Source organism: Paroedura picta, chromosome 8 (assembly GCF_049243985.1).
Source record: "Paroedura picta isolate Pp20150507F chromosome 8, Ppicta_v3.0, whole genome shotgun sequence".
NCBI classification, from domain to species: domain Eukaryota; kingdom Metazoa; phylum Chordata; class Lepidosauria; order Squamata; family Gekkonidae; genus Paroedura; species Paroedura picta.
Window position 1 is genome coordinate 36933680 of NC_135376.1, and position 72089 is coordinate 37005768.

The window sequence follows — 72089 nt, forward strand, 5'->3', positions numbered from 1 at the left end:
ATGGTCTTTTAAAATGTTTTGCTTCAGCTTTGCCTTTCAAAACCCAAGGAAAGGTCAGGTTCATTTCAGTTTTTAGTAAACAAAACAGCAAAAATCAATGTATTTTCAATTTCTCTGAAGCTCTCTGAATCTGGGATACTTTCATCACTGTGCATATGAAGCATTCTTTATACCTCAGGGGAGGTATTTAGAAACAATTCACCATCACATACTTTGATTGGCTCCATTCAAAGAATCCCAGGATCAGATGAGGTATCACTATAGCAACAGGAAAGCCTGAAGCCAAGTAGAATATTGGCCTATTTTTTCCCCAAGGAGATCAATAAAAATCCATGCACAAATTGGAAAAGAGTTGTTTTTATTTAAAAATTCAATATTTCATAACAATAACTTTACACATCGAGTGAAATTTATATTCACCCTGACCTGCATCCCGCTCACAAAAGGGTTTCTAAGAAGCTATGCTCTCTTAACTGTAACAGCTTTAATTTGCCATTCCTATCCTTCTAATGTTTTCCAAGAGTCCAGGTTGGCTTTCTTCCAACTGTCTAACCTACTTGCTTAAGGGAATGAAAAGAAATGTCCACTCTTGGGCATGTCAGGTTGACCGCCGAATATAGTCACAGCTACACAATGGCCCTCACTGGGTGTCCCTGTCCTAGGCCCATGGATATCTTCCACTGAGGCCTCCCAGATAGAAATAGCAGGCGGCACTGGCTTGTTGGTGCTTACTATCCTTTGGACAGGCCTGAACCACCGAGAGTCTAGCTTATGGCTCCATTTACTGGCATCAGGGTGTGTCCATTTCACTGGGCTGCACATTGCAGGAGCCTATAGGCAAGAATGTAAAGTTCATCTGTGAATATGTTGTTCCTTTAATGTAAAAAGGCCACAAGGGCCGTTAAGTAAATACAGGCAAGGTACAAAACATTGCTGAATGCATAAAATGATGGTCAAGAAGTATCCTTGCAGTGCAGAACTATACTAGGTCAGAGGCTTTCTCTTGCACGTTGTATTCCTTGCTCTTGGTCACCTTCCAGCTGATTATGAACAACAGCAGAATACCAAGAAGTTTGTAAATCACCTGGAGACCCAAGTACCTGCCAAGAGAAGGGAGGGAGGGATGGAAGGATAAAACTTCAGTTGAATAAATCTTTAACTATATGGATTGGCCCCACTTGATTTAGAATAATATTCAGGGAAGAAAAAACATCTCAGAAATGTAATGGAAATAGCAGTATGATCTAGAAAACAAATCTCTGGACTGAATTATGGGAACACAGAATTCTGGAAGCCTGCACAGAACTTCATGAAACACAAGCATTCATTGCATTAACATGGGGAAAAGATCTTCTAACTAACAACCCTACCAAGTAGGTTAAGTGGCGAGGCAGTGACAATACTATCTCCTGTAAGACAGGTGTGACTCAATATCTCACATATTACTCATCCTGGTAGGATAGTAGGGGTGGGAGAGAACCTGTTTTTTGGTATTCGGACAAACTTCAAGGTGTAGTCCATAGAGACAAGTGCTGAAGCCTTTTCGTGAATGCTTTCTAGTGACAGTCACACGGGATTGGGCTTTTTCTTCCGAGCCAGGAGAGGAAAGTGCAGACTGTATTGCCATATGAGTTTGTACCCTCTGGAGTACTCTCTTGAATGATGAGGGATACTTTAGGATGGTGATGAAAAGAATGAGACAATTTGGAAAGCTTGCTTTCCTTTTTATTCTTTGTGGCATTTTAAAGGGCTTAGCTAGATGAGTGCTTAAGTTGGTATCTATGATAATTCACACCACAGTATGCCCCATTACTATGCAAAGGGTTTGAAATTAAGAAAGCTGGCAGGAAGAAAACTGACTCATTTAAAATGTGGTGCTGGAGGAGAGTTTTACAGACACCATGGACTTCCAGAAGACAAATCACTGGGATCTAGGTCAAATCAAGTCTGAACTCTCCCGAGAAGTTATAATAACTATATCTATTGTAATTTGGTCACATTTTAAGGAGACAAAAGTTACCGGAGAAGACAATAATACTAGGAAACAAGGAAGACCCAGCATGAGATTGATTGACTCAATAAAGGAAGCCATGGTGATCAATTTGCATTACCTAAGAAAGGCAGTTAACAACAGGATATTTTGGAGGCTATTAATTCAAAGGATTGCCATAAATTGGAAGCTATTTGATGGCACTTAAACACACTGCATATTATTATTCTATTGGCAGCTTATTGGTTTCTGAAGGAAACAGGACCTCAGAAAGCTGTCACTGTGGCATGGAGCTTTAAAGTAACCAGGACTTCCCTGCTACCTCAGACATCAGGTCACATAAATAATGGTCAGACTTGGTTTTTAGCAAAAACCAAGTCTGACCATTATTTATATGACCTGATGTCTGGCCTATGTTTTTTTTTTTTTTTGCCCTTAGGGACTGACAGTACTCTAGAAGCACATCTGAGGTTCTCGTCACAGGAAATAGTTTTCTCGGCCTCTTGTTGATTTATCTCTCTTCCTGATGAAGCAATGGATAAAGTATTGTGGATTCCTCTTTCTCAAAGAATCCTGTGATGCTGTCTCTTGGAACTGGAATGACTACATCTAGAATGAGATGGGCGTGAATACAGAAGCAGCTACAGTCACAGGATCTTGGAAGATCTTGGGGCCCCTCCCCAGGTTGACCTTAACATCTGGTCTACCCTTTATCCTCAAGGCATTCACATATCAGTACCGGGTGGAGGATGGAGGGTGGGGAAAGAATTTTATTGCCACCTGTGTATGTATGTTATGTTTTACTAGGGGGGTTTTATTGGGTGTTTATTACTGATATTGTAACCTGTCACAAGCCGTTTGGGAGTGGCGGGAAGACAGACAGACAGATATAAAGAACTATATGGAAAGAAAGATTGATGCCTGCAGTATCTACTGCCACAGCTTTTGTCTCCAGAGTAGCTTAGTGTTTTTACATAGGCAAGATTTTAAACACAGAGCTTTTCTGGAGGCTATTTGCCCCTACAAAGGCAAGAAGTCATTCAGAGATTTCCAGTGGTTAAACTTGGCATTCCAGAGGGACTCCAGAGGAATGGCCACCCTATGCCCTATTCTCTCTTCCTCTGGAACAGTTCAGCCAAAGTGGCACTTCCGGATTCCCCCCCCCCCCAAACTCTATATTGTTCAGGCAAGGCAGTTCAGCTGAGAGTGAGTCAGCAAGGCATATATAGGAGGCTTTCTGTTGGCATCCATTTTTGCCTCACACAAGGCTTGTAGCCATACAGATGGTCTGCTGCAGAAGTCTTGGCCTTGACGTGGGAGTTTAAACCGGCTTCCTAGAACAACTGCAAGGCTTCCTTGGGTGTGGCTCAGGTGCAATTCCTGGGGCTCTCATCTGGTCCTAGACTGAAGTCACTTGAAAGGTCTTCCAGAAGGCTTTCATCAACAAATGGCAAAGCAGAAGCCAGAGGATACCAAAGCACATTTGCGCACATAGCTTCAGGGGCTGGTATAATTGGGCCTTTCCCAAACATTCAGTGTAACAGGAATTCAGTAGTTCTAAGAATCAGGTTTTCCTCTTTGCCTTAAGGCTCAGCATGAAGCCAATGATGCACTTGCATGTGTGGGTTAAACAGAGCAGGGAAGAACTCTAGGCGGAGGTGGGGAAGAAATGCAGGTCCAGCCAGCAACTGGCCATGTCTGACAAGCAACAATCTACATGTATAACCGCATCGAGAGACAACAGCAACAGAACCACGTGACAAGCAGAGCACTCACTCCTTGGCTCTTGGTCCTATTCATCCTGCTTCTGTTTTCTCTTATTAGGGAGGGCATATTAACTCACTTCAAGGCTGCTTTAATAGCACTGTCACATGGAGGGCACCGGGCTGTCACTGCCTTGCCACTTAACCTACTTGGTAGGGTTGTTTTCTAGATAAAATGGGATAAACAGAAACCTGAACTCCTGGGAGGAGGAGAAGCAAAGTCCAAATATGACAGATTTTTTGAGAGCCCCAAGTCAGATGGCAGATATATACCTCACGTGAGAAAGCCCCAACCTAAGCAACCCACAAAATTAGAGACTCCACCGAGTACCTGGTGCGCAGGATGTTGTTGTCATAGTAAATGCAGGCTCCCGACTTTTCAGCCTGTTTTGTCCACCAGATGCACGAAGAGTCAATGAGTAAGCCAAAAGCGGCAGGAGCTGGCAACCAAGCTTCCGAAGGATAGAGAATGAAAGATGAAGGTGCCAAGATTAGTTACTGCTGGATATGCACAGACCGCATCTTTTGCCCCTGCACACAGGTGACCCAAAAGACTCTAAGGCCTAATGCAGAACTTCTGTTCTCATCCCAGAACTTAAACCTGAGACACGGCTAAGCTCTGGAGTCTGGATGTGAAATTTTGGAAGCATCAGTTGTAGAACCGCAGAATGCCACTGCAGCAGAAAAAGGGCTCTCCTAGAGCAGACCAAAGGTCTATTGAATCCAGCGCCCTATTTCCAGCAGTGGCCAACGAGATATTTGGGGAGAATCTCTAAAGCACAGCATGAGGGCAACAGCCCTCCCCTACTATGGCCCCTTAGCAGCTGGGATTCAGATGTATACAATCTAAAATATGAATGTTTTTTTAATTATCATGCAGGATGTGGTTGGGAAGCATAGCTGTGTACATTCCCACCCATGGGTCCTCCCTTTCCTACCTCCTCCAGGCCCATCATTGGCTATTTTGGGAGAGGCAGGCGGGTCAACATGGCATTTGGTCACATCCCCTGATAAATGTTTAACGTGTGTGTCTGTGCGTGCATGTGCGTATGTATGTATGCATAAACTTCCACCTTCCAGGGTTATCAAGAAACCACAGGGTTTCATGAAAGCCTGGTTTATGTAGTTACCATGTGAGACCAGACTATGACTTGAAGATGGCTGAGAAAATCTGGGTTCATCACCTTTTCTCTGGCCAGGTGGCTCTGTAGCTGGGAAGGGCATGAGGCCATTGCCAGCCAGCACTCATGCAAGGCATAAGACTAACAGTAGTTAATAAACCAACCTCAGGCCACTGTTTCAGATCCTGCTTTGACCAGCACCTAACTTGCCATAGCTGGTGGTGTGGTCTTGCATTCAGAGAATTACACTAACCACAATTAAGCCATGGTTTTGCACTATGTCTAAGCACATATGTCATCCACACATTCCAAGTTTCTGACAGCTAGAACAAGAGGGATATCAAGGTCAGGGAGGTGCTTACCTATCAGTCTCATCAATAAGAACTGGACTCCAATGGCAAAGGACTTTTCGTTATAGCTCACCACTCTGTATAAGATAAAAACACAGCACAATGGGCATGCAAAAATCCGTTACAGCTCCAGCTTGTTGTTACACAAAGAGGTGGGGATTGTTACACAAAGAGGTGAGGTTCTACAGCTGGCATTTGTTTCATATAATAAAGCCAGTAATGGGCCCATATGACGCCAGTCACTTCACTTCAGCTGTAGGATGTTCTTCTAAGAAGTCACACCAGCTGGTGTCCAACCCTCCCTACTTTTAGAAAACGAGTTAAAATGGATGCAGGATTTGTTTAATTTTTTCCCCGTGTTGGCAATACTAATGGTATTAATACTAATATTAATACTAATTTTTAAGAATAATAAGCCTTTCCTTTTACAGTATGCTATGGTTAAACAGCAGGAAGAACATCTGGGAAGAAATAGCTCACATAGCTCCTAAACAGGAAGAGGACTTTATTGTGGAGGAACTTTGCAGGGGTGAGTTCTTCTGTGAGTTGTACTGTGTCTCATGGCCCCACGCCCTTCCATTGCTTACCGTAAGACCATCATGTAGATAGGATTTTGACACAGGCATGCTATCAGTGCAGCAAAGGAGATGAGGAACATAACAGGAAGCAGCAAATTGGCACAGAGAATTGGACAGGATTCTAACTTTGCTGTGGATTGTCCAGTTCTTGTGTGAATACAGGAGCAGTTTGTATATGTCTGGTTGGAACAGAAGAAAAGAAAGTCAAACTCATTGCATAGAAATCAGTCACGTCTTTGCAGGATCTTCCATGGTTCTCATTGGACCTTGCTCTTCCCTAGACAAGGAGGAGACATCTTGTGGCTATCAAAGACCACAAGTAATCTAGCAGGAAGAAGGAAGGTAACAGGACGTGCGCATTCCCATTGCAGAAGCAACACTCTGCTGGCAGACACTGCTTCACAACTTGCAAACCTTATTGGAAATTTGAGCCTCGGCTGATCCTGAAAGTCCTGGGCAAGCGGCAATAATTTAAGTAAGGCATATGAAATTAATAGAAAATGAATTTATGAGTTTAACACATACATTATATATATATATATATACCTCAAGAGTAAGTGTAGTGGTTAGACCAGCCTTTCTCAATTTTGTTATCATTGAAAACCCTCTGAAACATTCTTCAGGCTTTGAGAAACCCTAAGCGATGAGATTGTGAAGATTATGGCTGGGAAGTATAGCTGTGCACATGCTTACCCCTTCCTGTGAAGGCCTGATAAACTCCTCCTAAGGATTGTGTGGGGCATCAGGAAAGAGGCTCTCTCTTGAATACACTGAATGCAAATCTAAGGCAACTCTCAGCATTTTGTCTGGGAGACTATGGGAAGCCAGAGAGAAATGCCTCTATGACAGACCTAGAGAAACTGCCTTTAGCCACAAGAACACATGGACACATGGAACTGCCTTGTACTATATCAGATCGTGGTTTAAACAAAGTCCAAGGCTGGCAGTGGCTCTCCTGGGTTTCCAACAGGGGTCTTTCACATCCCCTACGATCTCATCCTTTCAACAGGAGATGCCGGGGACTGAACCTGGGACCTTCTGCATACCAAGCAGATGCTCTACCAATAAGCCATGGCCACTCCTCTAAATCAACTGACTCACTGAGGTCTATCTGCTCCTTTATTAGGGACTGAACCCTAATAAAGGGTTCTTTCATTCGGAATTTTAAAGCAGTGGTCCCCAACCTGCGGGCCGCGGCCCAGTGCCGGGCCGCAAAGGCCATGGCGCCGGGCCACGGCTCCCTGTCCCCGCCCCCCCCGCAGTAAAAAACTTCCCCGGCCGCAAGCTTGCGGCCCGGGAAGCTTCTTACTGCGGGAGGGCGGGGAGAGGGAATCAGGGCCGGGCTGCGCCCGCTCGGCCCACAGGTGCGGCCCGATCCGTGGGTGCAGCCCGCGGCGCGGCCGGGCGCGGCTTGCGGGTGCGGCTCGTGGGCGCGGCCCAAAGCATGGGCGTGGCCCGCACGGGCGCGGTCCCTCCGGGCACAACCCGATGCCCTGCCAGCCCCCAGCCTAATAAAGGTTGGGGACCACTGTTTTAAAGAAAAGATATGTTCATTTTTTAAAGCAGAAGATGCCAAGAATTGCCTTGGGACATCTTGTATGTTTAATTAATGTATATATAACGCCTTCCCAGCGAGCTTGCTCAGGGTAGTGTATAGTGTTGCATATAACATATACAATAGTTAAACAATTAAAAATGAAAACAGTTAAAGCTGTTAAAACAGCATTCAGGTTTAAACCTGTCGGCATCAACAGCCTGCTTTGTAAAATCCCTTCCAGGTCAGGCTATGGTCTGGGTGTTTTACAGTAGATGAATAATAGAATCATAGAATCATAGAGTTGGAAGGGGCCATACAGGCCATCAAGTCCAACCCCCTGCTCAACGCAGGATCAGCCCTAAGCATCCAAGAAAAGTGTGTATCCAACCTTTGCTTGAAGACTGCCAGTGAGGGGGAGCTCACCACCTCCTTAGGCAGCCTATTCCACTGCTGAACTACTCTGAAAATTTTTTTCCTGATATCTAGCCTATATTGTTGTAGTTGTAGTTTAAACCCATTACTGCGTGTCCTTTCCTCTGCAGCCAATGGGAACAGCATCCTGCCCTCCTGGTAAACAGTAGATAGATGGGGCCCAGTAGATGTTAAGCATAGCACTGCCCCCCCCCCCCGAAAAAAAAGTCTGGTGGAAGAGTTCCATTTTGCAAGCCCTGCGGAACTGCATCAGCTCTGGCAGGGCCCAGATATGTTCCGGGAGCTCATTCCTCCAGGTAGGGACTGGGAAGGAAAATGGCTGATGCCCTGGTCGAGGCCAGACTTATCTCCTTAGGGCCAGGCGCCACCAAGTGGCTGGTATTAGCAGAGTGAAGGACTCTTCAGGAGGCATAGCTGGAAAGGCGGTCTCTCAGATATGCAGGACCCAGGCTGCAGATGGCCTTGTAGGTGAGTACCAGTACTTTAAACTTGATCCAGAATTCAACTGGAAGCTAATGCAGCTTTTGGAGCACAGGTCAAATATGTGCCCTCCAAAATGTTCCTGTAAGAAGGGGGTTGGACTAGATGACCCATGAGATCCCTTCCAATGCTCTATGTTCTATGTCACAATGGCCAAACAAGCCCACAACAGAGGTCATCTAAAACTGAGGTCTAACCATTTCTATTTATATATGGAATATGCCACTTTTCTCCCCTATGGGGACTCCATTGTTTATATTGTTTTCCTCTCTTCCATTTTATCCTTGTGAGGAAGGCTAGGCTGAGAGTGTGCGACTTGTCTATGGTCAGCCAGGGAGCTTCCAGGACACAGTGGGGATTTGAACCTGGGATCTCCCAGATCCTAGTCCTTCATGCTAACCACTGTACCCCACTGGCTCTCATGCAGCTATCCACTTGCCTGTGCTCCCATTCTCTCCTCAACCTGAATAACAGCATCATTCCTCAAGGGCATGCAGTTAGGCCAGTAGCTACTAAAACTTCCACATCTTCTTCCTGGCTGCTGAAACCCCAACTAGGGCTACATACCACGGCTTTGTCTGGACCAGAAGTTTTGACGAAGTCAGTACAACCTGCATGGCAGGGAGAGATGTATTCCGCACCATCATATCCACAGATGGGGTGGAAGATAGTCTCAGAGCAGAAGCACTGTTTGTTGCACTCATCCCACACTGAAGGACCTGATGCTCTGCCAGAAAGAATACAACAGACAAAATAACATGAAATTAAGCAGGGTGAGTGACAGGTATTTCCTTGGGTGATTAACCCCCTTTCCCCAGTTTGTCACGGCTGCGTTGTTGCCATTCAGAAGCCTACAGCCCTCCTGTTGATATCTCTGAGGTTTTCAGTGAATTTGGTCTCCATTATTAGCCACATTAAGTATGCAAACACCTTGGACTGGATGCGAAACCAGCCATCCGATGCTTGGAGTAATCTATCCAAGCACCTCACTGGAAACCACCAAACATCCAAAACTCATGAAAGAAAAAGACCTTAATTGAAGCCAGGAGCACTATACCTGCAAACTACAATGGTAAGACAGGTCTCTGTTTGCAGAGCACCTGAATAACAGTGGCCTCTCTAGGCCAGTGCAGCCTGATCTTGATTTACAAAGGTGAGAGTTCTTTTCCCTGTGAGACCTTTTCCAGTTGGAACTACCAGGAGATGAACCTGGAAGTAACTGCCTGGTACAAGCATCACTCATCTGAGCCTCACTGAAATATCACAGGAAGTGTCTGAGGGTTTGGCTGGTCTCCTCAGCATAAAAAAACACATTTATGAATGAATGAGATCTTGATGGTGTTCTCCCTGAATGGGAGATCACAGAAGCCAAGATCAAGCTGCTACCTTCTTTCATCAAACTCCAGCATGGAGTTAGCAGCAACCAGGCGCCTTATTTTAAATAGCCACCAGCATGTCTACAGTATCTACTCTGTGGGAGAAATGCCATCACAAACAGAATGTGGTACCTAAATGGATTTTACCGAGTGCAGCTTTCATCTCATGTTCAGACCTGCTGGCCTCCCAATTCTGGCTCACCACTGTGGATGGCAACTGAGAGTGTGGAAAGCATCCCTGGCAAAGACAAGAACCTTTTTCTTGGGACATTCCCACCCTCACAGTGAGATATCAGCATGCAGACCACACACCCCACACTACAGGGGACTCTTGGCAGGCAGAAGGAGAACAACATGGTTAGATCTGTTTTTAACTTGGGTAGTGCTGGAAAGCAAGTACTGCACACAGAAGAAATCTACCTTTCCCCCTAAGCCTCATGTGACGATATCAAAGACGAGACGGCAGAGAGACCCAGAGGTAGGGCTTGCCGGGGGATGAAAGGGGAGGAGTCTAAAGGAGCGGGGAAATTATTCAGAGTGGAATGTGGGTAGAGAGATTTGCAGGAGGAGATCTCCACCCCAGATCTGAGAGCAACTGCATCTCCTGGGGGTTGAACACATTACCTGGGTGGATAAATTCCAGCCACTGTCTTGGTGGAGCAGCCCATAAAGAAGAGAGGAATGCATAAAAGTGTGGAGATGAGCAGCACAACGATGCAGAACCGTGGGATGATTTTGAGGGAGAAGGAAAAATGCTTCATTAAGATGCCTCCAAACAGCATTCCCAGAGCAGCAGCTGGCAGGTTGATGAGTCCTGCAAGAGTTTAGAGAGGCCTTGAGCTGATGGAGAGCAAAACCCCTCGGAGCAACAGGAGGAAGCCAGGCATGCAAGGAACAATGCACCCCACTGCCTAAGAAAGGCAGTCTTCCTCATGTGTCTTTGCACACAAGCAAGGTCTGCAGCTGGGCTCCTGAACATTGGTGGACGGTCTTAAGTCAAAGAACGTCCAAGTGGGACCCTCTTCAGGGAAGGAATCTGCAAATGCGAGGATTCCACATGTGACAAACTGCAGCTAAGCTCCAGAGGTATTCACCCCTGGATGGGGGGAGGGGAGAGAGAGAAAATAGCTCTTCCCCTAGCCTAGCTTGGCCAATGGCAGGGAGCATATGGGGAGTGGGAAAGCAGCGTTTGTTGAGTGCTCTCCAGACACCAGTGGAGCCTCAGGCCACGGCCGCCATTGGGCAAGAGAAGAGCAATGGTCCTTTCCTCTCCCCCATTCTGTTACACCAAAGAACATTTAGCTGATCTCTCCTGTTTTAGAGGGTTTGATCCTCCTTCAGAGCAGTAATGAGCTTAACCCATTCACACAGCAAAGCTGGGGCATTAGATGAGCAAAATTTCATAGTGGCTCTAAAAAAACCCCCTTAGGGATGAAAAGCGAAGCGTTTTTGATTAATTCTCAGCCAGGATGGGCAGAATCTAAGGGTGCCAGTCCCCGGAGGGACCTGGAGATCCCCTGGAATTACAGCTCATCTTCAGGTGACAGAGGACACTTCTGGAGAAAATGGCTGCTTTGGAGGGTGGATTCCATAGCCTTATATTTGACTGACGTCCTTCCCTACTCCAAACCCCACTCACACCTGGCTTTACCTCCAAAGTCACCAGGTATTCTCAACATAGAGTTGGCAACCGTAGCAGGAGGGCCATTTGCTCACACTGCTTTTCATAAAATTACAGCCCTATACATGCAATCACAATCATTTCCTCAATGGATTAGGGGATTTAAAAAACCTCAAAGGGCAGTGAATGTTACAAACCATGTACTTTTAAAGGTTTGTTTTATTTACTTCATTTATTTATACCCAACTTTCTCCCCAACAGGGACCCCTAAAAGCAACTAACATGTTTCTCTCCACCATTTTACCCTCACAATACCCCTGTGAGGTAGGCTAGGCTACCCAGCAAGCTTCCCTGGCCCAACAGGGATTACAACTTGGGTCTCCAAGAACCAGGCCAGACACTAAACATCATCAACTATTTTTCATTGCTAACACCTTACGTGGTTAAGGGATGTTCTTTTACCTATGGGATACCGGACTGATGAAATCACCCTCATCCACTTCCCAGTCAGAGTGGCATGAGCCACTTGTCACCATCTCATACGATCCCAAGACAAACTGAACCCACGATCCTCAAACATGCCCGGTCCACAAGCTTCTTGCAGAGAAAAGCTTTGCACTGCACGCAAATCAGATGGCCAATCCAGAACCATTCATGTGCTCTCACCTATGAGAAAGTTTGCATAGGAAGAACTGGTCCCAAACTGTTTCTCCAGGTATTTGTTGAGGAAGGTAGAGAGGCCAGCAATGACGGAGGAGAAGCTGCACTGAGCTATAACCAGCCATATGAATAATGGATTGAGCAGCAGCGAGAGGAATCCTTGAGGGAACTCTGAGAAGAGAATGGGGCAGAGAGATTAGAGGCAGAGGGAGAATCTCATCAGCTGTGTATACAAGTCTTGGCTGGACTCTACAGATGATGCTGGTTGCATTAGAAAGCCCCATAAGGAAGGACTGGAATTCTCTATTCTTGGGTCAGACTTTGAATGAGGAGAAATCTGGCACTCAAAGCTCAATGATGCTTCTACACAGAAACAGATTTGGTAGCACAGTTACTTAATCAGAAAGTTGGAATGAGAATCTCTTACTTTTAATAAATTCCCACAGGGATCCTTCGGTCTTTGCTTTCTCTGATTTCTTCAAGATGTCCACTTCAGATCCTACCTGTGGGGTGATGAGCAGAGAAAATGCTTTGTGCATGGACAATAAACAGGGATGAATGGTTCACACTGCCCTGGGAACTATGCTGAAAACTGTAGCATCAGAGTGTGCAGGGCAAGCAAGTGAAGGGGGATGCAGATCCCAGGACAAAGGCAGATCCAGAAAACAGTCATCCAGGCTTGTTTCTTCTGCTTCACCCAGTTCTGTCCATATGGTGATATTATGATTCTTCCTTGGAAGGATAAAAGGGCTGGGGCAAAAAATAAACACTGCAAGATATGGGTGAATGAATATTTCTAGCTGTATGATAACAGTTTGCCTTTTTTGAATCAATTTATGTATAATTCTGCTACAAGCCAAGAATGAGACCTACGTCCCTACTTTACCCAAGAATCACATGAATGGAAGCTAAAGTTGAATTTGCTTCTTCCAGTTCTCCCTCAGTGACTAAAATATTTTAAGGTCTGCTGTGGACAAAGGGATTTCTGCCTTCTCATTTTCATCCTTTGGGTGCTCTGATTGCTTTGTGAGGTTTTTTTTCCTATTTGGCATGTAATTTGCTCCCTCTAGTGGTCAATTTGATATTCTGTCACTATGTCCAGCACAATTCCCTGCAAATTTAAACTATAGGCTTTTAAGATGGATATAAAGTGATGTAATATAAAACTGGCCACTAGAGGGAGTGAAACAAGTGCAAGACAACTCCCGGCCCTTCCCCCAGCAGCATGACCACAGAAGCAAAGAAAATAATAGGGAAAAGACAATCCCTGCACAGCACAACTGTCTACTTGGGCCCTTTTTTCTCTTTCTGCACCCCCCCTCCCAATTCTGTGGCAGAATCAGAACTCCAATGAATATGTGGGATAAGCACACAAGCTGATAGTACTCGTCACAATTTCTTCGTCATGGGGGAAAGCATTTATAAGCTCCATTCTCTGCTGTCAAGTAGTACCCACAGCATGCTTCTTTCAGAGAACAAGAACATAAAGTTCATTGTCAAAATAATCAGGAGAGCTCTCAGCAAAGACACAAGGCCCCCACATCTCCCTGTCTCCTGGGGAGTTTCTGGAGGCGCTGAAGGAGGCGGTGGTCTGTCTCTTACTGAAAAAATCATCACTGGACCCATGGTACCCAGCCAGCTACCACCCAGTGTCACTTCTTGTGTTCCTGGGCACGGTGGTTGAAAGGGCCACGACGGACCAGCTCCTGGCATAATTGGATGAATCTTCAGAGTTGACCCATAACAGCTGGACTTCTGAAGTGGAGATGGTGTTGGTCATCTTGACGGACGACCTCCAGCAACAGCTGGATCGGCCATATTCGTGTTACTTGATCTGTTGTCCACGTTTGACGTGGTCGATCATGAGTTATTGGCTTGCCACCTCACCAAAGCCGGGATTCGGGGGACAGCCCTCCAATGGCTGTGCTCCTTTCTCCAAAATTGGACACAGAGGGTTGCATCCCTACTGACTCCCTTGTGGGGTACTCTCCCCCTTACTAACATATTTATGTGCCCTCTGGCCCATCTGGTTCAGAGCTATGGGCTGGGTTGTCACCAGTTTGCAGATGACACCCAGTTCCATCTCCTCATGGATGGCCACCCGGACTCCCCCTCAGATACATTTGTCAGATGTTTGGAAGCGCTCGCTGGATGGTTAGAGCAGAGTCACCAGAAACTCAACCCCTCCAAGATCGAGGTCCTGTGGCTGGGCAGAAAGGTAGCTGGACAGGAAGCGTGTTTACCCACCCTGGCTGGGGTGCAGATTGACATTGCTCCCTCGGCCAGGAATTTGGGCATGACCTTGGATGCCTCCCTCTCAATGGAGGTCCAGGTCACAGGGGTAGCCTACACAGCATTTTCCCACCTTTACCGGTGAGGCTATCACCACCCTACCTATCCTCAGACTGTCTGGCTACAGTACTCCATGCAACGGTCACCTCCAGATTAGACTTCTGTAACTCACTCTATGTGGACCTACCCTTGTCTTTGACCCCAAAATTACAGCTGGTACAAAATGCAGCCTGGGCTGGGGCAGCTGAATTGGTTGCCAGTTGCAGACTGGATCAGATTCAAGGTCTTGGTATTAACCTTTAAGGTGCATCCGCGGCTTGGGCTGTGCCTATCTGAGGGACTGCTTGTCTCCTTATGCCCCTCAGTGGGTGTAATCTGCTTGTGGTCCCTGGCCCAGAGAAGCACATCTGGCCTCGACATGGGCCAAGGCCTTTTCGGTCCTGGACCCAACCTGGTGGCATGAGCCCCTGGAAGAGCTGAGGGCCCTGATGGAGCTGCCTAAGTTCTGCAGGGCCCTTAAGTTGGCGCTCTTCTGACAGGTCTTTGCTTGAGGCCGGGGTCAGAAAAAATGGGTCCTGCTTCAGCCGATGCTGCACCATCAGACGAACCCTCACCCTCCAGTGATTGGCTGAAGATCAAGGAGGATTGACGACTATGCCCCTTTGTTGTGTTTAAGCTTTTAAGGAGTTGATTAGTTTTACTGGGGTTTTAGTGGAGCTTTTATTGTAAGCCACCATGAGTTCTCAGAAAATGGTGGGATACAAATCTAAAGAATAAATAAATAAATCTGTGGCAAGACTGAGAGTTAAATTGTAGGCACTCCTTTAATCCAAGAGAGCTTCTCCGCAATGGAAATCCAAACCTTGTTACAGCATGAGCCATCGTGCTCAAGCATAACAGAGTCTTACTTTTCTAAGAATACAGGAAGGCTTTTCCTTCACAGAGATTCTGGTAGCTGTCAGCTCCCAATAACCTCAGAGCTACTATTTAGAAGAAAAAGAATTCCTGGCTCAGGCAGCTTGCAACCTAGGAGGCAGACAAACAGAGTGGGCAAAAACAGGTCTAATCCAGGACATCCCAAATGGCAAAAGGTGAGTGAAACCAGTAAGGTCTGTCAAAGGAACCTTCCCCCTTGCTAGGCTAAGACTGTTGTTTCAGGTCTGTCTGCTCTCTCACAGTCATAGTTCAAAAGGCTTTGCTCCAAACTAGTCCCTGAGACTTACCTTCCCTTTGATCATATCTCGAGGAAAGAAGAAATAAGGGATGGATGTGAGCGTCAAGCAACCTGCGGCAACAATGAGTCCCAGCCACCACGCTCCAATCCAACGCTGGTCTCTAGGATTCAAGTTTATTGTCTCTGGAAGACACAGGGAAGAAAGGATGAAGCCCCATGAAGCCACATCTTAGTCTCAAGATGGTTTTCATTTCACTTTGTTCCACCTATCTGAAGGATGGCTGGCATCACAGATCACAAGGCAGAAAGTAACCTGTGTTAAGAGCCTCTTGATTTCCTTGGAAACTAGCTACAAACCGTGATTGAACTCCCAGAATTCCACAGGGCCTGCAGAAAGGGAGCTCCTCCACCAGGCATTCAACTGCGGTTAATCCAACCTAAAAACATCCAGTGGTCCCCCTCAAGTCAGACCCTCCATAATCTGGATGTTTCTGGCCTCCCTAGGGGTTCTGTTAAAGTTGTTCCATTAAAACTGTTCAATGAATTAATTATAATAATCTGTTAAGCCTATATTTATTGTTAGAACCGTTACTGATATGTTGTGTTGTGACTGTTATGAGGATGAAATGCCGGGCAATGAGCTCAGTGGAAGCTGACAGTGGGGTCAGGGATGGATCCACTGATGATGACATTGTTTTCCCATCTTGCCTTTTTACGTACCTATTACCAACAGTGTCAATAAGCCTTTGTACTGGGGAAGGAGACGGCGTTCTAGAATGCCTTCAAAACACACAAATGCTTTGCAGATACAGGAGAGAACTATTCTACAGGGCTGAGCTGAGTGAGCCGATTCTACCATGAAGCAGACTGAGGCCGTGCCAGTTGGAGGAGACTGCGACGGTCTTAATTGTGCGCAAAAGAGGGCTGGTTGAATGGAAGTACCCAAAATAGAAAAATTTGACTTGTTGGCTATCAAAAAAGTAATCTGTTTTTGTTTATAATTGTTCCAATTTATTGAATATATAACTTAAACAGGGTCTGGATAAACACCATTATTTCTCAATAGCCCGTTTTCAATGTTCCCGTCTTCCTCAGTGGTATCATTTTTAAATGAGTCATGTCTCAATATCATCAAGTATTTCATATAAACAGTTCCTCAGGCTCAGCCTTTCATGGAGGTCTCTTAACTGCTCAATGGCTATGAAAGAAAACGTGAAAATGTGTATCTTTGAATACTTTTTTAAAAATTTTAAATGAATAATCAGTTGGTTTTTTTTAAAGATGTGCAGGAAAACTTGGTAAACCCTTTGAAGCCAGCCAGTTCTCAGCTGTGTGGCCAGAGGGGGGCAGTGGGAAGGGAGCCCCCCCCTTATTGCTGAGCGGCATTCAGTGGAACCCTACTGCTGCACGGCATGGAGGGATAATGTGGGTGGGCCTTAGTACCTCCCAGCACATTTCTATGTGGGAAACAAAACAAGCTGCTGAAAATGTTATTCTTGCCACTCTCAATTGCTAAAAGAAAAAAAAAACAGTTAATAAAATCCTAACTGAGATTCTAAGAACTTACTCTCTAATCACAGGGACAGTTCAAGAACCTCTAAAAAGCAATCTCTAAAAAGGGAGCCTCTTGTGGCGTAGAGTGGTAAGCGGCAAAAATGCTGTCTGAAGCTGTCTGTCCATGAGGTTGGGAGTTCGATCCCAGCAGCCGGCTCAAGGTTGACTCAGCCTTCCATCCTTTTGGGGTCAGTAAAATGAGGACCCAGCTTGCTGGGGGGTAAAACGGTAATGACCGGGGAAGGCACTGGCAAACCACCCTGTATTGAGTCTGCCATGAAAACGCTGGAGGGCGTCACCCCAAGGGTCAGACATGACTCGGTGCTTGCACAGGGGATGCCTTCACCTTTAAAAAGCAAAAAGTGATTTCTTAGTGCTCTTTGTGAAAATACAGACCTGTGCAGTTATTGGCCCTCATTTACATCACTTTGAGTTGCCCTTACTTGTTCTCAGTGAGGAATCTTATTGGCTACACGGTTTTGAGTTAAAAACCCCAAGGAATTTGGGAGGAACAGCAGCCTCACATCCTGCCTGCCTGCCCACTCCACTACTTCTTCCACCTTGCCCCTCGCGCCCCCCCCCCAACCTCCACTGCCCCTTGTCCCTGCTTCCTCACTCTCTCATTCCTTTCTAAAAACAATGCAGCAAGCCACACATGCCCTATAGGTGCTTTCCTCTCACAAAAGGCAGGATTTGGGTGCTTGAGCAGCCCCAGTAAGCAGCAAGGTTGCCTGAGTCAACAAAATGACTGTTGAGTTCTCATGAGAGGAAGGAATCTTGAGAGACTTTGGGAAGTTCTATGACCGTGCATGACTTGTTGTTGCGCTTTTTCAAGCGGGATGGTGGTCAGAGGGCAAGGAGGATTTGCTTCCAGGCAGAGGCAAACACAGTGGCATCAGAGGGGAAAGAGGTGTGGCAGGGAGTGCCCCCTGGTGGCTAGATGTATTGGGCAGGCACAGTGAGCAGAGGCGCAAAAATGTACACTAGAAGCAGCAGTCAGAGTGGAATGGTCACATGATAACTAAGAAACGGGCCTCAGGGAGGAAGTGATATGGCCTATGAATTGTTTACATTCAGAGCACACACTCTTTTAGGTCCCTGATGCTTTTAAAATCAATTACGTAGCGCTCTGTGCAGGCAGAATAGCTGGAAAATTAGTTGCTCTCTTCCTGGAAAGAATCTCCCACCCCATTGTTCCCAGGCTGGGCAGAGGTTTTCTGGCACAAAGCACAAGCTTTGCCACGGATGCTGGCATCACAACAGTTTTAATGAGGCTGACTTTTTGGACCGCACTCCTCAGGGACCCTAGACAGGAGACAGAAAGCCATTCCACTTCTAGAGCAGACATCCTCCAGGTAGGAGGCCTTGATCAGAAGTTTGCACTTCACTGGAGTTCGCGTGGAAAGTGTCTACCCTCATTGTCATGAGGGGAAAGAATAAACAGCTGTCTCTCCAACTCTTGCTGCTTGCACAGCCTTCCTGCCCTCCAGGATCAAGAAATGTGCATACAAAAAGAGGCCCTGCCCTGCCAAAACAATGGTACAGCTTTCCTGGATGTGACTATCCCACTTCAGATCAAGTGACATCATCAGAGGGCCACCAAAGAGAAGGGACCCAGGGTTTCGTTTTCACCTGATTTCAGCACATTTACTTTCAGTATGTCTCAGTCAAAGCCACATTGCTCCAAAGACATGCAAAATTCTTCCGCATTGAAATAATCTAAAAAGAAAGCCTCTGGCTGTTAGAACAAGCACCACAGTGAATGGAGCAAACGGACAGAAACAGTATTCAGCTTTCAGGTCACCCTTTTAAGACCATGGATTTCTACAAAGTTAGAAAGTTACATGGGCCTGCACTGTGAAACAGCCAACTTCTAGCTTTAGTCCCTGGATCCAGTTAGATATAGAACGGTAGACCATAAAGCCTGTCACACTACACCCAGGAAATCTCTTTTTTTATGGACAGCTTATATTATTTAATTAATTTTTTACTTGTTGCTTTTCCATTTGAAAATACTCTGGAGTAAGTTCCACCTTCACAGAATGCTGGCTTTACAAGTTCATTAGTAAATGTGATTATGCATTTTATTTTGGTTTTTTGCAAAGCTGACTTCCAATCATTATTGTGGACTGATTATCCACAATTGAACTTTGTCATCCCCATTCAAAAACACAGGCAATGATCTGAATAACTATTGCACACTGTATGCCCAATCTTATTGTTCAGTTACATCACCACGTTATGATGCTCAGAGTGATAACATCTGCTAAGTGGGGTATAAATGCCACACCGCCATTTCCCCCAAGGAAACTGATAGCTGTAGATAACTTGTAGGACAAGCAGATTGCCAGCTCCCACCAGGAACCTGGCAGTCCCAGCTTAGAGCCTAAACTGTAAAACCTCTATTGCAATTGGGTGAAGAGGTGACATAAAAATAACAGGTACTCACTCAGGTCAACTCTCCCAATGTCCACGTAGATCTGCAATACTGCTGAGCCCAGGAGATATCCAAATGCAGGACCAAACACTGATATGGCAAATAAGATTGCTGAAAATAAGAGAGTTGGAATGAATCAATGAATAGTCCCATGCGCGAGTCAGTTAAGCTGCTTCCAACTCAATACAGTCACAGTATTTGTTTAAGAACACAGGAGAGATTAACAGTATTTTGAAAAAGCAAAACTAAAAAAGACACTTATTTTCTCACCACTACAATATGGCACCACTTATTTATCCAAAGAGAGTCTGCCATTTGAAAGGATGCCCTCCAACTTGCTGGACTTCAGCCATTCTCCATCCACAATTTGTCTCAAACTGAGGAAAGTGCTCAGCAATGATACATGGAAAAGGACTGAAACTGGCTGAAATGTACACTGAAAACAGAATGCTTGGAGGCAGGGGCTGAAAACTAGAAATGGAGGACTCCTAAAACACTTGGGATAACAGATGAATATGGGATAACAGATGAATATGGACAGAATATGGACAGAAGCCCAGCGATGAGTTAGTCAAAATGGAGATCTACACTGTGAAGTCAAATCACTCCCAAACAACTTGGAAGCTTCAGAATTGTGCCTTCATACCCAAAGCATTTGCAGAAGCTGATTACAGGGTGCTCCCCCCATGGGAACTGGAAACATGCTTGCTTACAAAAAGAAAAGCTCAGATTTCCTTGATAGCTTACAGGAGCTGCCAGGTCCTGCAGACACCAGAGGCAATTGAAGTCAATGACCTTAGAAGGATGTAACTCTGTATAGGATAGCATTGCCAGTAGTAATTACAGTCAAATGTGTTTTTGAATGCTAATTTTATGAGTACTTTAGAGCAACTGTGAACAAAAGGTGACTGTGGCAATCCTGAAAAAAAGTTAGGTCAGCTTAAATTCATTGAAATCAAGGGAATTCAAGCAGCCAAACCATATATGAGATTGCTGCCAAACCCCAAAAGGACTATTGGCAAGTCATATCTATAGAAGTGGGGCTGCACTGTAGCTCAGTAGTACATCTGTCTTCCTTGGACGACCTCCATGTTCCATCTCTGGAATCTTTAGTGCAGAAATCCCAGTCAGGAGCTATTGGGAAAAATCCTCTCTTTGAATGAGACCTCTTTATGCAGGTCAGAGAATACAATATTGAGTAAGGTGGATCCATGAGGCAACTTCATGTTGAAAAAGGCATTGTCTAGTGTACGAAGAAGAAGAGAAGACCCTGAAGGGGGCAGCAAGAAGACAATTTGATAGGATAGTGTTAAGTGTATTTCCTCATGTCTCCAGATGGCTACTCTTAGGGTCACTTTCCCTTTTTTTTCAAATGTGCCACACTTAGTCTTACCCTCTTTCTCAGCCAGGGATATAGTTAGGAACATGTATCTTTTTCCTAAATGAGTATATTAACTCCTAAATAAACTTTTATCTACTCTTTAATCAGGTTATGCACTTTTGCTGTGTTAATTACTCTGCCAACATTTCATATGCTCATCACATGTGGCGTAATAAAGCTTATCAGGGGAGGATATTTGATCCTAGGTCCACAAAACATTTTACCTCACTTTACTTCACATATTCTTCACTTCATTATTAGACAATGCCATCAAACCCAAGTAAGCAGTAAAAGATTTTCACGTACTTCAGAGGTGAAAATGACTGACTTCTGAAAAGTCATCTTGTAGGACACATTTGCAAATAAATTATTCTGATTTTTCATACCCCAAACCAACAAAATTAATGCGCCATCAAGAAATTTAAATGATCCAACGCAGATCAACTAATTCCAAATTGTGTATATTTATAAAGGTAAAGGTAAAGGTATCCCCTGTGCAAGCACCGGGGTGGTTTGCCAGTGCCTTCCCCAGTCATTACCATTTACCCCCCAGCAAGCTGGGTACTCATTTTACCGACCTCAGAAGGATGGAAGGCTGAGTCAACCTTGAGCCGGCTGCTGGGATTGAACTCCAAGCCTCATGGGCAAAGCTTTCAGACGGCTGCCTTACCACTCTGCGCCACAAGAGGCTCTGTGTATATTTATATTAATTGCTTATTGTTCAGCATGACATTCATTTCTTTATTTAGACATTTCTACTCCTCAGCAGGGACCCAAAATGCCTTAAAAACATTCTTCACTCCTCTATTTTATTCCCACCACCTCCATTCTATAAGATAGGCTAGGCTTAAAGTATGCGTCATGCCCAGTGAACCTCCTTGGCAGAATCGGAATTTGAACTTGGGCCTCCCAATTCAGCATCTAACTACTATATCACACCAGTTCTCATGTAGACTCAAATGCATATCAAAATATTCCTTGAAGACTACTTGGCTTTGGGGAACATGGATTCCAAAATCCATATAAATTTGCTGAAACTCAGACTGGAAATGCTGTGACATCTCTTAATTGCATAAAAATGTACAGCACTGGCAACTGATACTTAGTGAGCATCAACTCTATTAAGAAAATGGAATACTTTGGATAAGAAAGGCCACAAAGAACCTGGACTTTCCAGCACTCAGCACTATTGTGTCTTGTTCTTACTTATTTCACTATGACTACCCAAGTCTTTTGTACCAAAATATGGATCAAGTGTTTCCGGACTGAACTGTACTTACTATAAAATTACAGCACTAATTTTACACTGTGGTTGCAACAGATTATTTCATAATAATAAAGAACAAAACTGAGCATTTCAAGGAAAAGCATAACAACTTGGGATAATAACCTGAGGTGTCAGCAGGAAAGCTGAAGGAGCGAGAACTCCCATGTGGAGTGAAACAGATTAATGCTGGCTCAGAGGTTCTGGCATCACTTTCCACATTGAGCATCATTAAGAGTTTTGACATTTTGCCTTCTCACCCACAGCTGCTAATTCTACAGAAGCGAAGCAGGGTGAGGACAGTAGAAAGAGGATCATGATCCAGTTGGCTGTCTGTGCTTATTATGCCATTACCACATTGTTTCAGAAAATGGATGTTTCCCACCAGAGCAGTACATATGGTAGGACCCCAAGCTTTGCTCATGGTTTAACTATGACACAATCACAGTTCAGTCTGGATAGTTACTTGTCCCCTCCTGTGACCTGAAGCAACATAGTGTACAAAATAAGAATGCACATCTGCTTTGCTCGCATAACTGGGCCTGTGATTGCCTGTTCTTATTTTAAGCACACCATCAGATCTGCCTGGCCCGCCCAATGACCAATACTGCTAAAGTATTACTGCTGGTTGTGCACTAGCTTGAACTAGTGCCATAAAACAAAGCCCTCTGATCTCATTTCAGCTATCTGCTACAACTTGCTAATCATTATGTTTACTATGTTTTCCCCTTTCCTTTCTACACTGGAAAGAAATGTTAGCACTTAACTGGTTTCCTTTTTAATAACTGGAAAGAGATAGTCTGGAACAATGAACCCTCATTATCCCACAGGTGATAATGAACCCACAGTTCTCAGTGCTTGCAAGCCTCTATGGTCTCTACCATGCCCTGCTCTCAAGATGTTTGAATGACCTTTCAATTGCTGGGCATCTCCTAAAACCACCGACATTCACCAACAGATAGAGGACACCTTGAAAGCAGGAAAATAGGCCCACAGCCGAACCACTTCAGGCATTAAGGTAACGCAAGGATTAAAAAAGTCAAGTAAGTTTAAGTTCCCCTGTTTACAGCTTAAACGCAGTATTAAAACAAGTTACTTAAAATATACAGTAGTCCATAAACAGATGAACAGCTGGCTGAATTAGTTGTCAGAGGCTATTCAGCTTCAAATTATGTATCAATTCCACAGCCAAAACAAGCCATGTAGAGAAACATTTAATCCTCACAGTACCACAGAAGCCCTACTGAGGTCCAATGGATCAGTTTTGGAATTGCTGATCACCATTGTGGGATGGTAGGTGAATTTCCCCCAGGCCAGTCTGGATTTTGGAGATTTCTGTGTGTGTGTGTGTGGGGGGGGAGATAAGTTGGGGACTGGGGTCACTGTGGATAGGTAGTTGCGAGTTCCAGCATAGTTCAGAGGGTAGACTAGATGACCCTGGAGGTACCTTCCAACTGTATGATTCTACCTCCTGCCAGATTACTATTTCCACTTCATTTTAGATTTCCCTCTATTTGTGCCTTTGCACTTGTATATATGGAACCGAATTATAGTGTATTGCACTTTTATATAGGGAACGGGATTATAATATATTGCACTATATATTTTATGTATTATATTGGACTAGCAAGAAAGCCCATTGCAACCAGGAATGCAATGGGCACTAAGACCCAGGGGACACCAGCAGGTGCAGATCTCTCTCTCTCTCAGCAGGAGCCATAGGAGGTAATCAGGGGAAACAGTCACAGTTTGGGGCTTGTTTGCAGTTTGTCTCTGTCTTTCTCCCTTGCAGCAGGCGCCATAGCAGGTAATCAGGGGTCGTTTGTGGTTTGGCAGGGCTCTCTGTGTCTCTGTGTGTCTCTCTCAGGCCTCTGAGAGCAACGTGGCTAGCATCCAGGGAAGGAGGGCTGGAGCTGGAAAGGGAGGGCCAAATTGCTGGGCGCACCCCGATTGGCCCTATTCCATCTCAGACAGCCAGGACACTCTCTACCACTAGGGCTGTTTCACAAATATTAAGAGGAACAATGGATGGATGGATAAGGATGAATTATATTTTATTACACTGCTTTCTGTATGTACTTTCTTTGTACTGCAATGATTTCAGATCTTTGTAATCTAGTTGCTACATTGTTTACAGTAAGGCATACTGTTGTACTTATCACATTGGTTGTTCTGATTATGTAATCCTGTTGTGGATATAGCCAGAACTAGAGGGGAACCATTAATAACAATAACAATAACAATAACAGATGTCTAGCCTGACTTCCTAGTTAAAGCATACCAAAAAGGGAGTTTAGAGACCCCAAACAGACTTGGACAGGGACAAAAACAAAGTAGTAACACAATTATACAGCCTTATGTAGATTAGACCACATATTAACACTGTTGTGCAGATCAGAACTCATATCAATATTGTTCTAATCTGGGTTTGATTCCCTGCTTCTTCACATGCAGCCAGCTGGTTGACCCTGGGCTCATAAGAGCCCTGATATTGCTGTTCTCACATAGCAGTCTTGTCAAAGCTCTCTCAGGCTCACCCACCTCACAGGATGTCTTTTGTGGGGAAAGGAAGGGAAGGTGGTTGTAAACTTTGAGATTCCTTTGGGAAGCAAAAAGTGGGATATAAAAACCAACTCCTCCTCTTCTTAATTGAGGGCAAGGTGCAGATAATATCTGCAGCATCAAAAGAACTAAGGACCTTATACAAAGATGGGTGTGTTGGCTGAGCACTATAATACATTCATATGAATGAGAAACTTGTAATCACTGTTTGCAAACATATTTTGTTGAAATAAAAAAGTAGCAAGAGTGAGCTAACAGTTTTTATATTTTTGAAGCATAGATAACTTTGTATGCTGTCTGAAGCTATAAGAATGTATCAGCTATTGTTCAAAGACGATGATAAAATCCAGTAGATAAGGGAAGCTGAATAGTAAGTTTCTTCTCCAAAGGGGGTCCTTGCTTTGACCTACCACCCTGAGCTACAGGGGAGGGTGGTATATAAATACAAAAGTAAATTAAATAAATACTTCTTTTGGACTTCTGTAATTGCTCACTTAATTATCCAGGTAACAAAGATGGATGGTATAATGTTCTATTGATTTAGTCAGTATAAAGAGAGCAATAGTTATGCTCTAATGAAAGCTTAAAATGGAAATAGATTTCATAATAGAATTACTTGTATACCCATAATGAACCTGAAATGTTACTGAAGTATACCTTTGACAAGATTTGACACAGGAAAGCTAATGAGATGCTTGGAGCTTCTTAAGTACACATCTCTAACTGAATCAGGCCTGACTTGGGTCATCTGGAACCATCTGCTTTCAGCAAGAAAGGCTAAGTAGAAGTACAGAGAGCAAACAAACAGTAGTTGGAATACTAATAGCTCAGGGCATAAGTCCATACTAGAATCATTTGGAAGTCTACTAGAGGAAACATTTTATGGCCTTAGAGACAACTGGAAGCTTTTTAGATAAGGAACTAGTATTTTCATAATTTGTGGCTGCCAAAATCCAATAATTTCCACTTGCTGAAGAGCCTCAGGCTGCTGTGGCAACAAGATATAGGGCAGGCATTACAGTCTCAAGGGACAGTGTGCCAAGAGCTGGGGTACAGCTTTTAATAACTATATTCTTTCTTTTTTAAAAAAAAGTCTTCTCCCCCTCCATCCATAAGAACAAACCTTTGCTGCAAAGCCAAATTAAGACAATCAGCTGACAATTTTAAAGCTTGGACCTGAACTGCTTGATAGTTTGTAGAATCCTATTTCAGTCCCTGTTCTTCCCGTGGTCCTGCTTATATCAGAAGGCCTCTTATTACATTCTACTGAACTTCCTTTGATAAGAATTTCTCATGAACACTGCAGTTTTCACTCACAGGAATACACTCTCCCCGCCACCACTGTGATTCAAGGAATCACGCTGAAATGAACTTTAGGGGTTTGCAACATACCTGTGTCATTCTTGCTAGCAGTACAGGGTGTAAGAGCTTTTCAGTATTACAGTTTACATTACAGGGTGCTGCGTAGTGGTAGTGGTGTCCAAGTAAGAGTAGGGAGACCTGGGCTCAAATTCCTATAATGCTGACTTAGTGACCTTGGGTCTAACTTACAACACAGAGTGGAGGTGGGGTCAAAACCCACAAGGAGAGACATGCGAACTACCCTGAGCCCCTTGGAAGAAGGTGGGATATAATCAATAGATGGGACTATCAGATCTGTAACATTTAGCAGAACTGACTACATGTCAAGAATGCAACAGGAGGATCCTCCCCCAAAGCACACTTGCAAGTAAGGTAATGTGAGCCCAAGTTTCAAAAAGAAAAGTACAGTCTTACTTAATGTACAGGACAGCACTTACCTATATACAAGGCAGAGTTATTTGGCTCTGCAAAGTCATCCACATAGGAAATTCCAAAAGGCTGGATTGGGACCGTCCCGATTCCTGCCAACAGCTGGGCAACTACCATTATTCCCCACAATGAACTTTGTTCTTTCGGGATACCCGCTGACGTGTTTGTGACTGGGAGTTTATTCTTTCCAAGGCAGAGCTCACCTAAGATGCTGCTGTTCTTATCTGGAAGAAAACAATGCAACAGCTTGGAAAAATAAAGTGACACCTGATCACAAGCATAATTTTTTCACTTCTAAGTCTGCCTAAAAACTATACAGATGGGAAAGCGACCCAAGCCTTTGCACATACATTATTCACCTGTGCTGAAAATATAATATGCATCTTGCTTTTGGTTCACTGTGGAAGCCTAATACACAGTAAGTAAACTGGGCCAATATGCTGGGCCAAGGAAGCATCGTAGCTCAATGGTAGGGTTATCTGCTTGGTAAGCAGAAAGTCCCAAATTCAATTCCCAACATCTCCAAGTAAGGATCAGGTAGCAGGTGATGTGAAAGACCTCCATCTGAAACCTGGAATGCTGCTGTCAGTCTGAGGAGTGAATACTGCCTCTGACGGAGCAGTTCTTTGGTTCAGTATATGGTAGCTTCTTGTGGGGAAATTCAGCCCCCCTATTAGTTCTTTTATGTACCAGGTATGTAACATGCCATATAACTGACAGTGAACATACGGACTTCAGAACTGTTTTCTGGAGCTGAAAAAGCCCATGTAAATGCTTGAGCTGATTACACATGAGGTGGAGTTGACTCCTAATGATCCCTCAGTCCTGGAGTCCTGCCAGAACCATAAACTTCCTCATTTCAATCAACAGCTATTCTCACCCTTTTCTTTCAAGGTATTACTGCAACACTGCTTGCAGAGTTATGCTCAGAAATGGCTTTGAACAAAATGCATTGATATGTCATGGAATATAGTGTTCTACAGTAGAATCTAGGTAGGTAGGTAGAACGCAAGGAGAACAAAAGCCAGCTAGATGATTATGAAAGGGTTCATAAGGACTCTGCTGGGCTGTCCATGCCCCATGTGTGCTTTCACATTATCCATTAGCTTTGATTGTAAACAAGCTGTCCATGGAAGAAACAGTGAACTGAAACTGTGAATCAAAGGACTTGCAGCTCCTACAGTGAACAAAATAATTCTTAATATTGCTGGGACTCTACAAGCAATACAAAAATTAAGCTAAATGTGATCTCCCTTGCCATGCACGTTAATGCTCTTCCTTCTTGTACCTACTTATTTATTCATTTTCTCAATGGCGAACATTCCCGTCAACCCATAGCTCTTAATGAGAAGTTCTGTAGCCCTGTGGTGGGGTTTGATCAGAAGCAAAAATTCTAACCAGGTAATTTAGGGATTTCTATACACAATAACACAACTTCACTAACATTCACTTGCATGTCCATTAAGAAACTGTTATTACATGAGATTGGAATGTATTTCCAGGAAACAAGTTTTCCTAACCATCTTAGATTTTTTTTTCTTATAATTCAATTACCATGGGGGCTATATTAGAGATGCATTTCATGCCAAAATGTGTTTTTGTTTAGTGAAAATGGTTTGGAGATAAAAATACCAACTAAATTAACTTTAACCAAATGTATATCAGTAATCCCATCTCATGGTTTCTTTTCCATTTTACAAGATACTGCTAAGCATATTTGAGGAGAAACATTTTGAGGAGAAACAAAGTACTTTGTGTCTAGTGCAAGGAGGTCTGTGGTGTCAGAAGGCAGGCCTCAGCCATGGCAGTAGAAACACTGTGAAGGTTAAGTAGGATGGGTGTGGCCCAAAGGACACAACATGGGCCACAACAAGGCATTAGATTCAGCTGCAGCCCTGACTAGAGAGGACATGCCTTCAGGATGGAAGAGAGGCAAAGGACCACTCCCCTCATTCCTCAGGAAACGTCTGCTGGGGAAAGATTTAAAGGTAGTCGTGGTAAGAAGCTTGGGGGCAGAAGAAGTGAGTGGCACCTGCACAAGTCAGTGAAGAAAGACTGGAGGCATACACTGCATATGTAGACCAGATCTGAATCTGTCCCAGGATTAAGGCCAGTCTGGACATACAAATACAAAATAGTTATAAGCAAACAGATAAGTCGTAACCAAACTGATAGAATTGAAAAACAGAGAGCCTTTTGTTTCTATAAAGTACTTTGCTCAGAGAAGGCCTTATCTACCAACTTTATTTAATTTGTTTGGATCGCACCTTTCTCCCCCACTGGGACACACCAAGTGGCTTACATTGTTCTCCTTGCCTCCATTTTATCCTCACAACAACCCTGTGAGGTAAATTGGGCTGACAAAGCATGGCTGGCTCAACATCACCCAACAAGCTTCTGTGGAAGGAGTGGGGATTCAGACCCAGGTCTCCGAGATACTTGTCATACACTCACAACTGCATTGGTTCTCGATTAACAAGAAACCATCTCCAAAAGCCCTCTTTTCTGATTATTTTTTTTTAAAAACTATCACAGAGAGATTACACCTGCAAGCCTTGCAGAAATGTACCCAACAGGAAGCCATCGAATCTTAAGTGAGAGAATTTATCCTGGCTGAGACACAGAGTCATCCACTAGCACAAAGGACTCCAGATTCTGAGATCTTTTTCTTCTACCCAACAGTCATTTCCAGCCCTGGGGAAGTTTATTCCTGGGGTTTGCGGGACTCACAAGTACTAATAATCAATCATGTTGGTGGGCTGCAAAATTGCTTTCTCCTTCTCTTCCACTAGCACAACTTTGCTGAGAGTTGAGGCAGGAATTCCACTGCCTTACCTTCTCCAACTGCAGTCCACCATGGGTTTCACTCCATGTTCGTTCCACAGTTTTGGAAATCAGTTTTCTCAGGGTCAGAAATGACTACTGGGAGAAGGGGAAGTGGGAAAGATCTGTGGGAAGTATCTTTCATTGACAGATTGCTGGGTCCAGCCCAGAGATACAGGCCACAGGCGGCCTTCACTATTAACACATGCACTTTACTTAGGTAGCCAGAAAGCAGTAACATAATGATTCCTGTCACTAATTGTATCTTCCTTTAAACTTCTGTGGACCTACCCTACTGTTAGCTTTAGTGCTGGCATTAACATTTTAAAGGTCATTTCCTATCAGAGGTAATTTCTCTCGCACATGCTTTGACAAACGGGCCACGGTGCACACATCTAAGAACTTGTATCAAAATCCACAGCAAAACTCTATGAACTGGACTATGGCAGACCTTGCCTGCAAAATCCATATGGACTTTCAGCTTCAACGTGACATTTTCCATATGCTTTCTCTTCACAGGCACAATTCCAACATGGCTGTAAACACTATGCTTATATTGCCCTGAGCCAGCTTGCTGGGAGGGCAGCACACAAAGCAAACAAATAAATACACCAACTAAGTATCACAAAATTAGCTGACTGCATAGAATGATTCTGGGTGTAACTGGCAGTCTTCGTGCAGAAGAGGTTGTGAGGAAGGGTTCAGAGGTGATGTTGCCAAGCCTTCTGATGCCTCCCTTCCTTTCTGAGGGCAAGTGGGAACAATGCTTTTCATTTCACTTCCTGCATGGATGTGCCTAGATGCTCTGCAGATAAATGTGACAGAAGAACTAGGTGCTATTACATGATCATTTCCTATGATTAGAAGGCACTGAAGGAAGCCATATGTACCTGCCAACCATCTTGGATAAGTTTTCCCTTTTCACACCTCCCTTCTTTGAGAAGAGAATCATGACTGATGTGTTGACTTTCTCAACGTAAGCCTGGCACCACTTCAGGTAACATCAGCTGGTCCCATGAAAAACAACACTTCCTTGCCAGCCTATGAGGCAACACGCTGCTTGAAAGGGGCAAATGTTTGGAGGCAGAGCTGGCTGTGAGAAGATAAGTGCATCTGTCCATTTTTGTGTTACTGAATTTAAGAAGCAGAGGAAGGCATATGTTTTACAATGGAGTTGGAGTGATCTCTCTGTTGCAAACAGTCCTTGCATGGTTTTCGTGGGCCCTCCATTGATACTGACACTCCGAAGAAAGGGATTCAATATGGAACAGCATCCATTGATACCAGACATGAACCAAAGCATGTATTGCCCCAGGTGGCTCTGGCACCAATCCAGTTTGGCACACCCACAACAGGCAAGTAACAGACTGTAGCATGCCACAGGGGATCTTGGAAGAAAGGATGGCTCAGAGCCAGGTAGTTACACATTTAATGACGTTTTTCAAGCTTATTTACCAGGGAGACATCCTATCTACCTCATAGGATACTGCGAAAGCTGATCAGTGAAGTTTCCAGTGTTAGTGCTTTGGGGACAGACACTCCCCCCACTCCCCAAAAAAGAAAGAACAGGAGGCGGCATGTTTTCACAAAGCCCCCAACCTTCTGCACAAGGGCTGGGGCAGAGATCTTTGACAAAATACGTACCAAAGTATATTGTAGAGTATTCGTACGGGGGCAGGAGGAAATGTGGCAGGGTCAGAGTTAAGGCTCCCACTGCCATCAGCAGGCCTCCAAAACCTATTATCCTAGGCCGGTGAACTCGATTCCCAAAGTAGCTGACAAAGATGATGAGGATGACATTGCCAATCTGTGAAGATCAGAAAACACAGCTGAGAAGATGAAAACAACCCTGAGACAGGAGAAACAACAGTGGCATGCATCTTCAGTGCCTCTACTTTACTTCCTAATTTTTAGTTCATTCTCAGCTTCTTGCATGTTTGGTGCCATGTTTGCTTGTTTGTTTGTTTTTTAAGTAGGAAGAACTATACCGGGTTCTATACCAGGGGTGGTCAAACGACAGTCCCCCAGACATCCATGAACTAAATTTACCATGAGCCCCTGCCAATTGGCCTTGCTGGCAGGGGCTCATGGTAATTGTAGCCTGCGGGCATCAGGAGAGCCACAGTTTGCCTACCCCTGCTCTTGATGTTCCTCAAGTTACTGCTGAGCTGACACACATATTTGAAATTGACAGTTACACAGCTGCAAAACTTTTAAGTCCTCCTTTGTGGAATCAGGCCACTTTCCCGCACCGGTTACCTGCCCCAGGTTCAATACTTCTATGAAGTTTTTTGCTCCCCCGCTCCCACACATTCATGCACCTGTCGGGATTTCCAGGGTTTTTCTCTGCAATCTTTCTTAAACTTACTTTGCTCCAAGGTTTTGGGAAAGGTCACAGTAAAGCTTGTATGGCTGCTGTGAGGGTGGGAAAATCTTGGTTTTCTAGCCCACATGGTAGCCATTTCCTTTCCACCACCCCTGGGGGAGGAGGGCTTAAATAAATTGGCACCAGAACATTGTTACGTCTCTATATCACAATAAGTGTACTGGATTCTCTGAAATCTCAGCTTACATTTCTTAAGATTCTAGCCCTTATAGAGATATAAAGGAAAAACACACATCTTCAAAAGGGAAGAGCTAGAAGTTTACTTTTAAAAATGAAACCTAAAATTCACCAAGCATTACAATGGAATATCAACATATCAATACTCTGGTGCTAGCGCCCCAGGGAAGGCGGGTAACGGAGAATACTTCTGGGGTACTGGTGTAGGGAAGCCTACCATGCGGAAGCCCTGCTGTTGCTGTGTTTTATCTGCAGCCGCACCAGCAATGGTGAAAGCTGCAAAAACCTGTCACCATGTGGAACCCATCTGAGACTGCTGGGGCTTAGGATAGTAATAGCAATGACAAGAGCCAAGAACAGAAATCCCCTTGCTCCAGCTGATGAACAGACCGGCCTTTAAATGAGACAGCACTGCAGAGCTGTGTTGGATCCCAAACCTTTTCTCTCTCTCTCTCTCTCTCTCTCTCTCTCCTTATTCTATATACTTAGGCCTCTTCCACACACAGCAATGTAAACAATTAGGATGATGAAAACAATATGAGCAGCGTGCAGGACACCGTGTGCAAAGGGAAATCTGATATTTGTTCTGTGAAGGCTAAGTTTACACATTGAAGTCATTGCCTGATGTTGCTAAGATTGAATCAGGTCTCCCCTCAGTGTTCATTTAATACACGCTGTAGGCAGGCTTGCCAACCTCCAGGGGATGGCTGAGAGTCGCCCACTATTATAGCAAATCTCTAGGTGTCAGAGATTAGTTCACCCGGGGAAAATTGTCACTCTGAAGGTGGACTCTATGGTATTATACCCCACTGAAGTCCCTCCCCTCCCCAAAGCTTGCCATCCTCAGGCTTCGGCCCCAAAATCTCCAGGTATTTCCAAGCCCAGAGCTGGCAAAAGTAGCTGCAGCTGAGTAAGGACTCCAAGTATTAGATTTAAGAGCCTCTCATTCAACTTTAATGGGTGAAGAGCAAGCACTAAACCAACAAGATCATAGCCAGTAAAATGATATCCAGATCAAAAATCTGGCAAAGCTATACCATGTATTCCCTTAGGAAAAACAAATACACTTGTACATCCTCTTTTTAGTGAAATGCACTGAAAAATTCACTAAACAAAGGGCTAAATCGATATACACTAAGGAGAGTGGGAGATAAGGCATTTAGAGAGATGAAAAATCTGGAACATTACCAAGTCGTATCACCCACAAACCTTTACAACTGATTCCCTCCCAACATACGCTTCTATTCTTATAGAAAAGATAAGAGATTTAGACTGAAAAACACTGACGAAATCCCCATTTTGTGGAGCATGAGCTAGAAAGACCCAGTATAGTATTTTTTTGTCGCCGGGGACCACTCAACGCCTTTTACTGAGGCCCGGTGGTGGTGCGGGGTAGTTTACTCCTCTGCTCTCATCCACTGCCCTAACGCTCTCTGATCGCTATGGTAATGTTTAAACATCCCTTCAAAATAAGATACAGACACGCCACAACAATGAACATAAGGAACATTTTATTTTCATGGAAATTTTAACTCATGACAATGACAAATCAATGGGAAACCTGAGCTTGTTTCTCTGCAACGAGATAGTCCCATCTGGGATTGATGGGAGACAATGACACCCGAAGTGTGTTGTAAAGGGCCGGGGGGATGAAGTAAAGGGCCGGGGGGGGGGGAAGGCATCCTTCAGGGCCCACCTTCAATTAGTCGAAGGACCACATGTGGTCCGCAGCCCACAGGTTGGGGATCACTAGTATAGAGGACTGAGGAGGTCCCCATTCAAATCCCTGTTTGCTGTGAGAACTTACTGGGCAACTTGGGCCAGCCTTCTTCTCACAGCCTCACCTACCTCCCAGTGCTGCTGTGAGGTTAAATGATAGGAGGGAAGAGGCATGCAAGATCTCTAGAAGAAGAGCAAGAAATAAACATACTAAGTAAATTGCTAACAAACATTTATTTCCAGTTGCATGCAATCAGGCCCTTTGGAGCAGATAGGCACTCCTGCAACCACGCATGAGATGCAGGCTTGAGATCCAATACAGAAACATTGTAAATTTTCCCTTTTCTCAGAACCAATTTATATACAATCATGAACAATGGATCTTCATGCCATTGGTCAGTTTCAGTTTAATTTCTGTGAAACAATACTTGCATTATTTTATGGTTGGGGGTCACCACAACATGAGGAACTGAATTAAAGGGCATTAGGAAGGTTGAGCACTACTGACATAGATTCAAAGTGGGATTTGCTTAACTGCATAAACAAAATTTAATCTCTATTACTCATTGACAGGCTAAATTTTATAAAGTGCTTATTGTTCATAATAATTTCTTAAATGGCCAATACGGAGAAATTAAATCTTACGTTTGGCCTGGCTGACTACTTTGCTATCAAGTCTGGAATAGTTAGGGTTGCTTTCAGAAGCCACCTCCGCCAGCAAATAATGTCACAAAAGAACTACTGATTGCAAATAATTCAGCATTCTTTTCGGCCAAATATATTTTGGGTGATCCTATTCAGGATGCTGATTTAAACTATAAGGCTGTGCCTCTACATGTCAAGACATTCACAAAGCTACTGAAGCATCACTTTCTTGAATGTCCAGCATAGTGCAAGAGTACAGAAATGCAATTTGAATCACATTTCTCCTGCTGTTGGTTGAAAGGCCAAATTTTATAATTTTTACAATTGGATGTATCTAGAATGTTTGTTTTTTGGTTTTGGTGGATGAGATCATTTCCTTCTTTGTTGTCTCAAAACATCCTCATATTGTGTGGGATGCCATGATTAAGCATAAATTGTGGGTTTCATAAAAGGTACAATTAAACTTGCTGGATCCAAATTTTGAGGCAAACTTAACATTTTGAGCAGCACTAATTGTGCCCAAGTTTCCTTTCTTACGTACGCAAATTAGGCTCTCCTGCCTGGTTTTGTGGCTTTTGGAATTACTTAAATGCATAAATGAGAAAATGCTATAATATTTTGGCATGCGGACCCATATAAAAGTAAGAACAAACAAAGGACTCTGAATGGATGGCAAGGATAGCTGCTTGCGGGCTGGAATGGCTATTAGCACAGCAAAATGCACAGAAAAGGTCATCACAAAACACACAGGGCAAGAAATTGCCCAAGTGCAAGCAAACATCTTTTTTTTATTGAAAGTACTTGGGAAGTTCCTGTGTTCCCTGCTGTGAATGTGAATAGAGGGGTATGTTTCAGATTTTCACTGGAGCATTTCAGGGCATGAGAAGGTATTTCTAACAGCAATTCTGACGCATGTATATTTCCCCCAAGATCCAAAATCAATACTATACACCAAGTATAGAACCAGTGCTATGCTAGATGATGATGATGAAGAAGAAGAGTTGGTTCTTATATGCCGCTTTTCTCTACCTGAAGGAGTCTCAAAGTGGCTTATATTCCCTTTCCTGTCCCCACAGACACCCTGTGGGGTGGGTGAGGCTGAGAGAGCCCTGATATTACTACTTGGTCAGAACAGCTTTATCAGTGCTGTGGTGAGCCCAAGGTCACCCAGCTGGCTGCATGTGGGGGAGTGGGGAATCAAACCTGGCTCGCCGGATTAGAACTCCTAACGACTACACCAAGCTGGTGCAAAAGCTATATCCTGATGGAAGGTATATGTGCCTGCTGACTTATTAGTAGCTATTTTCAAAACTTTCCCAAGCATGGTGACCATTGCTTATGCTGACAACAAGCTGCTCATGCTATAAAACCACAACACTGATATAAAAAGCAATCAATGGTAACATGTTCCTTGTTAATGTGACGGCAAATCCTTTTCCCTGTAGAGCTACATGAAACAACAGTGCTCACTCCTGATATCTAACTGCTGGTTCTGGTCCCTTTTGTTTGTGCAAGGACCTGAGACACATGTTTACTTCAGCCCTATACTCTTTACATTTGTGCCAACATGTGGTGCATGTGCCAAAGTCATGCTGAAAGTACAGGCTGTGTACGTGCAGCAGGGACCTTGCCAGTTCAATGCTTCTCCTCCACGCTTTCTCCTCCCAGACTCCTAGAACTGGATGATACCTCTTGCCAGATTCTTATGCTTTGCCAAGTAACAACAAAAATCAAAACTGCTGTTGATTCCGAGTCATTAGGGCTTAAACCCAATGCTGTTCAAGCAAGGCAAGCCAGGCTGCAGTCCCACAGGTGGTGGGGAGACTCTACAATCAAGGTGTCTCCCACAGATAAGCGGTTAGGCTTACCTGCCTTATTTCACTAGCAGCAATGGCAGTAGATGGACAGAATCCTGGCTCCAGACCAGTTTATGTCTGGGGGGGGGGGGGGCTCTACAAGCATCCAAAGTTATTCCTCTCCTTAGGTCAGTTCCAAAGGGAGGACCATGAGCTGAGATCGAACAAAAGAAGTGAAGAAGTGACGCAGAGTGGCAGGGTGCAGTAGGTGGAGATGCTCACCCCTGCTCCAAATCAAGAAAATTGCCCAGGGTGTTTGAGTCCCCCGGAATAGTCTTAAGTCACAAAGATACTTGATAAAGGAAGATGAAGCAGAGAGCCCTGAACCCTTTCAGGAAAAAAGAAATGCAATTACTCTGCCTTAGGAAACAGAATATTTGAGGAAGGGAAATAACTGGAGTTGGAGGGTCTTCTGCATTCTACATGGAGCTCAGAGAATCAAAGCACACTGAGAATCTAGCAACAAAACCGTTGCTGTTAGCTGGTTCCCACCCAGAGAGATGACTACATTCCCGAGGGAGAAGGATTTCTCATGGGAAACACTGACAGAAGCTTAATTATGGGGGTACGACTGAAGGCGCTTCTATAAGAAAGCCTATCGGGCTATGTAAAGCTCCAGCCTTAAGTCTTGGATCAGGCAGGAGATGCTGTAATGGTCTGACTCACTCCTGTATGACAAACTGGGGGGTTGCACTTTCTTGTAATAAAGCACTAATGTGTAACATAGCATTATGCATCATATGCAGCAACACTTCTGAAGGCCCGGCAGAAAGCGCATAGCCATAAAATCCATCTTTCTCAGAGGAACAGTTAGAAAAGCCAGAGGCTATCAGACCCCTGGGAGGCTTTCTTAGGACTTGATAGGGACAGGTGTTATTTGTGAATTGTTATTTGTGAATCTCTCCTTCACACACACACACACACACAAATATCTAGACCCCACTAGCAGTCTCTTGTAGCTCAAGCACCAATATAATACTGCACTAATTCTGAGCCCACAGGGAGCCACCAGCACAATGTGGTAGAAAAACATCTGCAGAGAAAATTATGAGCCTGTCCTAACACCCGGAATAACAGGAAAGCAACTTAAGAAACAGAAAGAGATGAATGTTCTTCTTTTGATGGCAATTTCCCAGCTATGCAGTACCCAGCTCCATGTTCCATTAAATGCTCACTTGCTCCCAAACAATGCTCAGTTGCATGGTCACAATGGTCTGTTTTTCAATGGCTGTAGCTGCCAATGCCACAGGGCAGAGAAACACAAAGCATCGAGACATGGAGTAAGCTCTATTAGATGTGATGGGGTAAGGTGAGCTAAATGTGAGATTGCTGTTCTGGCAAGAGCCACACACTTACATAAACCTAGTCTGGGTAACAGTTACTCTCTAGAGACTACGCTGCCAAGGCTATCCTGACTCACTAGGACATTGTTCTATTGTACACAAACAGTTCCCCAGTCGGTGACTGGCAGCAAGACACCATACCATGCATTTTCTTCCACACCACAAAGCTAGCATGTTTCTTTTCCCTCTAGCTCACTCCATCGAGGGGGGGGGGTTCATCTACCACCTGCAGTATCTTATCAACCATCAATGCTTAAAAATGGATATACCTGGTAGGTTCAAGGCAGCACACAATGACCTCAGAAGAGAAGTACCCCCAGCCTCTTTCTCAATGTAGTTACCTCGTGCAAACTGGAGAGGAAGCCAGAAGAGAAACTGGAAAGGCCAAAGCGTCTCTCAATGGTCGTCAGGCAGCTCTTGAAGTATGAACTGTAGAGGAGCTGAGACAGCTGTAGCAGGCCATGGCAGAACACAAATACCTGTCAGCAAAATCATACAGAATTAGGCACATGATCAAATGAAGCTACAGGAAGCCCCATCACTGCAGTACCCTCAAGCTCGCAATTTTGAGGTCCAGCACAATTAGCAAGATAGTTTCAGGTGAGTGGCCATGTTCGTCTGTAATAGTACAAGTTTTGAGTCCAGTAGCACTTTCAAAGATCAACAAAACTTGCCATGCTGTGAGATTTTGTGAGACCAAAATGGTGATTAACTTGATCATCTGACAACAAAGCCTTTTCCCCCATCAGAATCCTTTGGTGCATATTTGTAGATTTCTGAAAGTGTGGGATTCATGCTGAGGGCCACATTTTTAACTTTACCCACTGAAGAGCAATGGCTCAGCTTTTACTGCAATTGAAATACAAGGGTTTCATAAATCCCTTTATAGATGTTTAGAGGAGATTCCCAGACAACACAAGGAATGATGGCATTCAGAGAAACTTCCAAACCTTTTATAAGTGCCGATCCATATTTTTGTTTCAGAAGAGTTTATCGCAAGAGATGTTACTAGATTGGCTCATCACCTATGGAGATGTTACTAGATTGGCTCCAACCAAATGTCTGTCAGAAGAGCTCCTGAAGGGCCTGCAGGTAGGGGCAAGGATTGAAAGAGTCCTGGCCCTGATTGAGGCCAAATGTCCCTCTCGAGGGCCAGAGATCACCAGCCTGTTTGTGTTGGCTCAGCATAATGTAGCAATGTATGATCATAATGTACAATTTAGACCCCCAAATCTATAATGTTCCCTCCCCGGATTTTTCAGTCCTGTACAGCACATGTTCTCCCCATTTTAGCTTCATAACAATTCTGCAAGGTAAAGTAGGTAGAGAGAGTAAATGGCCCAAGGTCACCCAGAGTGGAGACTTCTATTCCCTGGGTGTTAGTCAGATGCCCTAACCACCCCCCTGGTTTGTAGGTGTTTCAAAGCCATACTACTACCACAGATCTGACTAATACTGATAGATATTGTAGATGTCTCAGAGACACCATTCCAGCTATCCCTTTAGCTAAGTTACCTGTGGATTACAAAGGTGATTTCCATAACTGCATTATGGAGGGATGATGGGAACACATGACTGGGGAGTATAATGGACATTTATAAAACTATGCACAGTGTGTAGTGGATAAAGAGGGTTTTTTCCTCCCACTATCATAAAACCGTGAAATGCCATACATCTCCTTTGGAGTCCCCCAATCAAATTTATGAGTGAAGGATTCAGGACAAACAAGAGAAGGCATATAACAAAGTTAAGCATCTCACTCTCCCAGTATTTGTGCAAATGGCCACAAGCTTTGATTGCCTTAAAGGGGAACAAGCCTATTAACAAAATATATAGTCTGTCAGCAATTACTGATTATGATATCTCAGTGGAACCTCCAGGTTCTGTGCATTATTGAGCATCGGCCACTGGGAAGCAATTCTGAAGAACTGCCTTCAAACTTCCCAAAAGCATCTGGATGGCCTTCGAGCAAAACAGGATATTGAGCTCGCTGTCAGATGGCAGGAGCTCATGGGAATTGTAGTCCATGGACATCTAGAGAGCCACAGTTTGGCCACCCCTGAATTAGATGTACTACTGGTCTTATTCAGCATGGCTTTTCATATAAGGGTGCAGCTCTCCCATCCCATAATGAATATCAGCAAGGGGAAGATCAGCTTGGCCTTAGTCACAGGGCAGAGAATCAATAGTTGCCGGGAAACCCTTTCCTCTTCCCTTCAAAAGAAGCACACAAGCACCACAACAGCCAGTTGCCCTGTGGTAGCAGATGCAAGGGGGAAGACAATCTGGCGCCAGACGCCGGCTAATAACCACCAACATGAATATGCTTAACAACTGCAAGCTGTTGTCAGAATCACCGCCATTGGGCCACAGCTGTTTTGGTCATGTTCACAGAATTCCATTTCATTGTGGTTGTCCCTTCTTCTAGTATAAAATCTTACATATTACGTAAGCTGCCCAAAGTCCTGCAATGCATAAGAAAGTGCAAGGAATGAATACTCTTAAGGGTTGGATATATTCTTGTTGTGAAAAAGACACATGGACCAGAGAAACAAGGCCAATAGCCTTCAAGAAGCTGCATATTGACTAGGCTAAGGAAAGGAAGCACTCCACATCCTGAGACACAGCAGGCTTTTTGATCTATATTTAACTGGCTCCCACTTTTCCTTGAACCTGTTTTAACTGTCCACCCCCCACTTACACACAACAATCATGAAGTCAGCAAAAACAAGCCACTCACATACAAGGCAAGGTTCTCTGTCTGCTTGATGGATTCCACTCCACAGGTAGGCAGAGATATAGGACATTGCAAATTAACCTGATAGAGAAGAAAAACTTTTAAACATCGCCTGGTAAGGACTGAAAATGCTGCAGGCATTGAATGCTGAGAGCAGCAAAGCATGAGGAAAAGGAGAGGAGAGGTCAGCCTGCTCACGTTTGTGTGTGTGAATTTGTATGCAAGTAACAGGCAAATACCCATGTCATGTATATTTTCAGGAAAGCAGAAGCCTGCCGTCTCTGTCATACACAAGCCTGTGCAGCAAGAATCAGAAAGCACAGCCTCAGGGATAATACTGCACAGTCTGTAGGAAAAAGACAACATCAGGAAGCACACTAGAGGAAAACCAAAAACGGCATTCCAAGTGACTGGAAGCTGAACATCTCAGCAAGTGGATGACTTGCACCAAGCAAACAAAGAGGCAGCAACATTATATGAGCTGACCTAGAGCTGACAAGAACTCTCAAAGAAAGGCTTGCTATAAAACCAACATGTGCACAGCTATTTCAACCTTCTTCATTGTAAGTTAAGTGGCTCTCATACAGCAGGGAGTCAGACCACCCAAGCCAGATCATGTTTCTCAACTTGAGGCAAACTTTAACAATATTCAGGCATGCTACGAAAGACGCAAAACCGAGGCATGCATCCACATGCACCTATCACCAGGCACATGCGTCTAGGCTTTCGTCAATCACTTTTTCAATCACTCTGATGTTTACCTTTAAGAACAGATGAATGATCGTGGCTGCAGGCTGCTTACACAAGCTGCTCCCCTGTCTTCCAAGCCAAGCCTTACTTTTAATATTAGGTAGATTACACAGGCATCTTTCTCTTTGCACTCAGGTGCTACTTGTGCCAACAAGATGTCATCAGGAAAACACAAAGACTTCAATGTCACGTAGACAACTGTCTTAGTCAATGGGCACCAGGGGCAGCTGACCTGGGTCCCACGGGGGGGGGGACTCTCTTGCTAGTGAAGGAAAAAGCAGAAAGAGATGGACCCTGCTGCCACCACTCATACCTGGTCTATTAGAGGCTTGCCAAAATTAACATGTTATAAATAGCAATTGAAACATAGGGCTGGGTGGGGTCATTTAGACAACACCAGACAAATTTTTACGATCTTTATCCACTGGTGGAAGACAATAATAGAAGAGGGCAGATCAATATTCTGGAGAAGGAGTTCCATAATTTTGATGTGAAGATCAAAAGGCCCTTTCTTTGGGCTGCTACCAGTCTAACCTCAGAAGGGAGGCCACCTGAAGCAGCACGTCAGGAGGTAACTATAGCATAGTGTCAGGAAAGTTCATATGGAAGTAGACAGTGGTCCTTAGGGTATGCTGTTCCCAAACTGTATATGATGCAATGGAAAGTGTTCATCATTTATTAACCACTTTGGTAGCATTGTATTAAAGATTTTCCAATTTACAGTTCAGATGCCAGGGATTGAACCTCTGGACTTCTGCAACTGTCAAAGACCTTCCATTAGGCCAGTGATCAAACCTGGGACCTCTTCATGCAATTGTATCTCTGTTCCCTCCTGGAGTACTGTCTTGCCCTTACCATGAGAAACAGATATCTGTAGTGTTCAGGCTGGTTTAACAGGAATGGGCAGACCACTTGGCTTGAGAATTACCAGGCTTGGGTCACTACCCACTTCTGAGGGGTCCAAGTTGGTCTTGTCTTCCATTCTCTTCTTGAGAATTCTCTTCTTCAACAATTTTCAGGGAGCATCATTTGACTATCAGATGCTGAAGTATGATTTATTTATTTATTTATTCATGTCACTTATATATCACCCCTCACTGTGTACCCAAAACCAGTGCGGAATGAGAAAGGTATATAGAACATCTGGAACAGTGTGAACAAGAAAGGATATAAACAGTTAACAGCATAACATATTGGTAATTGTGAACAGTTGAAAGGGATAACAGCAACAATCAAGGACAAGCTGGATGTCTAGCTGGAAAGGGGACAGGTTGTGGGGAGATCCCCGTCATGGGCAAAAGAGCTCTGTCCTGCAGGCCCCATGGAACTGTGAATTCCAATAGGGCCTTGACTTCATTGGGGAGCTCATTCCACCAGATTGGGGCCGTGCCTGAAAAGGCTCTGTTTCTGGTTGAGGCCAGGCAGACTTCTTTAGAGCCAGGGATCACCAGGTTGTTAGAATGGATTGAGCGTGTCACTCTTCAGGGAATATATGCAAACAGACAGTCCTTGAGGTATGCAGGCTTGTGCATAGCCTTGAAGGTGAGTACCAGCAACTTAAATCTGACCTGGTATTTGATTGGTAGCCAATGCAGCTGCTGGAGGATCAGGGTAATGTGGGCCCTCCATGGGGGTTAGGTGAGGACATGAGCAGCTGCATTTTGTACCAATCATAGCTTCCAAAGCAGAGGTAAGGGAAGGCTTGCATACAGTGAGTTGCAGTAATCCAGTCTAGAGGTGGCCGTTGCATGGACCACTGGGGCAAGGTGTTCCGGGGCCAGATAGGGTGCTAGTAGTTTAGCTTGATGGGCTGATGCTCCCCAACAAACCGAAAGCCAGACTAGATACAACCTGAGGCCATAATTTAGCCACTTCTATGCCATACGATATTATAAGAACGACATACAAATCCTAGAGCACAGCTTGGTTTCAGCATGCTGACTAGATGCCATGTATATTTACAGTTAGTATCTGACGTTGCCTGAACTCTTTCATCAAGTCTCCCCTCCTTTTTCTCACCGCTTACATAAGAACACAGTCAGTCAACAACTTCGTTTACCCTTAAACAATTACTAAGACAACACTCAAACATCCGCTATGAAATGCAGCCTGTGTTGTAACTCTTTAGGAGTATTGTTCCCAAGCTTAGCAAGAGACAGAAGGTGCAACGGCTAGAATGTCAGCCACTGAGGCCAAACTCAAGCATACAGCAGCCACCAAATTTATTATCACAAAAGATGTGGGTCAGAGATACGGTGTGTCTGATTCCCAATGGAAACAGATGGTCTTTTTACCTTGATATCAAGACAATGATCTAGAGGCAGGGCACAAAGCCAATCATAGTGTTTCCTTCATCTCTGAAGGAACAGTGCCAGCTTGAGAAAGTCAAATCTACCCACTGCCAAAACTGGGGAACTAGTAAAGAGCTAGGGCTTCATGTCTGGGTACAAGTACAGTTAAGCCCAATCATGAACTATTTAATGCTGCCAGCAGGGAACAAAAAGAAGCTGGAGTAAGGAAGAAGAGCCTCTCTTGGCAACTTGGTGTTGTGTTCGTAGTTAACTCTATACAGCAAAGTTCTTCAACTGGGTTCTGTGGAATTCTCCGCTTCTATTAGCATCAGTAGTTCTGCAGAATTCTACAGCTTATCACCTCTGGCACTCCACTTTCTTCATGATAATGACAAATTAGCACAAGCTGGGGCCTTTGTATTCAAATGTCAAATTAATTACCTGTCACCAGTGACAAGAGAATTCAAATTCCACAGGCTATTGCAACATGCCACAGCACTTCCTGAACCAACCTCACCCCAAAGACGACCAAAAACACCACAACCACAGTGGAAAACCAGCCATAAAGACGACATGCATTTGGGTGGGTCATATCTAAATTCATTTTTAAAAAATTGAACTTCTATGTAGATTTTTTGCACTGTACTATCTGGCACATTAGCATGGTAGCTATTAGTGTCAGATCAGCGTCTGGGAGATGCAGGTTTGGATCCCCTGTTTGCCATGGAAGCTGCTTGGGCCAATCATACACACTTGGGCTAACCTACTTCACAGGGGTTATTAAGAGAACAAAGTACATCGCTTTGGGACCTCACAGGGAGAAGGGCCAAGTCAGACATTCAATCAGTAACCCCAAAATTATTAAGTCGAAGAAAGAGAATTATTGACATGCTGTGGGGTAGATGGAGGCAGCTCAGGATAACAAAGATCTCTCCGACCAGGAGCCTTTAAGATGTTTGAAACAAAATACCTGAATTATCATTTTCCCCACAATAATGTTTTTAAGCATCATGTAACATGAACAATTTTTTTAATACAAAGGTCTCTAGTGGAGAACAAATCTAGTAAGTAGAGTTGCCAACCACCAGATGCAACCTGGAGTCCACCCTCCAAAGCAGCAATTCTCTCCAGGGGAACTGATCTCTGTGGCCTGGAGATGAGCTAAAATCCTAATACATCCCCTGGTCCTATCTGGGGACTGGTATCCTTAGTCATAGTCCTCTTCCTCTCAACAGCTTCCAAGTCACTGTGCCAGACTAGGGAGGGCTTGGAGGGGCCTGAGCAGTCCTGATTGGCAATATTCCAGTAACCTAAACTCTTCTGCTAGCTTGTACATTTTTAAAAATCTTCCAGGCTTCATTATTTTAAGTCCATATGCATATGAAGCTCTTGCTATGCCTGTTACATTTGGCTGTTGAGGGTTTTCGGGCTCTGTGGCTGTGGTCTGGTAGTTTTTTTCAGTGACATTTTGCCAGTAACTTGCTGGCATTTTCAGAGGTAGCACATGGCAAGATAGGAATCCATGTCAAAACATGGACTGTGTAAACCGTTGCAGGGCATCTTATTTACTTCTTGGTGTGTGTGTGTGTGTGTAAAAAACACATCACATTACTGCCTTATCTAGGAGTCTCCCAGGGGATGGACTTATGGAACTAAGAAGCACTTTTCCTGTGTCTGGATAGAATTCATTAGAAAGTCCATCAGTCAAGGCCTTGAGTGTCTTATCTGAAAATGGTTGCAAGATGCTTTTAAGAGCCCCTTTCTTTAGTCCAGTGTTTTTTCGGGCAGGTAGCCAGGTTTTATTGCTATATTTCTTTGGATTCCGCCCCCCCCCCCCGGCACTGCTATGAGCAACTTTTAAATTTCTTAACTGCTACAAAGCTGTACTATAAATTTATAGCTGCACAGTGAAGGTCATTATTAGTCATTAGGTCATTATTAGAGAGATCATTTCTGTGGCCAAAGTATCAAGCATCTTGTGGATTGGGGCTTTCCCCTCACCTCTGCAGTGGCCAATTACGGCCTCAGTTATCCAGCAAACCCCGGTCTCTCTGCATCCATTTCACTGGCAAGAGAAAGTTCAGAGAAAGCACCTGCAGAGCACCTCACTTCCTGAATCCTGTTGCCGCTATTTTAATTTGTTTGCTTCCCAGTGTGTGCGTGCCTGTGTGTTTTTACGCTAGGGCTTGATCTTTGTTCTTTCTTTGTGCGGTCTCTCTCACTTTGCAGATAAGCACCAGTGCCATATCGCCTTCCTCTGGGGTTTCGGATCCCTTTCGCTTTTCTTGACCTACACCCTTAGGCAACCTCTCTGCTCCCACCATCACCTGAGGCCAGGCCCTTGATCTGAGAGCCAGCAACACTCCCCTCCCTCATGCTAATCTTATTTACAGTGACCACTCCTTGTGGAAACTCAGTCACCCAGCCACCCCTCCCTCTAGAAAATGGGCCGGCCTACTCTCTGATTCCCCCAAATGGCCTGGCTGAGCTAGCTGGCACTAATGCTCCTCATGGGACTTTCTGCCTGTTGATTATCAACTTGGCATGTCCTTGGAGAAATGCAACACCCAAAACAATAATCTATAAAAGGATACCTTGTGATACACGTGCACATTAAAAGGTTTCAGAAGTTCAATATCAACCATATACTCCAAGGAAGCAGATATCAAAGTAATATCCTATGCCCCTGACCTTTCTCTTCTCGTGCTCATTCTCTACCCCCAGTTGCTCAGCAAAGAAATTCTCAAAATTTGCAAGGACCTCTTTTCCTCTGGTCTACCCCTATTCTCAGTGCTGCCAAGATAAATGTAAGCTACATCCTGATTCAATCACAAGTTACTACACCCTGTTTTCCCACCAACATTTCAGCAGCAGCCATGCAGAAAAGCAGCCAGCAACACCGCCCTACAACATCCTTTGAAGTGTCAAAAATTGTTTTAAGCAAAAGCAGGCATTTTCAGAACCTGAAGAAACTGGATTCCCAAGCCTCACCAAAGTGTGCACAGTCTGAATAACTCCATCAGACGCTGCTTCCCTATGGGCAAGCTGAAAGCCCCCACTGATTAAAGAGTGGGCCCAGGCAGACCTGGGTTCAAATCCCCATTCACCATGAAATTCACTGGTAATAATGGGCCAGTCACTCTTACTCACCTCACCCAACTTAGTGGGCTGTCGTGAATATATAACCCACATATGCCACCTAAGCTCTTGGAGAAAGGATAGAGTAAAAAGGACTGCTAGAGTAAGCAAGCATGCATCCCTTTGGAAATCATCCTTCCTTACCACAGATTGTTCTGAATCCAGAGGGACTTGCTTTAGTCACATAACGACTATACATTGTGAAGGAAAGATCAGAACTGGCCATCCTTGCAAATAAATCTTCAAAAATCAATTGCCTTCAAAACTTTTTAAGAACCCACTTGTTCCTCATCCCCAGGTGAGTCATTTGTGGCACATCAAGAAACCACACTTTCTCATTCACAAAACTTTGACTGCTTGGTCTGGAGGTGATTCAGTTTTGGCACTCCAATGACTGCTTGTACTCCTTAAGCTAGAAACACCCTTCCCATACTTCCCTTTCTCATTGGTCCTTTACAGCGGCTAGCTCTGGCCTCAGAATGGCTCTTAGCCAGTGAATCCTCTTTGTCTTCAAGATTTCAGATAATAGACAGTCATTTACATATCCACATTCAGAGGAGAAGGCACATTAATTGGCTGCTATAAAACCAACATGGACTTTTGTGGCCCATAAAACATTGTTCTCTTACCCATCCATCCTTCCTTTCAGAGCTAAATCTGTAGCATTTTCCTCCACCATCTCTTCCAAAGCAAATCCTCCAGGCCAGGGATAGTCAACCTGTGGACCACAGGTTGACTACCCCCTGCTCCAGGCTACTGAAAGCTCCTCCCACTAGAATCCAAGAGCTCCCATTTCCTCACGTTACTTTGCCAAATCATTTTGCACAGCAGCCCTGCCACCCTCCAGATATTTCTCTTTTCAGACCACATCAGAGATCTCAATATTTTCAAGTGCTCCAGCATGCCTGATTTTATAATCTTTGGATCCCTCTTATTGATGGTTCCAGCTCTTTCTGCTAAGTGGCCGTCACACAGGTGGAGACGTACAACCTTCATTTTCTATTTTCTCACAGCCGTTCACTCCCAACTTAGGCTACCTCAACCCTCCTCCCCTCTCTTTCTACCCAGAATTATATAACCTGCAATGTCATGACCTTTATCTGAGCTTTCCTTATCTAAATATCAACAGAACTGCAGCATCAGGGGCTACCTCTTAAAAATTAAAGAACTGCCTGGCTGGATCAGGCCAAGGTCCACATGGCCTAGAATTCTGTTTCCAACAGCAGCTGAGCAGATTCACAACTTCACAATCAGAGCATAAAGGCTATGGCTATCCCCAGCAATTTGTTCCCAGGATTTGCTCCTCAGAGGTATGTGCTGCCTCTGAATGTGGATGTTCTTTTTATCTGTCACAGCTAACAGTGTTGGCAGAGTTTGAATAGACAGAATGGCTGCAGTCAACAGCTAGCTAGTTAGGTCTCTCCTCTTTCTGTACATAGTCGTTACTATGCTGAATAAAACCCTATTTTATTATTTTAAGCAGCCTGGTGCTCCATTCTCTGCATGTTCAAACTGCCAACAATTTCTGTACAACTGCTGACTTGAGAGGCAAACTAAGAGGAAGAATGCTCAGAAGAGCAGGAAACCTGTTAAGCCACTCAGGACACTGGAGGAGATATTTGAAAATCATCAGGAAGTTCCTCTGCTAACTATGCTGAATACACATCTCCTCTGATGCCCCCTGCAGGACACTCTTTATATTCTGCTCAAACTTGCCCACTGCAGATCTTGCATATTCCAACATGGTGAATCCATCCTCCATCCCTTTGTCTAAAATGCCACAGTCAGAATCAGGGTTTATATAGCTTGAAGTTGTGCTTTAGTAAAAGACTGAGAAAAAGAGAAGTGGTTTACAGAATTTCTTCTGCCTTCCCAGCTTGGTTTAGTGGTTAATAGAGGCGGCTTCTAATGTGGCCTTCCGGGTTTGATTTCCCACTCCTCCACATGTAGCCAGCTGGGTGAGCATGGGCTAGTCACAGCTCTTTCAGTACTGTCACAGATTTCTCGGCCTCACCTACTTCACATGGCATCTGTTTTGGGGAGGGAAAGGGAAGGTGATTGCAAGCCGCTTTGAAACTCCTTCAGGTCGTAAATAGCAAGGTATAAAGACCAACTCTTCTTTTTGCCTGTGATTAGCGGAGACAGTACTCTGTAAACCAACTGTACATAAGTAGATTTCTCCATGATTCTACAGGTCATTGCAAAGAAAGCCTGTGTACTACCATCTCGTAAGGTACTTCACCAAGCAAATATGGGAACAAAAACAGGATCATATGGCAAAAACATCACTGAAAAAGACTGTGCAAACCTGCTTTCTTTAAAATGGGTTTACTAATGCTTGTGGTCTGGATGGTGAAAAAAACAGGGGCTACAAAAGACTTTGCTCCAAGGTCTGATTGGTGAGTTACACTTGCTCAGGGGTGAAGGCCACATACCTTAACAAGTAACTTAACTCTCTTGCTGGGGTTATCTTTGCAGGAACCTTACTGCGATACAACTGCCTTCCTATTTGTGACACAGGGCAGCCTTTATTGCATTTGCTGGTCTGAGATAAGGGGGAGAGCAGAACAAAGAAGTCTTCTGGTCTGCACTAATGGTGAATTAAAGGGAAAGCCTTCTCTACACCCTCTCCTCTTTCCATGGGCTTTTTGCATTTGTACTACCAGAACTCTTAATGAGCTGCGAGTTTGACCTTCCTACCTCCTCCAGATTCCAATGCCTGAAACACTGCAAATAGTAATGTCAGATACAGAATGATGCCACTGCATACATTCTACCTTTCATGGCTTCCTGTTTTGCATGCTTCGGACATTTTGTTCCCTCTGTTCTCAAAACTTTGGCATATTTTGAATACCCTTTGCCTGTGTAGAGAAGCATTTCATCTAACTTATTCTTTCATTATATTTACATCATTGTTCTTCCTTAAAGGAACTCAGAGAAGGTTTTTATTCTTTTAAAAAAACACCCTACCAAGTAGATAGGTTGAGTGAATGAGCAAGAGAGATTGATTTAAGGTCAGTGAAGCACTGGATCATGGTCAAGGTTTTGGTCTTGATCGTTAATGCCCTTAATGGTCTGGGACCAGCATATCTGGGAGACTGCCTCTCCCAATACGCCTCTTAGAGTTTTACCCTCTCAAACAGCAAACCTCCGGGTAGTCCCGGGTTGAAAACAAGTCTGCATTTCACCAGCCTTTTCAGCCCTAGACCCAACCTGATGGAACACTCTGCCGGATGAAATCGGGCCCCGCAGGACTCATTGCAGTTCCACAGGGCCTGTAAAACTGGGTTGTTCCACTGGGGTTATGTCTGACTGTAAGCACCTTCCATGGTTGGCCTCCTGGTCTACCCCTCCTCAAGCCATCTAACTGTGACTACTAGATTAATCTTTTGAAATATGAAGTTTTACTAGTTTTTAATAATTTTATTAATATTTATTTTGACCACTGTTGCTAGTTTCCCTTATCCTACTGTGGGATGAGTGGCCTATAAATTGAATAAATAAATAAAAAGCAGAAATTTGAACCCAGCTCTGCATGGTTCAAGAATAATACCTGACCTACTATACTGTACTGGCTCAGAACAGCAACCTCCCTCGGAAGCTTTTCAAAAATAACAAAACCCTGCAGCTAGCATATAATTTGATACTCAGTACAGAAGTCACTAAGAGGAAAGTGTTGACTCTCTTTTTGTTTATTTAAGCAAGTGTTTGGTCCTTGAGAGCCAGCATGGTATACTGGTTAAGAATCCTGGCTTCTAATCAGGAGAAGTGGGGTTGATTCCCGACTCCTCCACATGCAGCCAGCTAGCTGACCTTGGGCTAGTCACAGCTCTCTTAGGGCTGTTCTCAAAGCAGTTCTGTTAAAAGCTCTCTTAGCCCCACCTACTTCACAGGGTGTCTGTTGTGGGGAGAGGAAGAAAAGGTGCTTTCGGACTCCTTCCGGGAGAGAAAAGTGGGATATAAAAACTAGCTATTTTCTTCTTGTAGAGATATGCAAGGGATTGAAAGTTTTTTGCCCCTTCACAACTGGTATAAAAACTCAGTTCTTTTTCTTAGGGACCAGACTTTGCAGTGCCAAATTTGGAATGATGGACCATCTGGGGGCAGAGGTTCCACATTCAGGGTAAAGCATAACCCAACACATGGCCAATAGCTCTTATACTTGAAACAAGTGTACCTAGGATTGCAGTCTAAATTATAAACAATTTATAGTTGCAATTTTTCAACCCAAAACATTCACCGTCCTGCTTGCAGTCTGCTCCTTTTATGGATTCTTAATGAACTAGAGTTGGGCTAGGTAGCAACACCCCAACCCTTTCAACAATGCCTGCTTATTCAAAAGGTCCAATTCAAAATGGACTCACCTGGACCTTAAATGTTCTTCCATTCAATGCTGAAATGCAACTGAGATTTACTGGGTGATTCTAGCAGCTTATTTCAGAGGCTCTTTTCAAGTCCTCGATTATTAATTACATAGAGGGGGCACTCAAAACGATTCCTTTGTTGCCCCTCATATACAGTTACTAGAATAACATCCATACTGAAGACCAAATACCTAAACACAAAGGTAGAAGAGGACCTGGCTCCCCCTTCCCCCAGCAACTGGGGCCACCTCAGTCATGTTGAGGTGATTCAGCAGCAATACAAACCACTGCCCCCCCCCCCAACAGATGGAACGGAAGCAGGAGGTAGGAGAGAACACTCAGTGGCCCTCTGCTTTATCCAAAAATACTCTGTTTATTGTTTCTGGAGAAACTTTTGAGAAAGGCGCTGTGTAAACACAGCATCATAAAACAAACAGAAGCCCCATTATCTCAAGCTGACAGACCAGAGTGTGGAGTGCAATTTCATGAAGAAATGCCTTGTCCTGGTACTACAGCCATGTTTCCCAGCTACCAATGGTGCTTATGAGAGTTGTGCTGTTTGTTTAGTTTTGAACACATTATGTACAGGTAAGTTCTTGGAAATGTGCCAACTCTTGTAAGGCAGAAACAAAACACCTGCTCAGAAGGACTCTTGCTGAATAGCCGCTCCAGACATCAGTCCCCTTGGAGTAGGGGCTAGAACACCGGACTAGGATCTCAGAGACCCATTTGAATCCCCACCTTCCCATGGAAACTCACTCAATGGGTAGTAACTTTCGGACATTCAACTTTCACTCAGCTTAATTTAATTTACAGGTATAAAGGGATGAGAACAATGTTGTTAAGTCCCCCTGCTAGGAAGAAAAGCAGTATATAAATATGTAAATGAATAAGGAAACTGCCATTTCCTTTGACTTCATGGCAATGGGTTTCAGAAGAGTCACCTGAATGGGTACAATCTCCCCAAGAACTAAGATCATACCAAAAGAGAGTTCTAAACATCATAATCACTATATGAAATAGCCTGGTCTCCAAAGGCAAGTAAAACCAGCCCTCCTCTCAAGATAACAGTCTCTACCTACTGGGAGTTTCACCAAATAGGCAGAAGAAAATGACTTTGTAGATTAACCAAAAAAGAAACCATCACAGCCACCCACCACCCAGCTGATATTCTTGGCCTTCTTGACAGTGTCTGTTAAGGTTATATAGTTAAGGTTTCTGATGAGAGTATGGAAGGGGCGGGGGGGAGATGTGAGCTTAACGGAAAGGCCTTGAAGGTTGTCTGACTTTGACAACAGTGTGTTTATTCTGGATTGTGTGTGTGTGTGTGTATGTTAGAGACATTTGTTTTAAATGTTGTTACCGGCTTTGATTTCTTGTCCAGGAAGAAAACAGAATTAGTTTAAATAAAGCAAGAGACAAACCTTCATCTCTCCAGACATGGTGAAGAACCGGGAGCTACAGTCGATACCTAGGACCAAAACATTGGGAGCTACCTGACCATGGTTACTTGGTAGTGCTACCTGACCACGGTTGCTAGGAGGCTCTTTCCCTCACAGAGTCTTTAGAGAACAGCAGTTGGGCAAAAATAACTAGGGAGAGGACAGCACACAGTTCTGACCCTGAGCTTCAGCATCAGAAGCCCCTCTCCTCTCCCTGGATGACAAAAACGCCTCACTTCCTAAGGACAGAGATGTCTGTTGCTATCTGGCCTTGGTTGCTAGGAGGCATTCTTCAAGGGGTGGGGCCAGTTGCCACACAGAACCTTTAAAGAACAACCACTGGAACAGGAGGACTTGGGAGAAGACAGTTGACACCAAGGGCCTCAGAGTCTTTATATGAGTCACCATTGCCTATATAATAATCTAATATACATAACTAATCTGTTCACTCAGTGTGGGCAAAGCCACCATCTATTGTAGAGGCTCCCACCCATTATAAAAGACATATCTATTAACTTTGCTCCAGATAATTTTATAATGCAGGTTTAAAAGCTGTGGACAGTTAGCCCTTGTGTGGAACACTGAGCTCCTCTTGTCTTGGATGCAGGGCAGGGTGTGTGCATCCGCACACGTGCAAAGCAAACATTTCATTTGCTGTAGAAAGCAGATGGTGGTCAAAAAAGTTTGCTATGTACATCTGTTAATCTCTAGCTAGGTTAACTGCCTACAGTTAGAGAATGCAAGGGAGAGAATGGGCCAGGGAGATGGATTTTGGCATGGGAGAATTAAGGAAAGGGAAAGTGGTTCTTAGAACTAGTCACAAGAGTTTCTTTCCTACAGATCCAACATCAGCCAAAACATTTCCAGCCTGCTAAATGACACCCTGGTATATGTGTCTCATTCATTTTATAAATGTTTTGCCCTCTCTATGCATCTGTGAGACTTAGTGGTCTCTTGTTTCAGACAAACAAGAAACTTGCTTTTGGTTATGGTGTCCCTCATGGTCAATTTCTTACAAAGTGCCTGGTTACATGTTCTTTTCTCCGCAGCCCACGTTGTCACCATGGCCTGTAGGGTCAAGATAACCTTTTTAACCAGCATTCCTCCCTAGGGCAGCAAGCCTGCGCACTCCCACTTGGATCATGTCCCACTGATTTCAATGGAATTCTCTCTCAAATATGTCTGCTCTGGATAGCAGGCTAAACCACTGCAGGGAAACTGGTTAGTCTTTTCTTTCCCTCCACTTCCTTCTAATCTTTCTAAACTTCTTTGGTGGCCCATCAAAGGGCTACAAAGGATGCTCAGATGGCCTGCTTGTTCTCCCAGCTGCTGAACAGCTGCCTTTCATTTATTCCACCCCAGGGGAAAAACCAATCACCACAGAATCTATTCTGCAGATACGGTTGGCAGTCTTCTGTTGGCAAGGGTGTGCACCAGCGGCTGCTACTTTAGTTGAGTATGCAGAACACATGCATGCCCAAGAGGCAAAGCTGTCACCTCCACTCCCCCAAGCCTCAAGAAGTTATAGCATGCCATCACCACCAGAATGGGGGGAGAGTGAGATTTTTCAATGTCCCAGTGCAGGATTAACAGCAATAGTACAAAAACACTACCTCATACCCTCAAATGGCTGAAGTCATGTTGTACCAATTCCAACAAAGCAACAATAATTGAGCATAGTATTTAGCTCACTGTTAGATAAATTGCCATCCAGATAAGAGAAGAGAACGAAGCAGATTCTCATTGATTCACAAAATGTATTCTGACAGTGCAATCCTGTGCTCATTTATGCACAGAAGAAGTACCACACATTATGGGACTTGCATTTGAGTAGACACACATAGCGTTGCCCTGAAACTGAAGCAGGGTGAAAGTTCTCTGGTGTGTGTAAACAAAGTCATGTGATTTGCTTAAGAGAATAATACCTTAGCAACCAACACTATACATTCAGGTTATCACAACCACGTAGAATTTATTTGACATCAGAATCCCTACCTTTAAATACGGTGTTGTGACAAGACTCTGTGCTTGCTGACTTCAAAACTTGTTTCACTGAGCTCATTAGTACTTACTCTCAAGTCGGCATAGAAGGCAGCTCAGGAACCTATAGGTTATAAATTCACAAGTCCTTAAACTTGGATATAAACACAAACGGTCCTATTGGGATCAACAAGATTAAGGGTGCAATCCTAAAGGCACTTTCCTCGGACTAAGGCCCACAGAAGAATAAAGAACTTACTTCTGAGTAGGTCTGTTTAGATTAGAACTGCTCTCGACATTTGCTCTGAAAATCTGCTAAACTCGTATGCTCGTTCACAGAGTCACATCAGCGGGAATTCACTGCCAATTTAATTAAAAACACTCCCAAAGTCAGCAAGTTTGACTTAAACCATTGCTCTGATTCACTGCAATTGATTTAAACAGAAACGGCTGGCGAGAGCCCTTCTCCTTCCCTCCACACTGCCCCAACTGTGGCGAGGTCGTACCTTTATTTTGCAGGCGTTACTCTCGAGGCAGGTGCTGAAACCGAGTCGTCGGCTGCTGCTGCTGCTGCTGCTGCTGCTCGGGGCTTTGCCGTTTTCGGCCTGAACTCCCATGGTGGGCGCGGAACTCTCGAGCAGCTCCTGCGGGCTCTCAGCGCGCGTAAAGGGCGAGCTCCCAGCTCCACGGAGTACCCCGGCCAGGTGCCTGCCTTGCCCCCCGCCCCACCGCTTCCCATGCGCGAGGAGGGAAAGGCAGCCAAGGGCCGGGGCCGACGCCGGGCGCTTTTATAAGCCCGCTCCGCTCATTGAAGCGGTGATGAAACTCTCTCTCTCCTCCCCTCTCGCCTTCCGCGCGTAAAAGCCGGCGCTGGAGAACACGCCGAGGGCACATCGGAGCCCGACCTTTTGCCCTCCGCACTTTAGCAGCGGCCGAGAGGGCTTTCAACCGCTAGGCCTCCTGACTACACAGCCCCCCGAGGGGAGGGGCCGGGGGACCGCTCCCAAATTACCAGGCCCATAAGCCCCGCGCATTAGCAGGCATCACGCAGCTGGGGAGGACAGGCCGTGGCATTCCGCGGGAGAGGTGCAACCTGCCCAGACACACCCGGCGCGCCACGTGCCTCTGGCGGTAGCCTCTCTGGTCGCCCGCGAGCTATGAGCCCGGCCAGAGAGCCCCTTGTTGCTTCCTAAGCTGCCTGCGGAAAGGTGCAGATGCCTTGCGCCGCATGCTGCGTTCACTAGTGTGCATCTCTGGCGTAGCTTGGGCCTGCCCTTGGGTTTACCGACGTCAGGGTTTTTGACCTACGGTTATGCAAGGGAATCGATTGCAGCTGGTTTACTAGCACTGCAGTCGCTTGGCTTTTAAGCTGCAAAGTTCAACGGATGGGCCAGGCCCAACTGGGAAGGCCTCCTCAGGTAGGGTTGTCATTGCCCAGGTGGTAGCTAGGTATCTCTAGGAATTAAAATTGGTCTCCAGACAATAGAGACCAATTCCCCTGGAGAAAATGACAGCTCTAGAAGGTGGGCTTTATGGCTTTATACCCCCAAATCTTCAGGTCTTCAGTTGTGGCAGTCTGCAAGCAAAGGTTGGATACCCACTTTTCTTGGATGCTTTGGGCTGATCCTGCGTTGAGCAGGGGGTTGGACTCGATGGCCTGTATGGCCCCTTCCAACTCTATGATTCTGTGATTCTGCAAATGTTCTACCACCAATCTCCCAGAACTTCCCTACTTCTAGAAAACTAGCATAGCAGGGAGACTGTTGGGCTACAGCCACTGCTACTTTTGGGCTAGTTTCTAACTGTAAGGAAGTAATTTAAAACCCACAAAACAAATGATCTATTTAAAATACACTGTACTTTCTTATCATGGCATATGTGTTCATATGGGCTAAGAAACCTCTCTAGTATTGATAACCTCAAAACAAGAACTATGCACATTTTCTAGTCAGAAAGATGTGGTTTCTGAGATGGTGGACAAGACCATAGCAGGCTTTGGCTGCTGGACATGGACTCTGAGCCAGCAGGGAGCGCATATAAATACTGCTTGTTCTGTTCTAATGTGTGAGCCTGTGCCCATTTTACAAGATATGGGGCACTCAGTCTCCTCTCTGTCCATGTGATTCTGAGCACTCTATGACCGGTGTCCAGCCAAAATGGGAAAGGGAAGAATATTTGAAAGATGGAGACAAAGGTGGGTCTCCCTGGCAAATACTGAGTCAGAGAAACCCTTCAGGCCTCATTCTAGAGTATGTTTCACTGTGAAGGTGACTGAGGAATAACTGGCTGGGCTTTGGACTGTTGACCATCCACAGAGAAAAGCTGAAAAAGAAACATATAGAACAATTTGTCAACTTTGTCAACTTGTCACTCTGCGCCACAAAATCCCCAGACACCACTTTTTGTTCAAAGAATAGATCTTCTCTGTTTGTATTATTTTTTCATTTAGTTTATAGACAGACATCTCCAAAGAATTCATAGTGACTTTATGCTAGATGCCTGGAATTCCACAGCAGATTCGGTGTCCAAGGTATGAAATTCAGCCTTCGGTGAATGGATTTAATCTCTTTGAGAGACTTATAGCTATATATCTTTCACAAGGGAGTTTCTTTCTCTGAATGTGGAGATGAAACATGATGGGGATAATGATATTTCAGGCCTAGTTTTGAATTGAATAGCTGTTTCACACATTGTAGAAAAAATACAAAATGGAATCTGACTTTAATCATGTTATCAAACAGAAAAATAAAGACAGAAGAAATATTTGGTTTTATATCTGCTTTTCTCTTTCAACTGCCTTCCCTTCCTCTTCCCACAACAGATAGATACCCTGTGAGGTAGGTGGGGCTGAGAGAGCTCTGAGTACTGTGATTAGCACATAGTCACCTATCTGAGGAATGGGGAATTAAACTGGTTATCCAGATTAGACGCTGCTGTTCCTAATCAATATCTTGAGGAGGGGAATCCCAGGAGGAGTAGAGAAATAGTAGAGCAGTTGTTTAGCTAGCTTTTTCCCTTCTAACCCTGATTGGGTAAGGGGGGCTTTAAGTCGTGCTGAGTTCATATTGCATGCATAAGCCTTAATATTTGAATTCTTTCATTGTTTAGCATGATCTGCAGAGTTTTCTCATGAACCTCAGGGATGCTTGCATGTGTTATGTAGTAGCAACTAGGTCACAGAAACTGACATAGCATAACATTTTAAGGAAATTAATTATTCTTCTCAAAACTATAGAATTTTAGTGCAATTAGGGGTTCTTTTGGAAATGGTTATGTTCATGTATTTAGAACATTTCTAAGCTGCCTTTCTACCCAATTAAATGACCCCAAGGTGGTAAGTATTAAAACAAAACATTAGAACATGACATTAAAAAGCACTGATAGAGTAAGATGTGCTTTCTGTTTTATTGCTGTACTATTCTGATTAAAATACTATTGGAGTTTGAAAAGCAGGACATACATTTAGAAAAATAAATATGTCAGCATTTACAACAGTTTTTTCCAAGATAGGTATTGAGAGCAATTCTGAAAGTAGCCCTGAAAAAAATACATAGCACTGATCTTTCTTTCAGTCAGTTTCCATCTCATTCAGAAGTCCATCTGCCTTATGAAGATCTGAGTTCACGTTCCAGTTTGTTCCAATAAAGCATAGAGAAATAAAACACAGTGCAATAGTAAGTCTGTGTGGTTATAGGCCTTACGATTCTACAAGGTTTCATGAACTACAACCTCTTCCAGAAGAATGCATAGGACAGCCTTGAGAGAGAACATACAGGGTGATTTAAAACAACAACACTCAGCTATCAAGCAAACTGGTTAAAGGTTTGGAATGGCAACTCAATATGGCTTAACACAAATGATTTATTTCAGTGATACCTAAATTAAACGGTATTCTCTCTGTAGCCATGACTGGATTTGTTCTTTGCAAATGCAGAAAAACTCAAAATATGAAGTTGGTTCCAGCATTAAACTTCCTAATAAACTCGGACTTTTTTGAAGCAGTTTTTGCCCTGTGGCTGTGAACAGTTATGTGAGCAATGCTTTAGAGAAACATCAGGAGTGAGAGAAAGGACTGAAGAAGAGTCCAGTGGCTAAGGAATCCAGCTCTTCAGCAGCTATGATTAGCTGCAATAATGTTTCAGGTCACAGAACATAGCCTTCCTTTAGCTTGCTCAGAATTTGGTGCAACATTTTGATTTTCCTTTTTAAAAGTTCTGCTTATATGCACATAGCCCTAGGTATAACATACCACAGATATTCATCCAGAAACAAGTGATCTTTGCTGAACTATTTCAAGCTATCTCAAGCTTTCAGAACAATGGCAGAGGTTTCATTGGCCACCAAAGATCTCCACGGGCACCTCAACCTTCCAATTCTGTTGGTAGTGATGTTTGTGCATGTCCACTTCATGGGGTATTATTAGAGGCATGTGTTTTAGATCCAAGTGGAAGGAAAAATGGATGTCAACACTTCTGAAAATACTTGCACAATAACTTGTGCAAGAACTCTAATAAATTTTGCAGCAGTTCTACTGTTCCTTGGGAAAGCTTTGGCAGAAGAGTGCTGGATTCTTGTAGAGCGTAAGAAGTCTTACTTGTCAGTGAAAGGCAACCTTTATTATATGGACAGATACCTCTGGATCGAAGACCTGATTTCTAGACAGTGTTGTAGGGCAGGTGTGGTATTTTGCACGAAGGAAACTGTACTTACCACTTCCTGCTTTTGTCCAAAGAAAACTCTGGAGGAATCAGATTTAGTTGCATTCTTTGCAGATTCCATGTCCTGTCTTCCCTACCATTTCTATTTTCTTCATTCCCAGGCTGAGCCTTGGCATGTCAGGTTGTGAGGCCTGTGGCTTTAGCACATAGGAAACAAACTGATTTATAGTATCTAGAGGGGGAAAGGGATAATGTTTCAAGTTCTTTTGATTACATTTTACAGACAGTGTATGTATAAGTTACACAGTCTACCTGGCGGCAAAACAGAAATTTTATATGATTCAGTTCATTTACATTTTAGAGGTCTCCGGGGATTTCTGAGATGTTGAACTGAGTTCCCCCTAACAGAGAAGGGTTTTTTGTCTTTCCAGAAGCCAAAAACATCAGTACATCAGCATGTGCTGGTAGCAAACTGAAGAGAAAGGGTAAAGGCCCATAGCAGTTAACAAAGAATGACAGAACTAAAAAGATAGATTCAGGTGGGTGGCCATGTTGGTCTGAAGCAGCAGAGCACAGTTTGAGTCCAGTGGCACATTTAAGACCAACAAGGTTTTATTCAAGGTACTAGTATTGAAGCCTGTTTTAAAAGTTTGCTGGGGCCTCTGCCCCCTAGCTCTCCTGACATTTAGGAGTGCAGGAGGGGGGTAGAGCAGCAGGGTCAGCATGGCATGTGTGCTTGGGCTCCTGCCAGCTTCCCCAGATTATAAAATGTCACTTATGTATTGCTGGTGGGATTGGGTGGTAAATCATAAAGATGTTAGGATACTTTGGGGCCATGCAGGGGCCCATGGCTATCCCACTGGTCTGAGAAAAAATTGTTGCCAGACCAGAAGTGGTTATATGAATGAGAACAAAATGGCACAGTTTGGTGGCAAAGTCAGCTGTGGTGCTGCCAGAAATCATATTCCTTATGGCTTGTAATCTTTGTGTGGGATGTTGGTATACAGGAATGGACGCTAAAATAGTTTGGTCTGAAATTTGGAAGGTTGTTTAAAGACTGTATTTTCCTCAGAGAGCCTGTGGTGTTGCAAACATAGCTAGGAGTGTTGATGTCATAGGGCCTTAGAACAGAGTCCATATACCCCCACAGACAGTGCCTAGGCCTGGGATAATGGGGTATCATGTAACGCCAGGTTTGTGCATTTTGGAGAGAAGATAAAGGGTATTTGGTCATGGTTCCCTTGGTGTGTCTGAAAGGACTTCTTCCTGAATGTGTACCATCTTGTTTAGTTCTTCAGTTATCTCTTTTTTAATGTATTTTAGCTATTTATAGCTCTACTATGCCACAATGGTTGTCCTTCTTGTTCCTGGCCCCCGCTTGGTGGAATGAGCACTCGGAGGCGATCAGGGCCCTGACGGAGCTCAAACAGTTCTGCAGGAAGCTCTTCCGCCAGGCATTTGGTTGAGACCTGGGCCAATTTTGCACGAAGGAAGAGTTGATGAAAAATCGCTAAAAACATAGTGGTTTCAGGTGACCAGCAACATCTACAAGGCTCCTGCTTCCTCTTTCCCAGAGATCCACCCATGCATTCTGCTCTGGACTTATTTGCATTGTTATATTCTGTTACCTCTGTTATAGTTTAATGTTAATATTATGTTGTATGAAAATCGTTATGAAAACTAAGTTCTATGTACCGTTTCTACGTTTTATGTAAACTGCCCTGATCCTCAGGGGAGGGTAGTATATAAATATAAATAAATGTGCATTCACTCTAGCAGGCCTCTCTGTATATACCTGGGAAACAACACAAAGCTCAGAGATCTAAATACACAGTAAGGAGCAAAGCAGTCCAGGGTTCACTTACCAGGTACACTGGAGGGATCCAACTTATCTCTTGTAGTTTTCATGGCTCCAATTATATATGAATTAAGGCTAAAACACATGTTCTGGAATCTTACAGGGCATATTTGTTACATTGTTGCATTCAAAGTTGTTTTTGGAAGATGCGGTTTTCAGAATTCTTTAATGGGGAATTCCAACTGGAGGGTCATTTGGGATCAGTTTACTGGCATAGCTTGTACCACTAGGGGGACACGCCCACCTCAAGGTATGTTTGCACTTATGGCTTTCCAACATCCATCTGAAAAATGCTTGAGGAGCAGAGAGAGCATACACCTTATCTTGCGATAAGTCCTTGTTTAGCTTTATACTTCCTGAGTTTCTTTTCCTTTCATATACAAGCACTTAATTAAAAGTACAAACCATCATGTAATTAATATGATCTTTGCACTCATTCCTTTCCTAGCCATTGTCTCACCTCTTATTTTTTTAAGTTATCACTGCATTTTTTTCTTTCAAATAACAAGCTGATTTTGTCCACACAGAATCACTAGGGACCCCTTGCTACTTCAGATATTTCCTTTCCTCCCCCACCCTCACTCATCTCCTTTTTGGCACACTGTGAATTAATTGTTAGCCTGTGCCTAATTCCATTTGTTTAACTTAGTTCTTCAGGAAATAAAATCAAGCCCCACCCCCCACAAATCCCACAGCCATGGAAAAAGTGCAAAGCGTAGCACCAGCACAATGAGGGATATGCAGAGACGAAATGGAACATGACAGGAACATGTCAAAATGACTGACATTCTCCTAGGGGAACAGCAGTCTTCCATTCTTGGTTTTCTTTCAGTCGGCTGCCCATTTAATACAGCAAGTGGAATAGCCATTCAGTGCTGCACAGCGATTCTTTACCGCAAAGACAACCTGATGCGAACAAGGCGTTAGCAATAAAAAGTGTTGCTGTCAAACTACTTGTAGCAGAATCTCAAATCAAACTTCTGAGTTTTTACACTGCTCTGTCTGTGTCCCACGGGCACACTCACTACAAAAGGTGCATCCAGAATTCGACATCTGTAGGAAACTACAGCTGTACAGTGGGTGTGAGGCATTCTTGGCACTGAAATTGCAAAACAAGAGTTGCTGCCTGGTCACAAAACATTCACAGTGGAATTCTTAAATCCATTTCAGCTTCTGTACCTGAAAGCATTTTAGCTCTTCAAGAGGAACCCACCTTTTCTGGTAAACATGAACAAATACAGCAAAGTGGCACAACAAAAGGTTGCTTGCCAGTTGCTTCTTTCCTCTGAACTGGGCAAAGGGGCATGGGGCTGGCAGAGTTCTTTGACTGAGCTCCCCAGAAAGCTTTAATGATAACCAGATCTCGGCTGTTTTTTTCCCCTTTAAGTTTTCTTCAAAGTGCACTGCATGTGTGTATGTGTGTGTGTTTCTGCGCTTGTGTGCATTTCTGGCCTAAAGATGCAAACAACTGCTGGTCCATCTGCTTTCAATATTTCACTGGACAACAACTGAGTTCTCTGCTGCATTTCAACTCCTTTCCCTGACCAGACCTCTAGGATGCCGTCTTGGCCTTTGGACACACCAACACAGGTTACAATAATGCAAGCCAACTCTGGCAATGGAAAGAATAATATTTCTTGTACTCAAAGCAAGAAAAGATACTGATGTTTGCTCACTGGGAGGGAACCCTGACCACAACAGGAGCAGAATTTTCATCGTATTCTGTACTTGCTCAGCAGGGAGGCCACCATCTGGGGTTCGGAAACAAGTATTCCAAATGCTGTTTTCATTAGTAGCGTCTTATTTAGCGCATCCTTCCATTCCACTCTCCGCTCAGGACTGGCCACGGGGTTCTTGTCATGATCATCTCTTTGAGTAAAGCCAGCTTGAAAAAGCCTTCAAGAGAAGGCTAGTTGGGGCCAATGGAAAGCCAGTTATTCAGCAACATCATATAGCAACTCTTAGGAAAACAAGGCACTTAAGATTTGTTTGGTATTTCATATTATGCCTTGTGTGTGTGTATATATGTGTATATATATATATATGTATATGTGTGTGTGTGTGTGTATATATATATATATATATATGAAACCAAGGGGAAGTCTGAGCAAAATATCTTCTCTAACATTTCCCCATATCTCATACCCTTTCTTAAGTAGGTTTTGGGGGTCTTTCCTTCTGGATCTGCCACCACCTCCCGATTTTATTCCCCCCTGTCCAGGCCTACCCTGAAGGGCTGGTTGTTCTACACTGCAAGGTCCTGCTCATATACTCAGGAGAGACACTTGGCTGCAGCTCAGGGATTACAGATTCTACCCAGAAACCAGTCTGCACTGGTTGTGGCTCTGAGTGACCAGAGCCTTTGTTCCAGGTGGGACCGCCCTCTTCCTCTTCGCACAGGAAGAGAAGCTGGGCTCGTTTGTTCCCAGCCTTGCAGGACTCTTGCAGAGTCACGTATCGTGTCTCAAGGCCTCTTTTCATGGAGTCTGACTGCTTGTGTGATCTCCATTGTCTGAGCATGCAAGAACTTGCTCTGAAACTTGTAAACTGGTGGGCCCTGATCTGTGAAGGGCCCAGATCAGATAGTATCATATATTGATATAAATATATGAGCAAGTAAGCTTTATTCTTTTAGCCTCTGTTCAATATTCCTGTTTCTAACTGTTCTAAGAGTGGAATCTTTTGCAGTAGGAAAGGTGGTTCTCTTTTTATATATTTTTGCTCCTCCACCACAACTCAAGGTGCTGCAGTAGAGATCAACACCCCCCCCCCCACTTCTATGTTTGATGCCAGGAAGATCACCAAACAGGGCTCTTTGGGTAACACAGCCAAGGCACAAATTGAAGCTTCATTCTACTGATACACGTCTAGAGAGTATACAGGTTGTAAAACTATGGTATAGAGACTAATGAATGAAACAGAGAAAGATTGCTAACCTAATTTGGGATTTACAGTACCTAAGCAAATAATCTTGCCTCCCCATTGGGAGATTCAAATGAGTCATGATGCTGTCTTTTGCATGGTCAGGCTTTCCTCAGTGGAGAATACACAGGGTTATCTCCAAGATACCTATTGGATTTATTTACAGAAAACTTCATATTACATGTTCTTTCAATCACTCACACAAGCATACGTACAATTCATTCGACTACTTGGAATGTTCTTCTTGCACAATCGGTGTCCTTCTGAACAATATAAAAGCAGAACTGACAGTCCCTCCCAACATGCTTCTCTAGAAGTAGCTCTGTATGTTTTCATAGTAAAAACAGAAACATGGAAGTGAGCCAGTGGGTTATCTAGTTCATATCTGATAACATGTTAAGTAGCCAGAACAAACAAGCTGTTTTTCTGCTCATGCCAATGGAACTGAATGGGAAATGTTTTAGAGGCCCTGCTGTTTCCATTAACTTCAGGGAGCTTGTGCAGGAGAAGATCTCAGGGTTGTGTTTTTATTTTCTTATTTGACCTTTTCTGCATATTGGAGTTACTCCTGATTTTCTCAAGAGCATCTGGTGGAAGATAGGAGGTAAACTTACTGGAAGTGAGGAGGAATGCCAAAAATAAATGCCATGTGCCTACGTCACCCAAAAGTGATCTTAGAGTGGAACCATAGGGTTTAGCTCAGAAGCCAGAGTGTTGCCCTCCCACAGTCCCAGACATGCCTGCATCACCTCCAGGTCATGTTAATTTCCAGCAATCCTGCCTTTTTTTGGGGGGGGGTAATTTTAGGGGGCAGAAAGATGGGGGCTGAAAGTGGGAGACCCTGACCACCCCTAGGAGGACCTGGCATCCCCAGAGTCTACCCACATGTACTGGAATAAATTTGGGCAGGGTTCTCACACATATCTGCCTTCCCTCTGCATTTTTACAGTTGTGGAATCAGGTTATTTTCTTCTGCACACAGTTTAAATGATTAGGATTTTCAAGAGCGGCTGCTGTTGTCATTAGTATCATCATCCGTGGCATCATGGAACCCCCTTATTTTTAAAGGCCCTAAAATATGGGTGCAACTGTCTTGGGGGGCAAGAAGGAATTATTTAACAAAGACCAATCATTGAAAAGTGGGCTGGAGGTGGATGGGAGTGGACAGGAAACATTATGCACTAAGAAAAAGTTGCCTCAAAGACCCATTATGCACGGGGGTTTTAGCGCACATTCGGGGTGGAATGGCGGCGACTAAAATCACGGATAACGCACGGAGCCGGCTGCAACCGGCTGCAGCTTCGGTGCATGCCGCCGAAAAAGCCGCGTCAGTGAAACGCGGAAGAAAGCGCAGCTTCCGGGTGAGCGGGGCGCAACCAGAAGCGGCGCCCGGATCGGCGCGTGCATAATCGGTTACTCTGGGTTTTGCCGCCGTCGCGCCCCGCCCCGTGTATAACCGGTATGCGTCGCGTCTTCCCCCTCCGCGTTTTCCATGTGACCCGAAATCGCCGTTTCGGCGGCCGTGCATAATGGGCCAAAATCAGCTTCCAGAAAAAGATCTGGGTAAAAGTGGGCTCACAAGAGCTGGAAAAACCTGAGGGACAAAAAAAGTAAAAACCAAATACATAAAACTGCATGCAGAAATCAGGATAAACTGAAGTAGAATGGGGCCATAATTGACATTAAAATAACGTGTGTCATGTGCAATCACCAGTGTCATGTGCAATCTTAGGACAGATCATGAGTCTGAGGCATTTGTGACAGGAAGCTTCTAAAGCAAATATTAGCTGTTTTCTTTGAGCTTTTAAAATAAATATTTTAATAGTTCATTTACTCATACAGTTAGCCATGGGCATCTTGGGAATGGCATTGGATAAGCTTGGCAGGAAGTTATATCTGTGAGGCAGGAGTTTAAAGAGAACCTTTTATTGGTGACCTATGAGCAGAAGATTAGAGAGAACACACTGAGAAAACAAAAAACAGCCAGCCAAGCCGAAAATGAAATTAACATAGGCAGAGTCTGATGAAAACAGATGTAGCTGCACCACAATAACAGCCCCAGTCATGCTCGCTGTTGTGGTTGGGTAACACGTCACATACCTTTTAGTCAAATGTGAATGGATTTAGCATCTCATCTGAAAGACAAGTACAGGCAACAGTCAGGAATAGGTGGAGTCTAACAGTGCTGTTCTATGCAGAGTTGGAAGGGTATGGCATCACTCTTCTGAAGATGGTACTGTACATCCTTGATAATATTTTGTATTAGGATTCTGAATTAAGATCAAACGCAGGACTGTGACCTATTTTAGTCCAAAGTTGCATGCATAACCCAACTTGTGTTGAAGATTCCCGACCTTGCAAATATATGTAAAGAATCTCTGTGTGTCTGTTACATGTTGTCAAGTCGCTTCCAGTTTATGGCGACCCTATGAATTCATGACTTCCAAAACATCATATTGCTAACAGCCTTGCTCAGGTCTATCATACTGAGGGCTGTGGTTTCTTGTATTAAACCAATCCATCTCAGGTTGAGTCTTCCTCTTTTCCTGCTGCCTAATTTCTTTTTCCACGTTTCTTGTTTTCTCATAGTGGGACCAAAGTATGATAACCTCAGTTGAGTCATTTAGCTTTTAGGGAATGTTCAGGCTTGATGTTATCTAACACCTGCTTATTTGTCTTTTTGGCAGTCTACAGTATCTTTAAAACTTTCCTCCAACATCATATTTCAAATGAATCAACTTTCTCCCTGTCAGCATCCTTATTTCGCACTGATCAATAGGAATGAAGAATACTATGGGTTCTTGATTGCCAGGACACATTCTAACATTTAAGGATCTTTTCTAGCTCCTTCATGGCTGCCCTTTCCTGCTTCAAACTCCTTCTCATTTTTTGGTTGCAGCTTCCCTTTTGGTTGATGATGGAGCCAAGGAATAGGTAATCTTGAACAATTTCGGCTTCTTCATCGTCACTCTTGTGCATTCTTCCTTGATAATATCTTTGATTTCAGCCTGTGGTTCTTCCATTTCACATTCACTTGAATTTAATAATGCAAATCTATTTCTTACGTGTTCTATAACAGCTATTCTGAATGGGAGCCATATTTAAAAGGGGCTACAGACTGAAAGAGGGGTTTATGGGGGCCCCTGGTAATTGAACCAATGAAATACCCTTTTTGTCACATATGATGACATGAATTGCTGGAAAGTTCAACCTTTGTCATGGGAAAGAAAAATAAATCATGTAATCCATTCCGCTGTGTGTGCTTGAATTAATGCATTCAAGAAAAAAAAAGTACTCTTGGTCTAATGTTCTGATTTCATATAGTTTTTAATTTTTTTTCCAGCATGTTGGAATGTTCAACTTTTCTTGATGTTCGATAATAAAATGATTATTCCTCTGTGTTGTGTTGCATCCTCATTGGGAAGGAGCTCCGGAAACTGAGAAGAGCTCCTAAAAGGGCTGTGGCCCAAAAAAGATTGAGAATGGCTGGTCTATAAACTCATCAGAAATGCTGTTTGTATTTTGGCAATATGGCTGTTTCAGTGTTTTTCTTCAGCTTTATTCTAATTTTCAATATTAACAATTCATAGTCTGAACCATAATCAACTCTTGGCTTTGTTTTAGCAGATGGAATAGAGCTTCCTCCTCATCTTCTTCTAACTATGTAATCTATTTGATTTCTATATTAGTCATCTGATGATGTCCACATATACAACCATCTGTTTGGTTGCCTGAAACATGTTTACAATGAGCACGTTGTCTTCACAGAATCATGTGAGTCACTGTCCTGCTTCGTTTCATGCTCCTAGCCCAAATCTTCCACCGATATTTGATTTTGCTTTGTTTCCTGCTTTGTTATAAGAATATCTCCTTTGGGCATCTTATCATTCCCCCCTCCCTGGAATCTTGGCATAAAAGCTTTCAATTTCTTCCTCATCAGCATATATAGTCAGGGCGTAAACTTGAATTATGGTTATGTTGAGAGGCTTTCCATGAAGTCTCATTGATATTATTCAAGTGGGTAGCCGTGTTGGTCTGTCTGAAGCAGCACAGCAAAATCAGAGTCCAGTGGCACCTTTAAGACCAACAAAGATTTATTCCCGGCGTGAGTTAGTCTGAGGAAGAGTGCTTGCACTCAAAAGCTCATGCCTGGAATAAATCTTTGTTGGTCTTAAAGGTGCCACTGGACTCTGATTTTCTTGTGCTGATATTATTCATTCAGAGTTTGCATTATAGCTCCTGAGTGCTTGTGCTACATCTTGCCTTGCTGTTGGAACAATTCCATTTCTTCTGTGTTTGTCATTCCCAAAGTAATACACTATATAATTTTTCTGATTTAAAGTGTCCTAATCCAGTCCAGTTAAGTTCACTCACTCCCAGGATTGCAATGTTTAAATGTTCCATTTCTTGTCTGATTTCAAGTTTACTTTTGATTCATGTTTCTCATGATCCATGTTCTCATTATGTGTGTAGAACAGCACTGCACTTTCCTTTTACATCCATTTGTGCACACTGTTGTGTGGGATGGGTCATTGTCTGACACAGCTGGAGGACAAGTATTCTCACTGGAGCTTTGACATGAGAATCCATGAGATCAATCAGAACAAGGGCTAGGCACATTACACTAAGGACAACAGTTGACTGAAAAATCACACTGTTGAAATCTTCAAGGGGAGTAACTACTTGATTGTGAAGCAGGCAGTTTCCCTCAGCCTCACATGTTCATTTGGGATGGTAAAGATCCAAAGATCATCTATAACTTTCATACTTCATTCTTTTCCCGAGCAAATATGCCCATCTCTGTTAGCATTCCTTCATAGATCTTGCATTCCGAACATGTTTTATCTTTGTTCCCTGAACTTACACCGGTTTGTCAATGTCTTCTCAGAACTGCAGCACCCCATACTAAATGCTGTGAACTGATTAGAGTATATCAGAAACCTGGTTTTCTATCCCTAGAGTCTTGAAGCTGATACTTCAGGATTTGAGACTGGTGGGACCTGGGCCCCGGAGACCTCTTCAGGCACGGACAGGAATACCAATGTGGACAAATAATTCTTGCAGCTGACTGGCTTTTGGATCAGCCAAGCCTGGTAAATACTAGGAATTGGACCTCCTTTCTTTGCCTGTTAAAGCTTGCTATGTAAGAATACATTCTGCTTGCTGCAGTTCAGGTCTTCACCTTCCAGTTGTTCCAGTCATTGATGGTCAATGACCGCAGGATCTCTGTGCTGGCAAACAACGTGCAGCTGATAACAAGAATAGAAGAGTTTTGTCTCATTTGTCAGTAAGTTCCTGTGGTCTGAGGCTTCAGCCTGTGCCTGACACTTTTTAAGGCAACTCAAAATGGCATTTGCCAAGCACTTTCTCTACTTGAACTATGATTTTTCTTCTCTGTGTACACTACCCTGCCTTAATTTAAGTTCCAAATAGGATTGCCTTCAGGTAGTAGCTGGAGATCTCATGGGATTACAACTGATATCCAGGTAGGGATGCTAACCCCCAGGTATGACCTAGGCATCTCCCAGAATTACAGCTCATCTTCAGATGACAGAAAGTAGTTCCCTTGGAGAAAATGGATGCTTTGGAGGGTGGGCTTTATAGCATTGGACCCCACTGAGGTCCATGTCCTCCACATTCTCCATCCCTGAAATCTCCAGGAGTTTTCCAACCTGGATCTGGTAATCCTACCCCCCATTCCCTGTTGGTAGCCAGGTGGGACCTGGAAACCCTGTGTACAGGTGACAAAAGATCAGTTCACCTAGATAAAATGGCCACTTTGGAAGGTGGATTCTAGGTCATTATATCCCATTGAAGTCCCTCCTGACCCCAAACCCTGCCATCCTCTGGCTCCACCCCCAAAATCACCATGTAATCACCGTAGTTCCAAATATTACTATTAATACTTAACTGGGGAGGGGGTACTGAATTCATTGGCTTTAAGACCAGTATAAATTACCAGCAAGAAGTGGGGCTCCCAGGATAGTTTTCTGCAGTCCTCTCTTCTTGCTGCAACCCATTGTTCCCCATAATTCTCTTGAGGGGGGGGCATCAAGAATTACTTGTTGGGGAAGTGGAGGTCTGCAGTGGGAAAGAGCAATTTGAAAACTGCCTCTCCTTCCATTGACAGAAGACAAACTTTGAATTCAACATAAAAAGTAGGGAAAGAAAAGACCCTCAAAACGACTATTTAATCTGCCCCAAATCCTACAGGAAATCACTGGACACCGCCACTACCATGTTCATGATTAAATTCTGAGCATTTGTAGAGTTGCTATTTCTATTTGCATAATTTAAAAATATTTCTCAAATCTTATTTTGTGAAATGTTCCCTTGGCTTTCTAGTACGTTCTGTTCATGGTGCCTTTTTGCAGGGAATATATTGAGGATTTATATTGCTTTTGCTTTGCTGTTGTAGAATGTTCAGTTTAGGATGGAGAATAAACATCCTCTGCCTTCCCTCCAATCCATTATGGTTACAATAGGTCCAGTTCAATCTTGACAGGCAGAAGCCCCAACGGTAGTCATGAAGGTAAGTGACACCTGCTTTGGGGAGGTGGGTGGTAGTGTTAGTCTTTCAGTTGCTGAAAAACATGTTTTCTTCTATTTCTCTTTTTAAAAAAATATCAGAAGTACTAGAAGGGAAAGGTACTCTACCTCTTGACATTTTTTACTTAAAAGAAGAAAACACTGATAAAGCACAGGTTAACTGTGGTGGTGTGAGTAGAAAACCTTGCAATTTTTTTGAATGTTTATAAGTGATAATATGTGTGCATATATGCTTAAGAAGAATAAAATATTATCTTTGTAATTTGGGGGAATGTAACTATGCAGCAATATGAATTTGATTTTTCAGAAAAGATGTCCAGCTTAACCACAACAAATAAGAAATAACTTTACATTTGCTGATCACAACATGCTGACACAACATAGAAGTTTTTTAGAAAATCTATTATAAAAGTATACCTAGTGCCTGGGTTTTATTTGCTTATTACTTAAGCGGTAAAGATCAGAAAAGTGTGTGTCTGGTTTGCCTTGTGTGAATAGAACTGGCCTGAGATTGAAATAGAAACACCGGCACAGTTCAGATTCCAGGATTGGAAGCAGGCTGTAACCAGCCTTCCTCACTAGGTGGGGCTGACACATTTCCGGTGGGACTTGAAATAAATGAATAGAAAATGAGTGAGTCCCTGATAGTGAAAAGAAATGTCTATACTCCTTTGGTCAAGATCAAACATCTGTTTTTGGAATCATTAGCATCAGAAATATACTGGCTGAACAAGAAGTTATTTTTCCTTTTCTTCATTCATAGTTCAGAACATTTTACTTTCCTAGCTTCTCCTTACATTCATTTATTTGTTTACTTTTTAAATACCCTACCTTCCTCCCAATGAGGGCCCAAAGCCGCTTACATCATTCCCCATAACAACCCTGTGAGGTAGTTAGGCTGGGCGTATGTGACTGGCCTAAGGTCGCCCAGTGAGCTTTTAAGCCCAAGTGGCAATTCAAGTCCTCAAGGTTCTACTTGTCATTGTTAAAAAAAAACCTTTGCTCATAAGAGCTAAAGGGGAATTTTTAAAAGAATAATTTAAGTGTGATAAGTAGAACAGTGTTCTGGAGCCAATAGAAATCTCAGGTGGGCAGAGCTTAGCAGAACAGATAGATGGAACACTATTATTTTGAGTGCAGTGGGTGTAGGCACCACTGATCTTTCCTTTAAAGCTTGAAATTTTCAGATTCTGTAAACAAGCTGTTAATCTTTAAATGGAAACTGCACTCCTGCAAGCTGAACACAGTGTTTTCTTTTCCTTTCCTTTTTAAATGGTACTCCAGGTGGGGTGGTATACCAATTGGCTACATGCTGACTTCAACCTTAATTGGAAAGGATCTAAATGGTTTGGAAAACAAAAGGTGAAATGTGTATCCACTTATTCATGAGTATTATGCACACACTCCAGCAATATCAGTGACTATCAGTTTCCACACAAAATCATGGGGATATTATTTTATTGGAGGGAACCTAAGGTTTGCAGCTCTGGGTTGGGAAATATCTGGAGATTTTGGAAGTGAAGCCTGAGGAGGACAGGATTTAGAGAGGAGAGGGACTTCAACAGGATGTAATGTCATAGAGATCACCCTCTGATCTTGGTCATTTGGAGATCTCCAGGTGCTACCTGGAGGTAGGAGAATCTAGGAACATGCTTAGATTTCTTGGCAAAACAATTCCATCAAATGCAGGAGCATACTTGATACTTAAACCTGAAATTGTTTGGGTACTAATACAAATGCTCATGTAGGAAGGGACCTCCAGGACCATCTAGTCTAACCCCCTGCACAGTGTGGGAACTCACAATTACGTGCCTACCCACACTTACCCCAATTTCATGCCCAAATGATTCCTCCCCATCCCACCCCTAAAAATCTCCAGAATCCAACCTGGCCTGGAGGAAATTCACCTACCATCTCACAGCAGCAAGGAAAGGTGACAAGAGACAAGTACTGGCACATCCCTTCCTTCCCTACCACTCACAATCTGTCTAAGTTCATAAAATCAGCATTTCTGTCATATGACTATCCAGCCTCCACTTAAAAACTTCCAAAGAAGGAGAGCTCACCACCTCCTGAGGAAGCCTGTTC

The 72089-nt window shown here is 43.8% G+C and overlaps 1 protein-coding gene and 1 long non-coding RNA gene across 5 annotated transcripts; one reads left to right on the forward strand and one right to left on the reverse strand.

The window, feature by feature from the left end:
• Window positions 1–341: 341 nt before the first annotated feature.
• SLCO2A1 (solute carrier organic anion transporter family member 2A1) lies at window positions 342–54943 on the reverse strand. Of its 2 annotated transcripts, none has more exons than XM_077349097.1 (14): window positions 54521–54943; window positions 37654–37791; window positions 30831–30993; window positions 26372–26587; window positions 19378–19476; window positions 15424–15557; window positions 12336–12411; window positions 11915–12079; window positions 10252–10441; window positions 8819–8978; window positions 5812–5981; window positions 5237–5301; window positions 4085–4205; window positions 342–1100 (listed from the first exon to the last, which is right to left on the reverse strand). In XM_077349097.1, exons 1-14 carry the CDS (start codon window positions 54629–54631, stop codon window positions 980–982), a joined length of 1929 nt encoding a protein of 642 aa, XP_077205212.1. In that variant the 5' UTR covers window positions 54632–54943; the 3' UTR covers window positions 342–979. The 2 variants fall into 2 exon arrangements, with proteins under 2 accessions (XP_077205212.1, XP_077205213.1); XM_077349098.1 differs by lacking the exon at window positions 54521–54943 and adding an exon at window positions 52017–52290.
• Window positions 37210–40573, forward strand: LOC143843286 (uncharacterized). Of its 3 annotated transcripts, none has more exons than XR_013233518.1 (3): window positions 37210–37278; window positions 38297–38404; window positions 40310–40573. It is a non-coding gene; the product is annotated as an uncharacterized LOC143843286 (long non-coding RNA). The 3 variants fall into 3 exon arrangements; XR_013233517.1 differs by having other exon boundaries at window positions 37229–37273; XR_013233516.1 differs by lacking the exon at window positions 37210–37278 and adding an exon at window positions 37780–37912.
• Window positions 54944–72089: the final 17146 nt, after the last annotated feature.

Excerpts from the sequence above, each read along its gene's own strand:
- SLCO2A1 (XM_077349097.1), bottom strand. The coding sequence starts at position 54,631 with ATGGGAGTTCAGGCCGAAAACGGCAAAGCCCCGAGCAGCAGCAGCAGC. Across the intron at positions 19,477-26,371 it reads TAACTCTGCCTTGTATATAG|CAATCTTATTTGCCATATCA; the intron begins GTAAGTGCTGTC and ends TCTTATTTTCAG. Across the intron at positions 10,442-11,914 it reads CTATGCAAACTTTCTCATAG|GACTCATCAACCTGCCAGCT; the intron begins GTGAGAGCACAT and ends AAACTCTTGCAG.